The following is a 72,089-nucleotide window of genomic DNA, read 5'->3' on the forward strand; positions in this document are numbered from 1 at the left end:
GGAAGGGTAGAAATCCAGAACTGAAAGAAGGCTTATGGTGGAGCAAGAATCATACAATGCTTAGAATAGGTAAAACAGAAACAATTTTGCAGAAATGGAAACCAGAGACACAGGAGGAACCAGCACACATCAAACTGCGTAGGACCAATCACAAAGGTACCTGCGCTGAGCCTGCCTGCTGCTTGTTCTTTGGATGTACTCTAGCCTTTATTTCTCAGGAGAGACACTGTGCTGTCCAAGGAGAGTTTTCTTGCTTGATTGAGCACAGGAATACTGCTTGATTTGGATATTCCTAATTTCTTGGTCCACCCTGTAAAGCATCTGAGCATGCTCCTGCTTGGGACAGTCTTGCCCTCTCCTGAAGCCCAGAGGGATAATAGGTTGTCTTCTGTGGTTTCATTGCTGCTTTCGTTCTCCCTGAGGCTGCTTGTTGACTGAAGGCAGAAGACACCCTGGCATGTATGTTTTGTCCAGTGTGGTGTCACCTGGAATGGCCTGAAGAAAAGGCCAGTCCCAGTGGTTCTTCTGAATCTTCTATGACTAGAGTTATGGACATAGGCATAAACGAGGCCATGGGGAATGACAAGTTCAATGTGCCAATGGTGGGTTGGTTTCCACTCCTCTGAAGTCCTAGATGGAAAGCAGCATAATCTTTAAGGGTAGGGAATGGAGCCCTAACTGGACTCAGTGAGGGAGCCTGGTTGTGAAGCCAGGCACCTGGATAGCCTGCCCTTTCAGTAATCCATTGAACACCATTGTCCGTTAATAATTTTTTTATTTAAAGAATCTTTATTTCTTGGGCTTAGAACTGAATATATTGCATTACTTCCACAGTTGTAGGGTGTGGCCTGAGATACCATTTCCTCATAGGGATTTGGGAAACCCTCCCATTCTTTGAATTGAGGTTGCATTATGAGGTTTGTGACTGTCAGCCTATATCTGGGGTTTACTGTGATTAAGAGATAATGATGATGGTTGACCATCATAAACGTTGACAAAGAGGAGTTCGGGGCAACAGAAGTGTAAGCACCACAGTGGTGCTTCAGAATTTGCCCTGGTTCAACTCGGGTACTAAGGCGAAATTCGATGATTTTGTTTTTTTCCATTAATAACCAAGATAAATGCTATTTGGTTTCAGGTCCCTGTGAAATATTGTGTGCCCAGGGCAGTAGTTCATCACTGCTAATATTTGCAATATATTTTACTGACTTGTCCTGCTTTAGGTAGCCATACTTTTGGATGTATTTGTAAAACTGTTGAACTTCAACAAGCTCCAAGACAAGATATAATATTGTTTTGGTCTCAATTATTTGAAGAAACCACGTGATGTTGGGGTTGTCACCCATCATCATCACTGCCATGGTCATTACTGGCTGGCATTATTATTTCTCCATTACAAGGACTTTGACAGCCACTGTCACAGGACCTAATCTGTGGTAGAACCTCCACTCTCAGGGCAACTCCACTTTCTCAGGACCTCTAAATTGCAGGACCTCCCCTGGCATAGAATGTACATTTTTGCAGGACTTTCACTCTTGTAGCAACTCAACTCTTAAAAGACATCCACTTTAGCAAGATTTCCAGTGTCTTAGCACTGCCCTTCTTGAAGGACCTCCACTATTGTAGGACCTCCACTGTTGCAGCACATCCATTCTCTCAGCATCTAGAATTTTGCAGAATGTCAACTGGCATAGAAAGTCCACAGTTGCTGGTTCTTCAATTTCATGATAAATCCACCGTATCAGGACCTTCACTGTTGCAGGACCTCCAGTGTTGAATCACATACACTGTTTCAGGGCCACCACTGTCACAGGACCTTCTCTGTCACAGGATCGCCACTCTCTCAGCACTTATGCAATCACAGGACCTCCATTGCTTTGGACCTCCACTCTCGGAGAACCTCCACTGGTCAAGCACATCCACTGTCTCAGAAACTCCAGTGTCTCGGGACATTCACTGTTGCAGGATCTCCCATGTCTTAGCACACTTATTTTTGCAGGACCTCCACTCTCGCAGACTCATCTCTACTGTCTCAGGACCTACACTATAACTGTTGGACCTCTAATGTCACAGGACCTCAAATGACACTGGATTTCCACTGTCCAATCACATTAACTGTCCCAACTCCTTCACTGTCGCAGGACCTACACTGTTGCAGGACCTCCAATATCGGACCAATTTCCTGTCTCAGGGACCTCCAATGTTGCATGACCTCCACTGTTAAAAGATATCCACAGTTGCAGGATAGCTAGTAGAGTTTTGCAGGACCTATATTGGCCCAGGACCTCCATTGCTGATGATCCTCCACTGTCTCAGAACCTTAACTAACACAGAACCTCCACTGTTGAAGCACCTCCACTGTCCTAGGATGTCCACTATTGCAGACAACGTCAGTCTTAAGTACCTCCATTTTTGAAGGACCTCCATGGGTGCAGGACCTCCACTCTTAGAGTGCCTCCATTCTTGTAGCACCTCCACTGTTCCAACCTCATCTCCACTGTCTCGGGACCTACATTATTGCAGGATCTCAAATGTTGCTGGACTTCTACTGTTGCAGTACCTCCAGTGTTGCAGGACCTACACCGTAGCAGGATCTGCACTGTTGCACCAATTCTACTTTCACATTTTGTTGACATTGCTGGTTATTAGATTTGAGTCTTAATGGAATGGGATATTACTTTTGAAAACACAGGAATTTTTTTCTGCATCACATGTGATTGATGACCACATATTCTAGGACTGATATCCCCTGGAAGATTCCATGAGCCCTTAGTCCACCAGTCTTCACCTGGTCGGAGGTGTTGTGTTTTGGGAGAAGTTGAATCCAGGTTAAGGGATGGGATCAGCAGGACACAGTTCTGTAGAGTGGGCTACATATCAGTCATAGTGAGTCCCCTCTGGGATGAGTAGAAATCCAGAACTGAGAAAATGCTATTACAGGACCTCCATTGTCTAAACACCTCCACTATTGCAGAACCTCCACTGTCCATACATCAACCAGCTCCACTGTCCCAGAGCCTGAGATGTTGAAGAATCTCCACTGTCACAGGACCTCCATTGCTGCAGGACCTCCACTGTCACAGGACCTCCAATGACTCAGCAACTACACTTTTGTAGGACCAGCATTGGCACAGGATAAGCACTGTTGGTAGGCCCTCCACTAGCCTATAACCTCCACTGTCCCAGAATTTCCACTGTTGTAGCACTACCAGGGTCAAAGCAACTACAGTGTTTCAGGACATCAACTGAAGCAGGACCTCTAATGATGCTGCAGCTTCACTGTCACAGGATCTCTACATTTACAGGAATATTCCTGGATCAGCAATTACAATTTTGCAGGACCTCAGTTGTCACAGGACCTCCACTGTAGCCAAACCTTCAATGGTGCAGCATCTCCACTGTAGGTAGAATGACCTCCCCTATCGCAGTGCCTCCACTTTCAAAGGACCTTCACTGTCACAGAACCTGCACTATTTCAGTGCCTCCACTGTTACAGGACCTACCTCTTCACAGGATCTGCACTGTTGCAGCAACTCTAATTACACTTTTTCAAAGGCATTACCAGTTATTAGATTTGAGGATGAATGGAATGTAATGTTACTTTTGAAAACATACAATTTGTCCTGTATCACTTGTGATTAATGGCCACATGTGCTAGGACCAGTAACCTATGGAAGATTCCCTGATCTGATAGCTCTGTAGCCCTCATCTTGTTGAAGATGTTGTCCTTAGAGGGTCATACAGTTCAGGTGAAGGGATTGGATCAGCAAGACAACTCTGTGGAGTGGAGTACAATTAAGTCGTATTGAGTCCCAGCTGGGAAAAGGAGAAATCCACAAGAGGGAGAAGGCTTGTGGTGGAGGAAGAACCGTAAAGTACTTAGAGAGTATAAGGAGGTAAGAATTGTGAGGAAATGGAAAACAGAGCCAGAGGAAGAATGACCACAGAGCAAAGTGGGAAGGGTAAAGCACAAAGGTACCTGGGTTGTGCCTTCTGCTTGTTCTCGGTATGCTCTCCCTGTGCCTCATTTATGAGAGAACACAGTTCTGCCTTATGTAAGGTTTCTTTCTTTTTTTTTTTTTTTTATTAACTTGAGTATTTCTTATATACATTTCGAGTGTTATTCCCTTTCCCGGTTTCCGGGCAAACATCCCCCTCCCCCCTCCCCTTCCTTATGGGTGTTCCCCTCCCAACCCTCCCCCCATTGCCGCCCTCCCCCCATAGACTAGTTCACTGTGGGTTCAGTCTTAGCAGGACCCAGGGCTTCCCCTTCCACTGGTGCTCTTACTAGGATATTCATTGCTACCTATGGGGTCAGAGTCCAGGGTCAGTCCATGTATAGTCTTTAGGTAGTGGCTTAGTCCCTGGAAGCTCTGGTTGCTTGGCATTGTTGTACTTTTGGGGTCTCGAGCCCCTTCAAGCTCTTCCAGTTCTTTCTCTGATTCCTTCAATAGGGGACCTATTCTCAGTTCAGTAAGGTTTCTTTCTTGATGGAAAGGAGCAACACAACTTCAGGGATTTTCTCATCTTCTTGGTCCATCCTTTAAGTCCTCTGGGAAGGCCCCAGCTGGGGAAAGGCCTGCTCTCAGCTGACAAACACCTGGAGAATAGGTTGTCCTTTATGTTCTAATTGGTGCTGCTCTTGTAAGTGTGCCTGCTTGCTGAGTAAATGCAGGGCAAACCTCTGTCATGCATGTATGCTTTGTCCAGTGTGGCTGTCATCGGAAGTGTCCTGGAGAGAAGGGCAGTCCAGTGACTCTTCTGCTTCCTTTTGACTAGCCTCATTATTATAGGCAGACATTAGACCCTTGGAAGATGAGGAGACCAATGTGTCTATGGTGTTCTCACTTCTACTTCTCTTTAGTCCTAAAGGGAAATCAGTGCCATCACCAGGGGTAGGGAATGTTTGCCATAACTGGACAAACTTGCTGACCTTGGGATCTGCAGCAATGCCCATAGAGAGCCTGCCCTTACAGTATGCAATGGGATGCCACGGTCTGGTAATATTTTCTTTGATGTATCTATAATATCTTAGGCTCAAAACCCAAAATATCCAATTGCTTCCACATTAGCAGTGTCTGGCATGAGGGGGATCAGTTCCTCCAAGGATTTGGGAACCAATTCCAGTCTTCATTGACCAGGGGTACATCACTACTTCTATGACTATCAGCCCATATCTGGGGTTGACTGCCATTAAGATGCTACACAGATCTCCAGCTCTTCGGACACCCAACAGTGGGCAGGATACGCACCGGCCACAACATATCTTCTCACCTTTTTATAACAACTGAGTCAAATCCTACAACAGTGAATTATAAGCCTACTCCTTAACTCAAATATTGTTCTTTGGACCATTACAACATTTGCCTAGGCTGTAATAACAGGCATCAAAATTGTGAACACCGTAGTGCCAGCTCATCATTTGCTCAGGTTCAACTTTGGTAGGAAAGGCCAAAGTTGATGATTTTGACTTTTCCGTTCTTGTGTAACAAAATATCACTCGATTTCAAGTCTCCGTGAACTACACTGTGCCCATCCCAGTATATCGAGTCTGCTAATATTTGCCTAAATATTTCCCTGACCTTGTCTTCCTCGAGGTGGCAAGACTTCAGATGAATTTGTAAAGCTATAGAATTTCAACTAGCTCCATGAGAAGGTATAGATGTGTCTCAGACTCAATTACTTGGTGAAGCAATATGATATTGGGTGGATGTATATCTTCATTATATTGGCCATGCTCTTGTCTGACTGTCACCCTTGCTGCTTCTTTGCATGCACTTTGATAACCACAGTAGCAGGACTTTCACTGTCCCAGTCACTGCACTATCCTAAGACCTCCCTTGTCACAGGACCTCCACTGTGGTAGTACCGCAGCTGTCAGGAAACTCCACAGTCTCATTACCTCCAAACTGCAAGATCTCTACTGGCACAGGAATTGTACTGCCCCTGGACTTCCACTGTCACAGCACTTCAACTGTTACAAGGACCTCTACTGTTGTAAGACCTCCTATATCACAGCACCTCCACGGTGACAAGGACCTGCATTGTCAAAAGACCTCCAGTGTCTCAGTCCCTCCACTGATTCAGGACTTTCAAATTGCAGGAACTCTACTAGCACAGGTCATCCACAGTTGCAGTTCCTCAACTGTTATAAGGACCTCCATTGTTGCAGAACCTTCAGTGTCCCTGCACCTTCACAGTCTCAGCAACGCCAACTTGCAGGACCTCTACTAGCACAGGATGTCCACAGTAGGTATACTTACACTGTTGCATTACCTCAATTGTTGCAGGACCTCCGATGTGGTAGGACATCCACATTTTCAGCAGCTAGACTTTTGCAGGACCTCTACTGGCCCAAAAATATTCCTCTGTTCTGGACCTCCACTGACAGTGCAAATGCACTGTCTCAGGACCTCCACTGTTGCAAGACCTCTGATGTTGAAGGATGTCCATTGTTTTAGGACATTCCCTGTCAAAGAACCTCAACTGACACACAACCTCTGCTTTTGTAGGATTTTCACTGTCCTAGAAAACCAAGTATTGCAGGAATTATCAACTTGGAGCAACTGCATTGTATTAGGACATTTACTCTTGCAGGACCTGCAGTGTGGTTGCACCTCCATTTTAGCCAGGTCTCAACTGTACCAGGCTCATCTCTGCTGAATCAGCTCCTCCAACACTGCAGAACATCCAATATTTCAGGTCCTCAAACATCCCAGGACCCCAATTGATGGAGGACTTCCAACGTTGCAGGACCACAGTCACAGGTCCTCCACTGTCCCATCACTTTTATTTCTCCCAGCACCTCCACTGTCACATGGCCTACAATGTTGCCTAACCTCCAATGCCTGAGCAACTACACTGTCTCAGGACCTCGATTGTTCCAGAACCTCCAATGGTGCAGGACCTCCACTGTCACCAGATCTCCACTGTCTCAGAGCATCCACTCTAACACCGACTAGACTTTTGTAGAACCTCTCCTGGCAAAGCATCTCCATTGTTGCCGGCCTTACATTGTCTCCAAACCTCCACTATCACAGGAATGCCACTGTTGTAGAACCTCCACCGTCACAGACCTCCACTGTTGGAGGACCTCCCCTGTCTAAACACATCCACTATTGCAGGACCTCCACTGTCCAAGGAATTCCGCTGTTCCAGGACATCCACTCTTGCAGCACCTGCATTGTCTCTGGACTTCCACTGTACCAGTCCCATCTCCAATGTCTCAGGACCTCCACTCTTACAGGACCTCCAATGTTCACAACCTCAAATACAAAACTACACTATCCCAGTGCCTCCACAGTTGCAGGCCCCAAACTGTCTCAGGATCTGCACTGTTTCATTAATTCCCCTGTCCCTTTTTTGAAAGCATTGCTGGTTATTAGTTTTGAGGCTTAATGGAATGTGATGGTATTTTTGAAAAAATAACAATTTTTCCTGCACATCTTGTGATTAATTACCAGATGTGCTAGCATCAGTTGCCCCTAGAGGGTTGCACGAGCCCACAGCCCTGTAGACCTCACCTTGTGGCAGCTGTTTTGTTTCGGGGTGTTACAGTCCAGAAGGCATGCGGTCAGCAGGACAACTCTGTAGTCCAGGGTACACATCAGTCACATTGAGTCCTTGCTGGGAAAAGGAGAAATCCAGAAGAGGGAGAAGGCATGGGGAGGAGGAAGAAACAGACAGTACTTACAGAAGTTAAATGGAAACTATTTGCAGAAATGGAAACCAGAGACACAGGAGGAATCAGCACAGAGCAAACTGGGCAGGACAAGGCACAAAGGTACCTGGGCTGTGCCTGCCTGCTGCTTGTTCTTTGGATGCTGTGTCTATCCCTCATTTCTCAGGACAGACACTGTCCTGTCCCAGGGGAGTTTTCTTGCATGATCGAACAAAAGAACACTGCTTCATTTGGATATTCCTAATTTCTTAGACCATCTCTTAAATCCTCTGGGCCAGGCCATGCTGGGGACAGACTTGCCTACTCCAGAGGCACAGAGGGATAAAAGCAAAGGGTGATCCTCATAGTGTTGGTTCTGTATTTGCCCTATATCAACTTGGTTCATAAGGCCAAAGACCATGACTTTGACTTTTCCTTTCTTTTCCAAGAAAATATCATGTATTGTCTTCTGTGTTCTCATTGCTACTTCTGTTCTACCTGAGATTGTTTGTTGACTGAAGGCAGCAGACACTCTAGCATGTATGCTTTTTCTAGCGTGGGTGTCATCTGGAATGCCTGGAGGAGAAGGCCAGTCTCAGTGGTTCTTAATCCTCTATGACTAGCATTATGGACATAGGCAGAAACGAGGCCAGGGGGGATGACAAGTCCAATGTGCCAATGGTGGGTTGATTTCCACTCTAAAGTCCTAGTGGGAAAGCAGCATAATCATAAGGGTAGGGAATGGAGCCAGTCTGAGACTGGTTGTGAAGCCAGGCACTTGGATAGCCTGCCCTTCCAGTAAGCAATTGGAGGCCATGGTCTGGTTATACTATCTTTGATATAAAGATTCTTTATATCTTAGGCTTACAACTGAATATATTTTATTACTTTCCTCCCATTCTTTGAAGCAGGATTGCGTTATTACATCTGTGATTGTCAGCTTACATCTGGAGTTTACTGTTAGTAATAGAAAATTATGATGGTTGACCATAAACATTGACAAAGAAGAGTTCAAGGGCACCAAAATTGTGAGCACCATAGTGCCGGTTTAGCATTTGCCCTGTTCAATTGGGGTACTATGGATAAAGTTGCTGATTGTGGCTTTTCCATTGAAATCCACCATTATATTATATGGCTTCAGGTAGCTGTGAAACATTGTGTGCCTATGGCAGTAGATCATCACTGCTGTTCTTTGCAAAATATTTTCCTGACCTTGTCCTGTTCTAGGTAGCCATACTTTTGGATGAATTTGGAAAGCTGTTGACCTTCAACAAGCTCCATGATGAGACATAATTTTGTTTTGCTCACAATGACTTGAAGAAGTGAGATCATGTTGAGGTGGTCACCCATCATCATCAATGCCATGGTCATTACTGGCTGGCATCATTGCTTCTACATTAGCAGGACTTTGATGTCCACTATGCAGCAACTCCACTGTGATAGATACTCTGCTGTCTAGGCAACTCCACTTTCTAAGGACTCCAAATTTGAGGACATCTACTAGCACAGGATGTACACATTTGCTGGACTTTCACTGTTGCAGCAACTCAACTCTTAAGGGATGCCCACTGTTGCAGGTTTTCCAGTGTCTCAGCCCCGCCACTCTTGAAGGACCTTCACTATTGTAGGACCTCCACTGTTGAAGCACATCGATTATCTCACCAACTAGAATTTATAGGATGTCAACTGGCACAGAAAGTCCACTGTTGCATGACCACCATTCTCACTGAAAATCTACTGTCTCAGGACCTCTACCTTTGTAGGACCTCCAGTGTAGAAGGATGTCCACTGTTGCATGTCCACCGCTGTCACAGGACCTCCTCTGTCACAGGACTTCCACTCTTCCAGGCTCATCTCCACTGTCTCAGGACTTCTACTATATCTCTAGGACCTCCAATGACGCAGGACCTCAACTGACACTGGGCCTTCACTCTCCAATCACCTTAACTATCAAAGAACCTCCACTGTCTCAGGACCTTCACTGTTTCAGGACCTCCAATGTTGGAGCAACTGTACTGCCTCAGGGGCAGGACCTCCATTGTCACAGGGCCTCCCCTGTCACAGGATATCAACTCTTTTAGACTTTTACAGGATTTCTGCTGGCACATGACCTCCATTGTTGAGGGTTCTCCACAGTTTCATTACTTTTACATTGAAAGGAATACCATTCTTGCAGAACCTCCACTGTCCCAGGACCTCCAGTATTACGGACTTCCTCAGTCCAAGTAGCTCCATTATTGAAGGACATTTCTGGTTGCAGGACATCCACTTATACAGTGCCTCCATTGTTATAGGACACCCACTGTTCCAGCCTAATCTCCACTCTCTCATTATCTCCAATATTTTATGATTGCCAATAATGGTGGACTTCCATTGTTACAGTAATTCCACTATCTCTGTGCCTACATTGTTCCAGGACCTACACTGACTCATGATAGGCACAGCTGCATCAAGTTCACTTTCAATTTTTATTGACATTGCTAGCTATTATATTTGACCCTTACTGGAATGTGATGTTACTATGTGATGTTACTTTTGAAAGCCCAAGAATTTGTTTTTTTTTAGCACATGTGACTGATTTCCACATGTTCTAGGACTGTTATCCCCTGGAAGATCACAAGAGCTCATATCCCTCTATTCCTCACCTTGTGGGAGCTGTTGCCTTTCAGAGGGTAATGCAATTCAGGTGAAAGGATAGGATCAGCAAGTGATAACTTTGTAGAGTGGGGTATACATCAGTCACATTGAGTTCCTGATGGGAAGAGGAGAAATCCAGAACAGGAATAACCCTTGGCATAGAGGAAGAATCAAACAGTACTTACAGAAGGTAAGAAGGTACCAATTTTAAGGAAATGGAAATGATAGAGGAAGAACCAGCACAGAGCCAACTGAGTAGGACAAAGCACCAAGGTACCTGGGCTGTACCTGGTCCTTGTTCTCTGCATGCTATCCTTATTCCTTCTTTTTTGGGAGAATCTCTGTCCTGCCTCTTGTGAAGTTTCTTTCTTGATGTAAAGCCATGACAAAGGTTCATCAGGGAAGTTCCCCCATTTCTTCCTCCATCTCTTAAAGCCTCTGCTCCGACACCAGCTGGTGAATATCTTGCACTCTTCTGAAGCACAGACAGAGAATATGTTGTTTTTTCTGTTCTCATTGATGCTACTCTTCTCCCTGAAGCTGCTCATTCAGTAAATGTGGGAGACAGTGTCTTTTGTCCAGTGTTGGTGTCATCTGGAGTGGCCTGAAGAGAAGGCCAGTCCCACTGGGTCTTCTGCCTACTCTATAACAAGCATTTTGGATAAAAACAGAAATTAGACCATTGGAAGATGACGAAACTAATGTGCTGATGGTGGGCTGGCTTCTGCTCTTCTTTATTCCTAGAGGGAAAGCAGCATCAGCATCAATGTTAGGGAATGGTGCCATAACTGTTCTCACTAGGTGACACTGTGTTGTGCAGCCATGTCCCTTGAGAGCCTGCCCTTGCAGTAAGCAATAGGATGCCATGGTCTTGATATACTTTTTTTGGTACCTGTATTATCTAGGGCTTGGAACCAAATATATTGTATTGCTTCCACAATTGCAAGTTCTGTCCTGAGTGTGATCAGTTGCTCAGAGGGACTTGGGAATGCTTTTCTGTCTCTCTTGAACTAGATTTGCATGATGGCGTCCATGACTGTCAGCCTGTATCTGGGGTTTACTCTCATTAAGAACTTATGCAGGTCATCCAGCTCTTCTCATCTCCCACAGGGGGCAGGATTCACACAGGCTACAACCTGACTTCTCAGCCCTTGTTTGACTAGTCAAATGAAACCTCTGACTACCATGAAATGTAAGACTACTCATGTCTTCCCTGTGTCATTCTTTGGACTATCATAAAATTTGCCTAGATAGAGCTCCATGGCAGCAAAAGGTAATCATCATAGTGCCGGTTCTCTATTTGCCCTATATCAACTTGGTTCATAAAGCCAAAGACCATGACTTTGACTTTTCCTTTCTTGTCCAAGAAAATATCATGTGTTTTGAGGTTTCTTTGAACTATTATGTGACTATGGCAGTAGTTCATGCCTGATAGTATTTACCTAAATGTTTCCCTGGTTTTGTTCTCCACCAACTGGCCAGCTGTTCAGATGTGTCTGTAAAACTGGTGACCTTCAAGTAGCGTCATGACAAGGTATTGTCTTGTTTCAGACTCAATTACTTGGAGTAGTGAAATGATGTTGGAATGGTCAAAAATCATCAGTACATGTGCCATCTTCATTACTGGCTGTCACCCTTGCTTCTTCTTTACCAGCACTTTGACAGCCACTGTAGCAGGACATCCACTGTTCCAGTATGGTAATGACCCAGCACCTCCACTATCACCGTTCTTCCACTCTTGCAGGACCTCCACTCTTGCAGGACCTCCACTCTTGCAGCACCTGCATTTAGTCAGGACCTCCACTGTACCAGTCCCATCTCCACTTTCCCAGGACCTCTACTCATGCTGGTCCTCCAATGTTGCCTGACCTCCAATGTAAAAGTACCTGCACTATCTCATTGCCTCCAGTATTGCAGGACCTACATTGTCACAGGATCCACACTGTTCACTAACTCCACTGTCACTGTTTTGAAGGAATTGTTGGTTATTACTTTTGAGGCTTAATGGGATGTGATGTTACTTCTGACAACTTAAGAATTTGTTCTTCAGCTCTTGTGATTAATTGCCAGATATGTTAGGAACAGTTGCCTCTGGAAGATTCCATTAGCCCATAGTAGGCCTCTAGGCCTGACCTTGTGGGAGCTGTTGTATTTTGGGGTGCTCTAAGTACAGATGAAGGCATGGGGTCAGCAGGACAAGTCTGTAGAGTGTGGTACACATCAGTCATATTTAATGCCTGCTGGGAACCTGAGAAATATAGAACAGCAAGAGGGCTTGGCATAGACCAAGAATCATATAGTACTTACAGAAGTTAAAAAGGAAACAATTTTGAACAAATGGAAATCAGAGACACAGGAGGACCCTCATAGAGTAAATTGGGTAGGACTTAGCACAAAGGTACCTGGGTTGTGCCTGCAACTTGTTCTCTGGATGCTCTAACTGTGCTTCATTTCTCAAAAGAGACAAGGTGTTCTGCCTCAGGTGAGATTTCTTTCTTGATGGAGAGCAGCAACACATTTCATCAGGACATTTTTTTATTTCTTGTTCCATCCTTAAAGCCTTTTGGATGGCCACTACTGGGGACAGTGTTGCCCTCTCCTTAGGCACAGAGGAATAATAGGTTGTCTTCTGTGTTCTCATTGCTGCTTCTTTTCACCCTAAGGCTGCTTGTTGACTGAAGGCAGAAGACACCCTGGCATATATGTTTTGTCCAGTGCAGATGTCCTCTGGAGTGGCCTGAAGAGAAGGCCAGTCTCAGTGGTTCTTCTGAATCCTCTATGACTAGTATTATGGACATAGGCATAAACAAGGTTATGGGAGATGACAAGTCCAACGTGGCAATGGTGGGTTGGTTTCCACTTCTCTGCAGTCCAGGCCTAGTGCGGAAGTAGCATACTCATCAAGGGTAGGGAATGGAGCCATAACTGGAGTAACTGTCTGAGGCTGGTTGTGAAGCCAGGCACCTGGATAGCCTGTCCTTACAGTAATCAGTTGAATGCCATGATCTGCTTAGACTTTCTTTGATATAAAGGAACATTATGTCTTGTGTTTTGAATGGAACATATTGCATTACTTCCAAAATTCCAGGGTGTGGCTTGAGAGGTATCATTTCCTCATAGGGATTTGGGAAATGCTCCCATTCTTCTTTGAAGCAGGGGTGCATTATCATGTCTATGATGGATATATCTGGGTTTGACTGTCATTAAGTTGCTAAGCAGGTCATCTAGCTCTCTTGACACCCAACAGTGGTCAAGATACACACCTGCCACATGTCTTCTCAACTCGTGTATGAAAATAGAGGCAACATTTCCAACTACCTTAAAATGTAAGACTCTAGCATTCATATGTGGTTCTTTGAACCATCATAAATTTATCCTAGGAAGAGTTCATGGGCATCAAAAGTGTTAGCACCATTGTACAGGTTCATCATTTGCTCTGATTGTCTTGGGTACTAAGGTCAAAGTCAATGATTTTGGCTTTTTGTTTCTTATCCAACATATTATTTGTTTGTCCTGTGATTATTCTGTGCCCCTGAGAGTAGATCCAGGCTGTTAATATTTGCATAAACTTTGCCAGGCCTTGTCCTTCACTATGTAGCTATACTTTGAGATACATTTGTAAAGATGTTGAACCTCACCCAGCTCCATGACAAGGTATCCACTTGTTTTGGTCTCAATTACTTCTGGATGATGTTGGGGTAGATAAACACAATTGTTGTCATTGCCATGGTCATTACTGGATGGCATAAGTGCTTCTTCCTCACAAGGACTTGGAGGCCACTGTATCAGAACATCCACTGTCTTAGCACCTGCTTTTTCCCAACACATCCACTGTACTGTCTGTCCAAGCCTATGTTTTGTTGCCTTGCCGCTGAACTTCCTGCCATTGCAGAAGGAAGTAGGATGACATGGTCTGGTTAGTATATTATCTGGTTGAAGTGTCCTTAGTTTCTAGGGCTTAGAACCCAATGTATTCCATTGCTTTTTCACATTAGCAGGGTCTGGCCTGAGGGGGATCAGTTGCTCATAGGGATTTGGGAACTGCTTCTAGTCTTAGTTGAACTAGGGTTGCATCATGACCACAATGACTGTTGGCCTATATTTATGGTTGACTATCTTTAAGAGGCTAAGTAGGTCCTCCAGCTCTTCTGACACCCCACCAGAGGCAGCATATACCTCTATTACAGCCTGTCTTCTCAGCTCCAAAATTAAGAGAGAATCAAATGGAAACTTTCTGACTGCCAAAAATTATAAAATTCCACCCAAGGTCCATATTTTGTTCTTTGGAACATAATAAAATTTTTCAAATAAGAGTTCAGGGACACCAAAAGTATAAGTATCGCAGTGCTGGTTCAGCATTTCCCCTGGGTAGAATGAGGTACTAGGCCAAAGTTCATAATCTTGACTTTTCAATTGATATACAAACCAGCACTCTTTGGCTTCACGTCCCTGTGAAGTATTGTTTGCCCGTAGAAGTGGCTCATCACAGCTATTATTTGCACAATATTTCCCTAGCCTTGACTTGCTCTAGGTAGGCATATTTTGGCACACAGTAAGCAAGATGATCTCCTGGTTTGATTAGGCATTGTAATATCTTAGACTCAGAATCCATTATGGTGCAGTTCTTCCACAAATGCAGGGTCTAGCCTGACAGAGCTCAGTCCTTCATAGAGATTTGGGAAAGACTTTCAGTCTTCCTTTAACCAGGGGTACATCATCCCATCTGTGACTGTCAACCTATATTTCATGTTGACTATCATTAGGAGGCTAAGAGGTCCTCCATCTCTTCTGACACCCCGCAGGGGTTAGGATACATACATGCCACAATGGTCTTCTCAATTGTAGTATGAATACAGAGTAAGATCTGACTTTTTTAACTACCATGAAATGTAAAACTCAGGTCCATTTGTCATTCTGTGGACTATCATAAAGTTGCTGAGGAAGAGTTCAGGAGCTCCAAAAGAGAAAGCACCACAGTGCCACTTCAGCATTGCCCTGGTTCAACTAGGGTTCTAAGGCAAAAGTCTATGATTTTGACTTCTCCATTTATGTCCAATGGTAAACTTATCAGGTTTCTCTTCCCTGTGCACTATACCCTGGTCATTTCATTAGCTCACAGTTATGATTATTTGCCTAAATATTTCCCTGCCTTTGTCCTCCCCTAGGTGGCCCCATTTTCAGGTGCTTTGGTAAAGCTGTTGTCCTTCAACAAGTTCTTACTTGCAGAAGTGAGATGCTGTTCAGGTGGTCGACCATCATTGTCTCTGCCTTGGTCATGAGTGTCAGGCACCATTGCTTCTTTAGAAGGGGTTCGATTGCTCTGGGGCTGCCACTGAGTCGAAGGCGTTGCTCCTGTGTCCCATGGTCCTTAAGACTTTGTATTGAGAGTGGAATTTTCCCTCATCAGAAATTCTGCTGAGGGCTAGGGTGTGGGGTCTGCTCTTTACTATGTGTAAGCATTGTAGCTAAAGATACTACAAATATAACCTACAAATAACTTAAAAGTATAGAATAAAAATAGTGGAAAAGATGTAGGGAAACTGAAGCTAAATTCACAGCATGTGTTTACTAAAATGACCAAAATGTCTTTGGGATTGCAATTTATTCTTTTATTTGTTTTTGTTTTACTTTTTGTTTTTGTTTTTTTCTTTGTTTTTTGGCTCTCTCAAGAGGGCAACCCTGTAGTGCAATAGATCACATATTCAGATGATGTCAGGTGAAATAGTCATTGGCCACATAAAGGCTAAAGCCTGTGTTTGGGCAATGGAAGGAAAGACACAGCAGAACTTTTTGGGGAATGGAGAGAAAGAAGAATAGAGGCGGAAGATTCGGGCATGAAGAAGATGGGGGAGAAAGAGGTTGAAAATGGAGCAGGCACACGTGGCTTGCAGGAGCCACAAGTAGGTAGAGATTTTATAAATGGGCAATAGAGTAGTGTAGTGGTACATTTGTCTAATCTAAGGACTCAGCTTATAATTATATAATTGAGTTTTCTGTTCTTGCATGGGCCTTTTGGCGTTGGAGATTTACCCCTATAAATCTGGCTAGTATAAGCCTCTTGGGTTTTCATTACAAAAGACTAAGACAAATCCTGTGAGAGGAGCATTGGCCAGCCTTCTGCAGGTCAGGGAGATGGGGTGGATGAGATAAGAAACGCAAGCAGCAGTCCAGGCATTTCAGATTAAAGTTGTTTGGTTAGAGTAGCAAACTAGGAGCAGGAACCAGGCAAGATGGCAGCATAGAGCTGGCCATGTGGGTTGAGCGTTACCACTGATACCAGAGCATAGCAGGAATTTGCATTCCTGTGTTCTCATTGCTGTTGTGTTCTCTCTGAGGATGATTATTGAGTGAATTCAGGCGACACTGCTGGCGTGGATGTATGTTTGTCCAGTGTGGGTGTAATCTGGTGTGGCCTGAAGAAACAAAGGGCAGCCCCAGTGACTCTTCTGCCTACTTTTTGACCAGATTGTGGTCAAAGGAAGTCACTAGACCATTGGATGATGATGAGGCCTGTGCATATAGGGCGGGGTAGCTACCACTCCTCTACAGCCCAACAGGAATGCATCATCATCATCAAGGGGAGGGAATAACTGGACTCAATGTGTGAGCCTCCATTGTTCAGCCTTGCACCTGGAGAACTTGCCTGTACAGTAAGCCACATGATCCCACGGTTTGATTATATGTTGTGATATCTTAGGCTCTGTACCCAGTATGTTCTATTTCTTCCACAATTGCAGGGTCTACCTGACAGAGCTCAGTCCTTTGTAGGGATTTGGGAAAGCCTTTCAATCTTCCTTTAACCAGGGGTACATCATCACATCTGTGACTGTCAACCTATATTTCGTGTTGACTATCATTAAGAGGCCAAGAGGTCCTACATTTATCTCTTCTGACACCCCACAGAGGTTAGGATACATACTTGCCACAACCGGTCTTCAAAACTGTAGTATGAAGACAGAGTAAAATCTGACTTTTTTATCTACCATTAAATGTAAAACTATGGTCCATATGTCATTCTGTGGACTATCATAAAGTTTTCTGAGGAAGAGTTCAGGAGCTCCAAAAGAGAAAGCACCACAGTGCCAGTTCAGCATTGCCCTGGTTCCACTTGAGTTCTAAGGCAAAAGTCGATGATTTTCACTTTTCCATTTATGTCCAACATAATCTTATCTGGTTTCAGTTCACTGTGTACTATACCGTGCTCATGGCATTAGCTCACAGTTGCTATTATTTGCCTAAATATTTCCTGCCTTTGTCCTCCTCTAGGTGGCCCCATTTTCAGGTGTTTTGGTAAAGCTGTTGTCCTTCAACAAGCTCTTACTTGGGGAAGTGAGATGCTGTTCAGGTTGTCGACCATCATCATTGTTTCTGCCTTGGCCATGTGTGGCCTACACCAATGCTTCTTTACAAGCAGTTTGATGGCCATGGGACTGCTAGGGAGGCGATGATGTGATATCGGGACCTTGGCATTGCTCCTTAAGTCCTTAAGACTTTGTACTGAGTGTGGAAGTTTCCCTCTGCTGGGGCCTAGGGTGTGGGAAATCCTCCTTGCTATGTGTAAGCATTGTAGCTAAAAATACTACAAATAATACCTAGAAATAACTTTAAAAGTGTAGAATAAAAATAATGAAAAAGATGTTTGGAAACCGAAGCTATTGTCACTTCATGTGTTAACTAAAATGAGCAAAATGTCTTGTGGATTACTGTTTGAATTTTTTCCTCTCAAGAGGGCGGCCCTGTAGTGCAATAGATCACATATTCAGATGATGTCAAGTGAAATAGTAATTAGCCATATAAAGGCTACAGCCTGTCATTGGGCAATGGAAGGAAAAGATAGAGCAGAATGTTTTGGCAAAGGGAGAGAAAGAATAGAGACGGATGATGCGGGCAAGGAGAAGAAGATGGGGGAGAAGAGGTGGGAAATGGAGCAGGCCCATGGGCTTGCAAGAGCCACAAGTAGCTAGAGATTTCATAAATGGGCAATAGAGTAGTGTAGTGGTAGATTTGTCTAATCTAAGCACTCAGCTTGTACTTATATTATTGAGTTTTCTGTTCTTTGACTGGGACTTTTGGAGTTTGAGATTTACCACTATAAATCTGGCTAGTATAAGCTTCTGGGTTTTCATTTCAAAAGACTAAGGCAAGTCCTGTGAAAGGAGCATTATCCAACCTTCTGCAGGTCAGCCAGAGGTGGTGGATGGGATGAGAAATGCAAGCAGTAGTCCAGGCATTTCAGATTAAATTTGTTTGTTTAGAGTAGCAAACTACCAGCAGGAAACAGGACAAGATGGCTGCATAGAGCTAGCCATGTGGGTTCAGCATAACCACTGATACCAGAGCATAGCAGGAATTTGCATGGGTTTAATTTAAAACTTCATGCAATAGATGATGTTGCGTGTGGTAGTCAACAATCCACTAGGGAGTTAGGATTCTTGTCCTAGGGATGAGAGAATTAGATTCCTGAATGAGCAGAGATGAGTCAAGTGACTCCAGCACATGGGAATCTTAATCAAACACAGTGATAGACAGACCCAAATCAGGCTCTGAGTTCTCCTCTTGTAAAAAGAATCAGTATAATAAATGGATCCAGGCAGAGAGGGAGACTGAAGACTGCCTGCTTTTAATGAAGTTTGGTTTAGTTGTTGCTAATTTGGTGTAATTTTGTTTAAAGATAGAAGAGGACACAATTTTGGCCAGAGTCACCTGGGGAATTCCTCCTGAGGTTCAGAGCTAACTCAGGGCAAATGGGCCCAGATTATCTGGGAGCTCGTGCTGTGCAGGGACAAACTGAGCTAACAGAAAAACTACAGCCTCCAAGGCAGACAGCAGAATTTGGATAAGGATGAAATCCTCTAGGAAAGTCTCAGTGTATCACAGGATTCTCCTATTCTCTCAAAAGAGGGTTAAATATCCTGTCTTGGCAGATTAGAAAAGGCCCGAAAAAACTGTTTCTACTTTGCTTGTTTGGTTTAGTTCCCTCGTATGAGTATTTAATTTTCGAAATGTATGTGATTTTGAATTTTCTGGTTATTTTACTATTCCTCTGGGAAAGATGTCAACCTAAAAATCTTTCTGGTTACTGGCTAAAGCGCATGCTAATTTGGGAGAAAGACCTTATGTTTCTGCTTATAGGAAAAGTAATTAGGCACTGGACTCCTTCCAGGGTTCTCTGGGTCAGAAAGGGCAGAGGGAACCACCCTGAAGAACTAGAAAGTTCAAGAGAACCAAGCAAGAAAGGTAAAGATTCCTTATGCCATTGTTCACAATGCATGAACGAAGACTTATGATTAGTTATTATTAAATTTGGCTCATAAAAAGACTATCTTTTCACATGCTTAAACAAAGAGCAGAATTTCATCTTGAGTAGTCAAGGTATTTTATGTTAAACTGGTTCCCAATTGGCTTAGCAATCAAGCCTCAGGATGCAGGGTGACAAGTGCATAGAAGTAGCCATAGGGACTGGGTGAAACTCTGATGCCTGTGTTTAGCCAGACTTAGTGTGGGGTTATTTTAAAATTACATGTAACAAAAAGTGCTTGAAATAAACTAAAGTCAAAGTTAGGAAAATAGAATACAAATTATGGAAAAGATATCAGGGAAAAAGCTAAAGTCAAAAATCCCAACTAAAATCCAAACAAATAACCCACCTTGTATTCTGTTCAGAAAAGTCACGAAGCTCTCTAGAAGGAGACAAGACAGGATGCAGCTGTTGGGCTATCTCAGGCAAACTCTGCACCGGAGCACCTGTTCAAAGAGATTAGAATATCATTATTGTATCATGGATGTTTACTGGGAGAATGGAATGATTTAACAGCTGAGTTGTGGAATTCTATAGATCTATAAAATAACCTCTGCAGTGGATAATATAAAGTTTGAAATATCTTCCAGCTTCATTAATCAGAACTATAAAATTTCAATCTAGCCCATGGATGCTGATGGTAACTGTCGCTTCTGTTTCCGACCCGCAGAAAAGAGCGACTACACAGCGTTCTTCTCAAAGCGGTTTATTCAGGAACCTTACAACATGCAAACAGGAATCTTCTTTTCTTCTGTCTCCCTCCCAGCCCAGCCCCCGGAGCACACTCCCTTATACCCTCCCTCAACTCCGCCTCCTCAGTCCAGACTGTGTAATCTCAGTTCATAGGTCCACGTCACATGGCCTGATCTTGCATCATGGTGCGCCTGCACAGCTCTCACAATGGACGTGGCTAGTTTCAGGTGTGTGAGGAAGTCAGATGCTAGTCACGAGACTTAGCTGCAGTCCCAGGCGCCATCTTGGGACTACCGCCACACCCGCTCCCCACAGGTAACTGTGATTTCAAGGTCATTTCCAATCATCTATGTTAAGTGTTTTGACTCAAGGAAACTGGCATTGCCATAGATGAAATCAGTTAAAGGCATATTTATTTCTTCTTTGCCACATAACTAGACAAATGTCAGTTCAAAAGTTGCGATTATTGAGTGTACTTTTTTCATCTCAGTTACTTTATGTATTTTTCATTTATTTAAATTTCCATACATGTATACAGTAAAATATGGTCATATCCACCCTAACATCTGTCCTCCAACTTCTAAAAGATCCCTCTCAGAATTCCCCGTTTGACTTTACAGCCCTGGTTGGTCTGGGACTTGCTGTGTAAATCAGATTAGCCTAGAACTCACAGAGGTCCACCTGAATCTGATCCTGGGCTTAAAAGTCAGCACCACTAAACCATTCCTCTGTGTGTGTGTGTGTGTGTGTGTGTGTGTGTGTACGGAAATATACATACACACATTTTTTGTATCCCAGTAAGCCCTATTAGTGCTAGTCATACATGCATACTGTGTGTACAGACATTCACTGCATTATCAGAGTCCTACCAGTCGCTTGTCCCCAAGGAAGAGTGAATTTCTATCAGCTGTTGTTAACTGCAGCTCCTCATTTGATGCATGGGCTTATAAGTTCTTCTCCCACCCATGCACGATGTGCAAACAAATGACACAGCCACCTCTGTCACTTTACTCGGTTAACATATACTAATAAAATGTTATGGTATTTTCAAATTTATATGTATATGTATTGTATATGTATAATGACACATTGTATATACTTGTAATGGCTATTCTTGGTTGTGAACATGACTATATGTGGAATGAACTTCAATCCAGAATTGGAAAGCTCACCTTTGATCCTGATTTGAGGCTGGGAGACACAAATTTCTGAACTGAATCTTGGCATGGAGATCATGAGGCAAAGTGGCTGTGAATCTCAGGAGTTTAAGACAAGGAGATCTCTGAGTTCAAGGTCACCTAGGACAAAGCAAGTCCCAGTTCCAGCTGTGGTGGTACACACCTTTAATCTGGGACACACCTTCTGCTGGAGATTTATATAAGGACATTGGAAGAAGGAAGAGTCTCTCTTTCGTCTGCCTGCCTGATTTGTAGGACCCTACTCCCTACTGCAGGGGAGAAAATGGACCATTCTCATCAATGAAAAAGGTAAAATAAATTGTTAACTATTGGCTGAAACACAGATGGTTTGCACATAAAATTACATCTTCTTGATTGCTACTTTAGAAATTTTTCTTCATTTCCTGAAGTCACTTTTTATGATACTTACTATATCAAATACTATCTCATAGTTTTTAAGGTAAGTTATTTTTATTGTTGGTACAAAAGTATACACATGGTGTTGTGCAACTTCCAGTAATATCCAGGTAGGGCTTCATGCACATGACTGTATGGTTTAATACTTCCCTATGTGATCCAAAGCTCTTTTGTTGTCATATTATGATCTCTAAGCAGAATATTTTTGATCCTGAAATTATATACAATACCTAACTTTTTCTAAAACACTTCATTAGCTTTCCATAGAATGCTATTTAAGTGTGTTTGACTGTTCGGTCCCAGGATATGAATTCCAGTAGAGCACTTTCTGGATAATATTTCCTTTCAAAGTGTTGTTAACTGCTTCCTCCAAGAAGTTAATTTCTTGTTTTGAAATTTAAACCTTATGTTTAAATAGAAGATAGAGAAGGCAGATGCTGGATTATTTAGTACCAAGCTGGTTTTCTGTCCTAATATGGGTAAGGGCTGGTCACTTGAGGTGTTTCTCATTCCTTTGGATTTGTAGCTGTTTCAGACTTTATAAATAATCATTTTGAGTATTACAAGTCTATGGGCATTTTCTCACCAAATTGTCCATTTTTACAGGAGTATTTTTCTTACAAGTTTGGAACCATAAAATAGAAACTTTCCTAACTAGTCAAGCTACTAGGGTGTATGTGGGCAGGATTTTGCACATTTCCTGCTGTGTGATTTAATTGTGCTGTTCTGACCATTTTTTTGCATAGGCTGCTGGCCAGTATAAACTGGAAATCTATGTTAAGTCATTGTCCAAGGAGGTATTGCAGATGTGGTCAGTATTTGTTTTAAAGGAAACAGTGAAAGGCATTCTTCACTCGAGCTTTGTGAAATACTGTGCAGATGCTTATGGCTGTGGATGCTGTGTGGTGTGAGGAATGCTGCTGTACACTGACTGTGTGGCATGAGGAATGCTGCTATGCACTGACTGTGTGGTGTGAGGAATGCTGCTGTGCATTGACGCTGCCTTTTTTCTGCCTTTTTTCTCCCTACACCTGCATCCTTCTGGTGGCTCAGGTTGGACAACTAGGTGCCCATGACCAACTCCTCATGTGGATGGATTTAGTCTGGTTGGACTTTCTCAGGAAAGGTATGACTAATTGGTTCCTTTAAAGCCTCAACTGATTGGTTAGTTTTAATGTACTGAAGTGATATATTGCATTTTGAAATTTGAATTCAAAAAGTAGTGATGTAAAAGATCTTTGTGTTTACTCACCTTCCCCAATAATCCTAGTTCTTAGAGCACAGGAATCTCATTTTGTGTTCACTCTTAAGAATGTATATTAGTATAGAGTATTACCTTAAATAATTATATAAATATGTACACATATACTTAGAGCTTGTAAAATGTTTAAATATCTTAATGTTAATGTTATAGAATAGAATATACTTACCTGTTTTATAATTGATTATCATAAGTGATGTAGAGAGGACATAATCTTCTGAAAGCCTGGTTTATTTCCCTAAACAGCAACCAGGCTGAGGAACCTAAGCACAAGTATTCTGAACATAGACTCTACTGTGACAGTGACCGCTGTTTCTTTTTATTTTCTTCCTAGGGCAGCAGAACTCATGACTAGTACCAGTCCCATGGTTACCCTGGAAGTTGCAAATCAAGGCATCCTCTCTCACTGCCTGTCCACCTTTCTTACCCAGCCATTGTCCTCCATGGTGCAGAGAGTTAAGAGCTAGTGACTCAAGCCAGGTTAGCCAACATATAGTGATGCTATATTGAGATATGGCTCCTCCTAAAAGTTATCAAAATCTGGGGCTGGAAAGATGGTTCAGTATTTTACAACACCAGTGTTAGCCCAAAACTGCCCGAAACTCTAATTTCATGGGATTTAAAGCACTCTTCTAAGTTCTCTGGATTCGTGTGCACACATGCTGAGCAAACACTCATACACATAAATTATTTTTATAAAGAGAGCCCCTAAAATTCCCATGTAGTAGCTCCTACCACAGCTCTTGCTCAGCTCTTCAAGGAAGAAGTTAGTTGAGACAGAGTGCATGATGCTGAGAAATACTTCTGGATCATGATTCAGATCAGATCTAATGGTACGGTTTCCTAGATATAGTCACAGTCTGTTAAGTGCAGTATTGTGAACCCTCTTCTGACCCTGACTCAGCTTTGGAACCTGAACACCCTAGCCCTGACCTTGTAGCTACAGTATCAACAACAATATCAGTGTCTGACAGTCTAGAATCCTGTATACTAAAGCGTAGAACAGGAACCAATCCTGGCTAGACCATGTGTTGGCATGTTAAAGCAGAACACCATTTACAAACTCAAAGAGGGACGTGGGTAACAAATGAGTCCCAGGTGAGCAGACAGGAAGACTAAACTGTGAACAGGTGTGGATAATCACACCAGGTGACAGCACCATGTGATGCTGTCATTCTGATGGATAATAATATGTGTGTTATCAAGTGAGAGAAGAGAAGTTGAGTGCTTTTTAAAAAATACTCTAAAAAGATTACTTTGTTATTTACAAATTATAAGTCAGATTTGAGAAAATAAAAAAGGTCAATTCCTCCCATAGATACATACTATGTAAATGAAAAGTTTTTCTAGACAATATATGTAAAAGCTTTTGAAAATGTTCATATAAAGCTATTTGTGGTGGCATGTGCCTTTAATGCCAGCTCTAAGGATGCAGAAAGAGGCAGATTTCTGTGAGTTTGGGGTCCTCCTGCCTGTGTAGTGAATTGCAGACCAGCCTCAAATACGTAGTGAGACCCTGGGCTATGGTTTCTTCTGATTGCTTGGTTGTTTTTGCTTTTTTAGGCTGGTCAAAGAATGTATATAAAAGATCACCCTATTATACAAGAGCAGTTATTAAATATAAGAATTTTAGATGCATCCTTTGAAGCTCTTCATCTTGGAAAGAACGAGGGAGAGAGAATGAATGAATTGGCTTTGGTTTCAGTTTCAGATCGTTATGGCTCAGGTAAACCCAGAACACAGAGTGAAGTTTTTATGAGTTTTATTTTTCTTGGATATTTTATGTATTTACATTTCAAATGTTACCCACTTCCCATGCTCTCCCAACCCCCTGCCCCTGCTTCTATGAGTATGATCACGCTCCCACCCACCCATTCCCATCTCAGTGCCCTGGCATGAAGATGCTTGCAGCTGAACATTACACTGAATATGGGGACCCCAATGGAGGAGTTAGAGAAAGAACTGAAGGAGCTGAAGGGGTTTGCAACCCCACAGGAAGAACAACAATATCAACCAACCAGACCCCACAGCTACCATGTAGGAAACCATGAACTCATGAGTACACAAGGAGGGATCCATGGCTCCAGCCACTTATGTAGCAGAGGATGGCATTTTCCAGCATCGATAGGTGGAAGAGTAAAGGTTTTGAGCTCTATAATAATTCAGCTCAAAACGGCTCCCCAGAGAGTCCTCAAAAGCCTTGGACAGAGCACAGTCATCCAACAAAGCTGGCTGGTAAAGACAGGCTGATGAAAAACAGAGCAGATCACCTTTTCAGCCCCAATGTGACAAGTAAGAAGAGGCATTCTCTAAGTCACCTTGTCACCCAGATCATTGTTTATACTTTGATCATTGTTTTTTGTGTCCCTTGGCCAGCTAGAATACAGTTTTCATAGAGGTTTCATATTAGTCCAAAATTAGGATTTTATTTGGAAAACCCTTGACCTTATAGATCAAAATGCACTGTAAATGTGTCTTCAAAATGGATCGGGTTTCCAAGTTAGTGGAGATCATTTTTACACTTAAAAGAGTGGCTAACAAAGTAGTGAGGATGGAGTATACTGAATAGAGACCCCAACGTCCAAAAGGCTTCAACCTCCAAAAGGCTTCATGTATTTACTCTCATGTCTCTAGCACATATCTCATCTGGTCCTGGAGAAAGTCCTTCTCCTGGTCTGTGGCGTCAGGAGACTTGTAGGGGTGCGTGAAGCCGACTTCTGGTACACATTTGTCTCTGGCTCAGTGCTAAACATCCTGCCCTCAGTGTATGATGGGTATGCCATGGCTCCTGCATTTAAAGGAATGTTGTTATGTTTATTTTACTTGTCATTTAATGTGACACTTGGGTTTTTAACACTATTTCTAATAGATCAGCCTTCTATCCCTGGAGAGAAGTGTGCATATACCACTAGAACAGCAGCTAACATCTGTCTCCACTGGAGACCTCTGCACTGAGGTCTGAGATGAGCTTGAACACTTTCTTACTTGTGAAATATCTGACTTCTTTGATACAGTTCTCAACAAATTACATTAACTATCATTCCTGAATTTTGGTCATTTAAGTTTATTTCTATTACACTAGTCAAATAAATTAATGAATCGGGGAACATGAGAATTAGTGTAAATGAGTAAATAAGAAAATTTAAGATTTTTTTTTATTGAAAGCATAGGGTCAAAATTACATTTTTTTATCATGGCTTTTAAAATATATTCTTTAAAAAACCATTTATTTATTTATTTATTTATTTATTTATTTATTTATTTTATAATCCAATATTAGCCCTTCCTGTCTTGCCAATAACCCCTCATACAAACCCGTCTATCACCTCTTCCTGAGATGGCAAAGCTCCTTTTGGGGTGTCAACCCCCATGATTGCTTTTTTAAAGATTGTAAAACAGATCCCTGAGGACAAAGTTCACCTCTTATGCAGTTATATGAATCTCATTTTTTATTTCTTTACATTTCACAAGAACAGACCCCTCTACGTAGTCCTGAAGCTAGGAGCTAAATTGCAGGAGTGACAATGCCACAAACAGCATGCATCAGTGTATAGAAAAATCTTTTTATTCCTTTGTACACACAGGTACAGCTGGTTACTTGGAGAGTGAGCCATAAAGCAGTGTCAGGTCTGGTTATACACCCATTCCTCAGTTTTCTTACCTCCTCTGTGAGAAAGAAACATGCATGAAATTTTGTTAATATCTCTGGTGAGTCTCTGAAGTATTAGATCTTCGTCTTTTCTTTTCTCGGTGTGTTACCCCTTCAATGGAAGAACTTCAGGAAGAGTTTTACCAACTTGAGCTGCATTGAGTAGTGGCCAGCATGGATCTCTAGTGTGACAATGATATGTGGATCCAGAGCTCCTCAGTGGACTCTATGACATCCAGCCAGGAGCACCTGAAATATTCCTCCAAGTCAGTTACCCCTGCTTCCAGTCTACCAAGAGTGGTCCTGGCCATTGGAAAACCCCAGCAGAGGTGCTGCCCACCCCTGTGACTGTCTCCCAGCCCATATGAACAGACCTCCCTCCACCACCTCCTCCACCACAGGTCCACCTACACCAGTGGTTTTGATGGCATTTCAGTGGCTTTGCCCCTCCCACCACCTTCTGCAAACAAGGCAGGATCCCAGTCTGCTCAGGTGGCTGCTGGCTAGCAAAAAAGAAGGAGGAGCAGCAGTGGTGGTCTGAGATATAGAAGGCCTGCCTGGATAAGGAAGCAGAGAGGAAGCACGGTGAGCAGGAGAAGAATCTGGGGCAGATGCACTCTCATTCCCTGATCCCTGCTTCCTTATCTCTTTTGGCCACACCAGCCCAACCAGGAAAACCTTCCACACTGCAGAGGCCCCAAGAAACAGTTACTCTGAAGCTGTAGTCCCCAGCAGCAGCCCCAACTATTGAGTACAGGAACCTGCAGTAGAAAACTATCAGTAAAGAGGAGTTGTCCTGTGGGGATAGTCTGTCTCCAGACCCATGGAAACAAGATACCAGGGAGAAGCTGGAGAAGCAACAGCAAATGCACCTTGTGGACATGCTAAGCAAGGAGATCCATGAGCTGTAAACTAAGGGGGACGGTAGTGCAGAGGAGAGTGACTGCCTGTGGAAGCTTATGCTGGAGTGGCTGTTTTGGAAGAGACTTCAGGCTATATTTCTTGTGTTTCTCCCAGGTTCATTTCTTGAACCTGTTCTTGAAAACTGTTCAAGCAGCCCAACATTTGACATTTTCAAAGTAGAAATTCATAACAACTATGTTTTTGACATTCTGGCCTTAGATAATTCTACAGTGATGTCTATGGTTAAGTGCCAGGCAGTGAGAACCCAGGAGTGACGTTCAGAGGTACACAGGATGACCTGCAGGTGAGGTGCTCCTGGAGCCCAGTGTCCTGAGTGCAGGTCCTCAACCTTACAGCTGCCCACTCCAGCTGTGCCTGGGATGGAGCCAGTGCTACCAACCTAGGAAGCAGCTCAGGGACTGTGCTTAGTATGTTCCCCATTGGTTCAGTTCATGACAAGGTTAATCTGAAGTAACAGCAGGAATTTTAGCCCGCTGGAATTCTGTATCTGAGAAAGTACATGTCTTTAGGAACATCAAGATGCTCACGTCTAACACGTTTCAGCTTTATATGTCACAGATACCATAATAAAGCTGTTTATAACCTTTTTCTGTTTGGGGTAGCTCAAGGGTAGAATGTCCTGACCCTGAGTATTATATCTAATTACCCAGAGAGAGAGAGAGACAGGAAGGAAGGGAGGGGGAGAGGGAGGGACAGAGAGAGGGAGGGAGAGAGAGAGAACAAGAGAGAGGGAGAGAGAGAGAGAGAGAGAGAGAGAGAGAGGAACAAAAAGTTTGTAAAAATAAGCAAAACTTAAAAATATATAAATAACTGTATAATTATTAAAAGTCTATATGAGAGTCAATGTTTATCACCCAAAATTGAGGAAGGGGCTTGGAGAAACAAATTATCCGCATCCAACCTCCAAAAACACACACACTCAATCAACAACACGTCTGATTATACCTGGAAATACCCATATTTTATAGAATGCCATAATGGAAAGTGAGAAGCATCATTTTCGATAAGGGTTGCCAATATGTTCTTTTTCCAAGGTGTGTGCAGCCGTGCCAGTCTTCCTCACCACGGGATGGAAGAGGTCCCTGACCTGTGAGCCTAGAGGTGACCAGGGGATCTTTGCTCCATTCTGAGACTGAGAGGCAGGATGCCCACTCAAGGGTCCATAGCAGGGAAGGTTTTCAAGCTATGTGCAGTGCTGGAAAAGCCTACACAAGGCATACAGTTAGCAGTGATGTGTTTGCAGGGAGTCCAAGGAACCAGCTTTTTACTGATGCAGGTGGGCAAGCATTTATCATCCACCTGCCACTCTGACAGCAATAAGAGTATTGCTTAAGTTTTGTTTCATAGATTTGATCACTGAAAAAATACCAAAAATTGGACCCTTAACGTTGTAGCAAATAGAATAGTGGATGCTAAGACAGGGACCTTTGACTCTTCTAACACCATTGTCTATTTCAGAGCAAGAAAGGAAAGGTATCAATGGACAACAGTCTGCTTCCCCCATGAGTGCTCTACCACTGAGTTAGTAGCCTTAGCCCTCCTCACCTTTAGATAAAGGGTGTCACTAAGTTGTCCAAGCAGACCTGAAACTCATGCTGTAGACCAGGCTAGCTTTGAACTTCTGATCCCCCTACCTACTGTGTGTCTTGAGTGTCTGGGATTACAGGCCCATTTCTCTACAGCTGAGCAGCTTGCTTGTTTGCTTCCTCCTTTCTTTACTCCTCCTCCTCTACCTCTTCCTCCTCCTCCTCCTGCTCCTCCTCCTCCCTCTCTCTTTCTGTCTCTTTCATTCTTTCTTTCCTTTCATTCATTCTTTCTTTCATTCTTTATCTTTCTTTTCTTCTTTCTTTCATTCATTTGTTCCTTTCTTTTAAGATTCATTTACTTTAGTGCTCTATCTGCATGTATATCTGTGTGTCCAAAGAGGGCATCAGATCTAATAATACATAGTTAGTATCTATGATATGGTGACTGGAATCGAACTCAAGACCTTTGAAAGAGCAGCCATGCTCTTAACCACTGAGCCTGCTCTCCAGCCCCAGCCTATTTTCTTAAACTTACCACACTTGGTTCACATGAGAATTGTCTGTAAGATGAGTAAGGTAAGGTTACCCTGAGCGCAGAGTGCTTATCCCTTGTCAGATCATCCAGGGGGTTACCTCTGACTCATGCTGTCCTTTTCCAGGTCTGTCACCAGTGCCCTGGAGTTTGTGGGCCTCATCCACAGAGGTATGCAACTCAGAGAACATGGCCCCTAAGGCTACACCCACATTGTAAAAGCCAGCGATGTCAATCACAGCAGGTTAGATGTCAGCCAACAGAGTCATGCAGTTTGACCACATGAGACTCACCCTAGGACTTAAATGCAGTGCGTTCAAGTTCTCACATGCTATGCTGGACAGCTGCTCTGGGCCTCCACATCATAAGCCAGAGTGCAGAGCCCTGGGTACAGCAGGACACACAGGCTAGTTTTCACTCCTATGGAAAGCCAGTATAGATGGACATTCTCCATCTTGCTACAGTGACACTTCTGTAAGGGACGAGACTGCTTAGGGCAGCATTGTCTGTTTAGTAGGCACATCCACCTCCAGGACTTGCCCCCTATGGACAGTGCTTGAGCAAAGCCTGCCTCATGGTGCTTAGGGAGTCTCAGTTGTCTGCCAATGGATTCCCAGACATTCAGCTCTGTCTGATGATTGACAGACCTTTGTGACCCTTCTGTTTTCCACTCTCCGGACCACAGCCCCAAAGTCCAGCCAAGCTGACCTTCACGAGAAAGCAAGGGCAGGTATTTGTGGATTACCACTGCACTGGGCTTCATCTCCAGTGGACCCACCCGACCATGCTGGGCAGCTCCTGGGGGCAGGTTTCAGCACATGGACTGGGCCAGCAGTGTGTATGCAGGTGAACGGGGGACGACATCTGCCCAGTCAAGAATGCCAGAGTCATCAAAGGGCAACACAGTAGAGAGAGCTTGTGAACTGTCAACAGAAGGCCATGTTATACCCCATGATGGGCCTTATGTTGTTCTGTGTCTAGAAAAAGGGTTACCTGCAGTTAAAAGGACTGTGGTATCCAACAAGGGACCTCAATGACTACCAGGCCATGGTGCCTGTCTGGGAAGTGGGTGGGTCCCATGGTCCCTCCCAAGAACCACCTCTGTTTGCCTGTTCCTGTCTGGATAGCATGCTCACAAGCGACTGGACTGCTTACTTTACAGCTGTGTCTGTGGTGACTGGGTTTGCCCTGAAGGAGGCCTTCTTTATCAATTAGAGTCTGGCTGTCCTAGCAGATGCCCTTGTGGCCTTGTCAGAGCACTGTGACCACATCCCACATCTGAACAGCAAACTAATCAACAGGATGCTCTAGGAGTCCATCAGTTTGTCTTCCTCAGAGACCCCAAAATACAGGGGGCAGAGAGCTGGGCTTTAGGGAGCTACCACAGGCATGATTGCTCTTTTTTGTAAGCCGCACCACCTTTGGCCGAGTTACAGTTCTGCCAGGCCCTCCCATGTTCTGTCTTCAGCATCTTTGTGTGTCAATGCAGCTTACACTGTGTATTAACTGTGCTGCACGTTGGCCTATAGGCTGGGCTTTCCTCTTGATTTTCCAGCAAGACCACAGAGTTCCCGGGGGAGACTCTCATCATGGCTCTCCATATTCTGACAGGCACAGTCTGTGGATGTCTCTAAGGTGTTGGAGATCGGACCCCACTGAGGTTTGAGAGGCTTTCAGTGGCTTATAGACCCAAGGCTTGGGCATGATGGCTTTTTTTTTTTGGTTCTTTTTTTCGGAGCTGGGGACCGAACCCAGGGCCTTGCGCTTCCTAGGTAAGCGCTCTACCACTGAGCTAAATCCCCAGCCCCGCATGATGGCTTTTATTGTGTGTTTGGTAGCATGTATGCCCTGCTGCAAGTGTAGACAGACACTCCCCATGCTTATAGTCCCTGCTTGGAGTGTGGGTACACTCTGTCCATGCAGACAGCTGTCTCCGCACACACAGATGCCATTTTCATGATTTACGCCTGTCATCTTTGATGTTTCTTTTAATAGGCAGTCATGTAAAGTCACTATGATTTTGTGGTGACTTTCTTTCCCCAGCCTTCAGATGAATATAGGAAAGAGACTCTGGAATCTGCCTGGGCTCCTCCTTATGCCCACACCTTGACCCCACTGAACTCTCTTTGGCAGAGACATGGCAGAGCCTGGCCTTTAATTGTCCTGTTCATTCCCTATTGATTGTGACCACAGTCTGCAGTTCTGCACAGCCTGGCATCCAAGGAAATTGGTATAGTTCCCCACAATGTCTCCACAGGCTCAGAGGAAGGACATAAATAGAATCTTTATGGGGCCCAAGTGGCTTCTCAGGGTCAGCCAATGGTTTGGCTCCTTCCTGTCTCTGAAGACACAGGGCACAAGTCCTGACCTCCATGCACCCTTAGCTGCTGCACACACTAAGGATGAGTCCATTGGCTTCTGCTGCTTCTGGGAGTCCTGAAAACCACAATCCCTCAACCAAGGGAACTGGTGGGGGACAAGTGAGCTCCCTGAGGACCAGAAGCCCCACCTGGGTTCACTGCTATGTTTCCCAAAATAATGAAGAGCTGCTGTCATAGCAGGCCATGCTCTGGTGGGAAGGACAGACAGGCACATCCAGACCCACAAAAGGCTGTACTGTGGCTGTGCTGGGCATCCCAGGGACAGGGTGGTGTTGGGGACGGGAGACAGTTGGTCCATGGGTACCATGGGTATACATGGACACCTAGGCACATAAGGGGGTATGCATATACACGAAAAAACTCCCTCTCACACAGACGTTGGCATGATATATAGAAAAACAAGTCCATCCTGAGTGTGGGCTTCACTTTAGATATTAAGGTCCAACGTTAAAACAGGAATGTGTGAAGACAAGGAGCTCTGTGTTCCCTGGGACCAGAAGGAACAGAGTGGCTGTGCTGACTCAGATGAAATAAACTCTCAATCATAGTCTGTGACAGCCATGTCACAGGACCCAGGCTGCTGTGTTATGTGTGAGCACCCAGTGCAGCCAGAAGCTAAGTACTGAGCACTGACTGGCCCAAACCCAGAAAGGGTCTCTGTTTTTCAGAGTGCTGGGGGACAGTGCAGTGTGTAGCAGTTTCCTCTTGAAGACTCTTCTGGGGTTTTGAGTTCCCTGTAGAGGACCCTCATGACTGCAGACACTAAGCCTGGGAGGAAAGATCCTCATCTGTAGAGTTCATTGAAAGGCCTGAGAGCAGAAATGCAAAGAAGCAGCAAAATGTGCCACCTCTGCTCACTGTGGTTCAGCTTCTGCCTTTGCAGTTGAGCTCAGGTACCCTGGAGTCCTCCCTAGCCTGAGTGAGTGATTTCAAGGCCAAGTCACATCCTACTGGTTTGTAGCATCAAACGCAGCCCAGTTTCAGCCCAGGTAAGCTGTGAATACCAGGTATGCCTTGCTGTCTGCATTGTAGGGGAACTGTTGAGCACCAAAGGACACAAGGGCTACAAGGTAAGGAATCATAGGACTGGGCTAGGCCTGGAATCCAAGTTCCCTTCTCCCCCTGCCTGGTAATTGGTTCTTGCTGTGTATAGGGGACAAAAGAAAGGGTCCTATGGGAGCCCTGGCACAGGCCTGCCCAAGCATGGCTTACGGATCCTCACAACATCCTAGCATTTGATGTGTCCCCAGGTTTGTCTACCATCCTCAGCCATGTGCCATTTTCTGTGCCACCTGCAAGGGACTCTAAATATCTTCCTACAAAAGGTGATCAAGGAGGGGTTGTACAAGGACACATGGTGGCTCTGTGGTGAAGTTAACAGGGACCAATAGATTAGAGGGCCAGAGCCCCAGGACCAATGCTGGGTGGACACACTCCTCTGACATCCAACACAGAGATCTTTGTACAGAAATCAAGAGAAGTATTATCTGAATAGCAGTGCAGAGCACCTCAGGCTCAGGGACTCAGGACTGACACCCATAGAATGCTGTAGAGGAGCAGTTTGTGATTCAAGGGCTCATCTGCCTGGACCCCTGAACCTCTAGAGATGAGCAGAGGATTGGGCTGTGGCTGCTTATGGGCTCAGACAGGAGGGTGGGAGGGGCTTTATCCTTGGCTCCTTGGAGTAGAGACGTTTTTCTTTCCCTGCCCCTGCTTTTTGAGTTTTTCTTTCCTTGGCAAAAAGGAAGGACTGGAAGAAGTCTGTCTATGGAGAGTGAGGCTGGCTGGGAAACTGCTCACTGTTCTCCATTGTCATCCTGCTGGGGGTTTGGGGTTGTTGGCAGGTTAGCCTCTCCACCATTCCAGTCTGCTTCTCTCCATTTAATCCATGCATCTCTGTCTCTTCACTTCGTGACATGGATGCACAAGTCCTACCTGTAGCTGCCACTCCAGGGCATAAGTCCCTCAGTGAGTGAATTCCAGATGGTTCTGTCTAGAGCAGCATGGTCCAGGGTAGTTGCTCAGTATGTAGGTACATGGAAGAGGATATTGCACTGCACCCAAACACATTTCATATAAAATCAATCCTCATGGTCAGGTACTAATCCATTCTATTTACACCTTTCGCCATTATTGCTATTCACTGTACTGTGGATTTTTATTATATTTCACTTCTGCAAAGGAAGAGACAGAGTTTAGCACTGGAGATTCCCTAGGGACTGTCTGGAAAGGACGCCTTGACACACATGTGAGCTTCTGGGAAAAAGCTCTTTCATAGGATGCCTCCATGAGTTCCAGGATGTGTGGAAGGCTCTGTGCCCTATCCAGGGTTGACCTCAATACATTAATGGGAGCTGATGCTTCTCTCTAATAGAACAGTGCCACCCTCCTTGGAGATGTCTGTGATTGTATATGCTTAGCTTTAGAGTATCATTATTAGGAGACTTTGCCTTGTTAAAGTAGGTGTGTCACATTGGCATGGCTTTAAGACCCTTTTCCTATCCACATGCAAGCCAATCTTCCCCAAGCAGCCTTCAGATGAAGATGTAGAACTCTCAGTCTCTCTGGCACCATGCCTGCCTGGATGCTGCCATGCTCCCAGCTTGAAGATAATGGACTGAGTTTCTGAACCTGCAATTCTGTGTTCATTAATGTTGTCCTTATAAGAGCTGCATTTGTTGTGGTGTGTCTCTTCTCAGCAGTAAACCCCTAACTCAAACAATGTCCATGTTCCCTTCTTCTGCCTCCAGACATTAGAAGCTTCCTACATGAGCGGCATTCTCTTGGGATATGGCCCTAATAGGCGCTAGGCTGTCTGCTTGATCTGAGAGTGCTAGGACATCCTGCTCCTAAGGGCATTGTTACCGCTCCCTTGCAATACTGTGAATAGCATCAGCAGGCTCCTGCTCTGTTACCCCCTGAACACAATGCTGTCTTCTCCAGGAGTGGATCTAACAGCTCTCAGAACCTCCTCAGGAACTATGTGTTTCCCACAGATTATATGCACATGCTTCTACAACCCTATCCTGTGTTCTGAAAACTTTTCAAAGCCCATTCATCTGTGTCTGTGAGTTCAGGACAGTAGTCCCAAGTGTCTTGTCCTACCCTGACAGTTCACTCTCATGAGGCATCACCTGCCCTTGACAGAGGATTTTCCCAAGGGGCATTGGAAGTGCAGGAGAATTGTGTGTCCTGAGTCTTTTCAGAGCAGCAAAGGAGGACATCAAGGTCCCATTTGCTTTTGGTTTTTGATCTCATGGTCCTGGCACTGTCTTGTTGGTATTTAGGTTCCTGTCAGTCCTGAATTGTATTTTAGCATGGGAACCCAGGGCAGTTGTCTTCAAACTTATTCCTAGCATGGACCACATCTTCACCTCACCAGACATAAAGCACGACAAACACCAGGCAGGCAGAAAACCCTCAGGGGCTGGAACTGGCATGTTCAAACACTTTGGCTTGACCTTGGCCAACACAGGTTCAGAGAACAGCCTCTATGTAGGAAGATCTCCTTCCTCCTTCAGAGTTTACGACATGTAGACTTAAGCTAAGCTGCTGGCACACATGTGAGCAGAGGCACCAGCCTAGGCTTGTTCAGTGTCAAAGCCTACATGCCACCCCTGTATCACAGTCACAGCAGTCCATCTCATGAGAATTCTAGGGGTGGTGATATTCTGGGTGAATTGTCTGTGTTCTGCTGCCAATTTCTTTGCTTCCACATGTCCAACTGTGAGAAGGGATTGAGAAAGGGAAGGTGATGAAGTCCTGCTAATATCTACTTGGTGCCACCAAAGACAATGTGGTCTGACTGGCAAGATCTTTGCATTAGATTTTATAAAAAGCGACCTCAGGACAGTAGGTACTCTCAGGAAGGTGCAGCATGGTGGGTACAATGGGACAGGATCCCTGAGGTTGGTTCAGTGGGCCAGGGTCCCTGGGGGAGGAGCAATGGGGCAGGAGCCCTAGGGATGGGATCTTGTAGTAGTGGCCCTGTGGCATGTGCAACTGGCAGGGACCCTGGGGCAGGTGCACTGTGACGTGCACCCAAGCTGGAATGTTCAGACAGGTGTGTGTTTGCTTCATGCAGCTGCTGTCTTAAGTAGAGAACACTGGCAACTGCCCCAGAGGGGATGTTGGGAAGTCCTTCCAAGAATCCCTCAGCTCCTAACTGAGAAGCTATACATTCCACAGATGGGCCTTTATTGAGATGAGCAGATTCTAAGGGGGCTGCCTTGAATGAACAGCCAAAGAAAGCAGAAATGAAGAACAAGCAATTGCAGCAGACATGTTCAGTGTGTTTTTGCTCAGAAAATTAGGACTGGAAGAAACTGATTAAGTCAAATCACTTCTCTGTCTATCCATCCATCCACCCACCCACCCACCCACCCATCCATCCATCCATCCATCCATCCATCCATCCATCCATCCATCCATCCATCCATTTCCCTGAGGGAAGTCAGCTTTTATTTCTGAGAAGGTCAAAGCAGCGCTCCCTTGTGGTGACAATGAGGATTGCAGGCAGTGAGATAAGTGGGTATTTATTTATTTAATTTATTTATTTATTGATTGCATGATCTGCGATAGACTGCCACTTGTGGCCAGTCCCCATCTGCATTGGCTGTACCACAAACCCAGTCTCAGTGTGACACAGAAGGGGCCTAACTAAGGGACACTGTATAATAACATACTCTGGACTGCAGGTCAGTCAAGGCCTGTGTTTAGGAGACTTGTGGACAGAATGAGTGTTTGTGAGGCTGGACTTAGACTCTGTGGAGGGCTCAGGTCACCTGACTGTCCTGAAGCTTCCCACTGTGATTTATTTCCCTCCTGCAGAGTCAGCCACCTGAGCAACTGCATTTCCTGGTTATCCCCTAATCCTCCTACACTGTGTAGAGTGTTCAATCTCAGGAAGGACCTGGGAATCTGAGAGACACCACTGAGCCCCCTGGGCCTGGCTGACTCAACCTGAGGTTGATGTGAGCCTCCTCATTTTGCTCACCCACCAGGGAACTCAAAAGTCAGCAGTGAGCTTGCTGAGAGGCCAGGAGCCTCCATAGTGGCCCAAGAGCAACTGTCCTCTTTTACAGGTTCATCCACAGAGCATGTAATTCTGATTGGTGCAACAGTCTGGAAGAGTGAAAGACGTCATCTCCCAAGGGCAAGTGCTGTGCTAGTGGACACTGAGGAGCTGCACGGATCAGACCCTTCCCCATCCTTCTCCAGCCTCTCTTGTTCTTCCTTGAGATGTTTCCTACAGATCTGAAAGATCCAGGCAGTCCATGACATGCATTTGAATTTAATCTCAGGACATTTTACTCCTTGCTCTAAAATTAAGACCAGGTAATTCATTTGTTTGTTTATTTATTTGTTATATGTAAGTACAATGTAGCTGTCTTTAGAAACACCAGATAGCATCAGGTCTCATTTGAGATATTTGTGAGCCACCATATAGTTGCTGGGATTTGAACTCTGGACCTCTGATAGAGCATTCAGTGCTCCTAACCACTGAGCAATTTTTCCAACTTCCAGACTAACTTTTTAAATTCCCATAATGTATTCTTTATTCAGGTTACATCCTGATCCCAGCCACTCTCCCTCTGCCTGTCTTCAGGGTAGGAGATTACAGGAAGGCCCCAATTTTCAGCAGGGGAGTGGGTTTGCTTCCAGAGCAGGCAGTGGGGTCGTAAACATCTCACTCTCAGGGAATTGGGAGCTTTCCCATATAAGAATTTTCTGTGGTGGAAGCTCAGTTTGCTGTCTGGCTTCTTTTCAGTTTTCTCTTGCTTCTTCTGGAATGAGAATTTCTTTATTAAGAGCTTAGAGGGTGTTTCTGGCCAGACTATGTTCATGTGCAGGCCCATCCCTGGACGGCTGGATGCTTAGACTCTCCTGGGGAGACCTGTTTCCTTTCTGCAGCAGGCCAGCTAGTATGAGAACTAAAGGACCCCATCAGATGTTCACAGTGCACAACACACATACACAAACTCACGCATGCACACACACACACACTATACAAATATATATATATATATGTATATATCTTCCATATTCCTAAACCCACACATCATACACATCACGTGTCAGATGTGCGTGCACATTACATATATCACAGACATATATACACTGTGCACATCACACGTGACATTTGTACTTATATGCACACATGCATGCACACCTCACTCTACACACATGCCTGCCATGCACACATGTATATAGAAACACCAAAATGAGTGAAGAGATTTTTAAAGGAGGCTTGTGCAGTCAGGGTATGATAGGCTTGGGCATGACTACCCTCTGTGTTACAGTCAACTGCGGTCTGTTCTTTTAGCTACTTTCACAACAGGGCCAGTGCCTGTGTAGAAGGAACACCAAGGCCACATCTCAGGGAAGTGAACTGAGGACTCAGAAGAGGTACAGGCCCTGGAGTATGGAAAGGCAGAGCATGGTATGCAGATGTAAATGCTGTAAGGCACTCTGGCTTGTCCACTCCAATAGGCACGATAGTAAGCATGAGGCCAGTAGATGTCGTATCCGTGGGAAGAACCCTCTGGATGCCATGTTAGCAACTTAGGGTGTTTCTTGTTTTCAGCCCATGCTGTGGCCAAGGAATCAGGAGGTGTGGGGTAGAGAGGACACTTGAGCAACTACCCTCTATGTTGTGAACCTAGTGGATGTTTTTCTGCCCTTCTAGACCTGTGAGTGGCCTGTGCCAGCACAGCAGAATGGGGACATTCCCAGTTCCACAGGATACTGCAGGCTTGGGGACTGGTTACTTAGGCTTTTGGCTGTGCACCACACCACCTTCCTGACCAATGGTACATTAAGTCAACCAGTGCTTGCAGAATGCTTGAGACAACACAAATGTCTCCTTTCTAACTGGAAACAACATATAAAGTTCTAATACAAGTCAGTAATGTGTCTCTGATTGTCCTGTGGCACTGGGTGAATTAAGGACAGGATGGAGAGCATGCCAAAGAGTCTAACTCGTTCTGTCCCATCTTCCTTCTGAATGCAGGTCTCCAGGATCCAGTGCTCACACGGACTCAGGGCTGCTGCTCAGGGAACCAGCAAACCCTGTTGCTCTGACCATGCCACCGTGAAGGGCGGTCTCTTTCTGTTCCAGTCTCTGCGGTGCCACTCTGTATTAGAAAGGACATCTTTCAAAGGAGGGGTTGGTGAAGGGCAATTTACCTTCTCTTTCAGAGATACAACTGTCTGAGGAGAGGCTAGGAGGTGTTGCAGAACCAAAATATAGAGCTAGAGGGATCATAAAATCGAGGTTGGGAGGAAGGTTAGCTCAAGGCTGCATGTCCCTGAACACCTTGGTGGGGGTGAAGGGTGACTTAATAGTCACTAGTAGCCCAGTGCCTGTCAGTACTCTACATGACCTTGTAGCCCTTGCTTCTTCTGGTGCTCAACAGCACCACTCAGATGCAAACAGCAAGGCCTAGATAGTGTTCACATCTCCCATGGCTTGACACTGTGCTGGGTTTGATACTACAAACCAGGAGGCTGGGACTTGAACTTGAGATCACTGACTCAGGCTAGGGAGGACTCCAGGGCACCTGAGCTCAGCTGCAAAGGCAGAAACTGAACCACAGTGAGCAGAAGGGGCACATTTTGCTGTTTCTTTCCTTTTCTGCTCTCAGGCCTTTCAATGAACTCTACAGATGAGGATCTTTCCTCCCAGGCTTAGTGTCTGCAGCCATGAGGGTCCTCTACAGGGGACTCAAAACCCCAGAAGAGTCTTCAGAAGGAAAGTGCTACACACTGCACTGCCCCCAGCACTCTGAAAAACAGAGACCCTTTTGGGGTTTGGGCCAGTCAGTGCTCAATAGTTAGCTTCTGGCTGCACTGGGTACTCACAAATAACACAGCAGCCTGAGTCCTGTGACCTGGCTGTCACAGACTGTGATTGAGAGTTTATTTTAACTGTGTCAGCATAACCACTCTGTTCCTTCTGGTTCCAGGTTGCACAGAGCTCCTTGTCCTCATACACGCCTGTTCCATCATTGGACCTTAATATTTAAAGTGAGCCCTACACTCAGGATGGACTTGGTTTTCTACAAAAACCTGCCAACCTGTGTGTGTAAAGAGGGGGACGGGAGGGATGGAAGGATGGAGAGAGAGAGAGAGAGAGATGGATGGAGAGAAAGACAGAACAAGAGAGAGAGAGCAAGAGTGAGAGCAAGAGCAAGCCAGAGAGAGAGACAGAGAGAGAGAGACAGAGAGAGATAATATGCACTAGCCACCAAAGAAGCATTCCTGTATTCTTCATTAGCCTTACAGCTTTTTCTCTCTTCCCTGATTATTACCTTTTGTGCTGTGTTGGGTATTTTGTAAAGAAATGCTTGACTTTCTCTTCCTTTCTGTTAATCTGGGGCTTGGTTCTTTTTTTCTTTGTTACCATGGAGATCATACCGAAAATGCTAAAATACTACCAATCCTATGTGAACTGTATTACTGCTATTTTGACAGCCCTGACCAACTTCTTCAGTTACTGATGTCAATGAAGGAGATGTCTGTGTACATGAGCCTCGGTGGCACTGCTGTTTGTGGTCATATAACATGGCATCTCTCACATCTTGGAGGAAGCAGAAGTTCACCTTGCCTTTGGGGATTGTCCGGGGATCACCTGTTCTTTATTTCTTCTTGAGATTCTGAAATCCTTTAAATCGGTCTTCATCTGTGGGAGTTTCTTAGTTTTCTTCCTCAATTTTGAAGGAAAGTTTTACTAGAAAATCATAGTTCCTAAAGAGTGTTTGTGTTGTTGTTTTTGTATAGTGTTGCGTATACTCACCCATTCTGTGTGTCCGTGTGAGTGTAAGTTTGTGTGTTTGTAATAAAGGGTGGGAATGTGTGTGGTGTGGTATGTGTGTGTTTGTGTGTGTGTGTGTGTGTGTGTGTGTGAGAGAGAGAGAGAGAGAGAGAGAGAGAGAGAGAGAGAGAAGAGAAGAGAAGAGAAAAGAATGAAGCAATCTTGTATGTACACTGTTATGGATGTGTCCCACCATGTGTGTGGAGGTTAGAGGACATTTTTGTCAGACCTTATCTTACCTTGTTTGGAACTAGGTGTGTGGTTTGATGTTGCACATGGCAGGCTGCCTGAACGACAAGCTCCCAGGCAAATTTCTGTTTCTCCTGCTTTTCCTGCTTCCTAAAAGCTCTGATATTACAGGTGTGTGCTCAACTTTCGCATGGGTTCAAAATCAGGTCTTCACACTTTGCAGGGCAGATGAGAATCAAAAGCCTTGGAAGCTGTGAGGAAGGCATCTTCCTGTCACCCTACAGGTAGTAATAAGCTTCTTTATTATGTCTCATGAGCAGTGTTGGGGTGCAGGAATCACTCCACAAACCAGACAGCCATTTCAGTCAAGCAGGGACAGTTTATGGAACATATATCCTGGGACTGATTGGTCAGGGACACATGTCACACAGGGGAGTAGAGACTGCAACCCTATTTCCAAGGACTGTAGTATGAAAGGCAAAACCACAGAAGCTCTTAGCAACTAAGAGCTCATACACAGGTGCCGAAAGTCTTCCCCGGCAGTTGGGTGGTTGGTTTGGGTCCAAGGTTATTGTTACTAGCATACAAAGCAATTCTAACTGACCTTAACTATGATTGGCCCTAAAGGAGGGCACAGGTTAGGGTAATTTCCAGGAACAACAGACCACACAACTTAGTGCGATATGCAGTTAATGATTAGCTGGGCATGAGAAAGGTCCTCTGTAATAATGTAAGATGGCTGGCGACAGGTATTAAGCAAAGTGGATAGAGTAATGTCAGAAAGGCAGCAGCCACCTCCGTCTTAAAGAGAAGATTATACACACACACACACACACACACACACACACACACACACACACACGTGTGTGTGTGTGTGTGTGTGTATAATTAATATATATATATATATATGTATCTGTAGTATATTCTTAAACCCATAGTTGAAATGCAAAAGGGACCCATGGAAGGTAGACATAAGGATTTTAAAGCAGGAGGCACAGCAAGCCTTCAAACAGAGAACTAAGGACAGCAAACCATCCTACAGGCTTTGATTTCTAAAAGCCTAAAGGCTCCCCATAGCCAACCTAAGCCAGAGCCTTGGAGTCCTTCCCAACCATGCAAGGACAGGTCCTATTGTGACCTCATGAGGAGCGAGTGTGAGGCGGTCCAGCCAACAGATGTTAAGCTGTAGCCAGGCCTGGATTTCCTTGAGTGCGTTTAGAGGAGTGGTGGAGTGGAGACTTTGGTGATTTTGGTGGATCTAGTGAGCAGTGTGTGGATTTTGCATTTGATTGATTTGTGTGTAGCTTGTGTATGAGTGTCTAGGTCAGTGTTTGTGTGGACAGTTGCTTTTGTGTGTGTGTGTGTGTGTGTGTGTGTGTGTGTGTGTGTGTGTTGGTATTCTTGGTGGTGACTGTGAGTGCATCTGTGAGTGTGGGTGTGTGTGTGTGCCCAACTGTGTGTGAGTGTCTGTTGTGCCCTGTTGGTGCACTAGTTGTAGGTGTGAGAACACCTGTGTGAGGAAAAGTTTTGAGGCCGGCAGTCAGCTTGGCCATTGTTTCTAAGGTAAGCATATTTTGGTTTAAGTTTATTTGTTTATTCACTTTACATCCCAATCATAGCCTCTCCCTCTCTCCTCTCCTCATACTCCCGGCTCACATGCCCCTCTTCCTATAATTCCCTTCCCTTCTCAGAGAAGAAGTGGGCAACCCCTTGGGTATCACTCTGCCCTGAAACATCAATTCCTAGCAGGACTTAGTTTATCCTCACCCAGAAAAAACAGCCCATGTAGGGGAAAGGGATCCGAAGGCAGGCAACAGAGTAAGAGACAAGCTCTGCTCCAATTGTTAGGAGCAGAAGACATATTAAGTCCTGTGTGCAAGTCATAGAATATAATTAACAATGCTCTGTCCCATGGGCTGGGTCTCAAGTTGGGCCGATCATTAGTTGGACTTTCCTTCAATCTCTGCTCCACCTTTATCCCTAAACATCTTATAAGTAAGACAAGTTTTGGGTTGAAGGTTTTGTGGGTTGGTTAGTGTCCCCCTTCCCCTAGTGAAAATCCTTTCTACCTACAGGACATGGGTATGTCAGTCTCTCCAACCCCAGCTGCTAGTAGGCTCAGCTAGCATCACTCTAAGAGACTCCCTGGAGCCTCCCACCCCCAGTCTCCTTCATGCCAGAGATGCATTGCCCAAACCCAGCCTTCTCCTTTCTCCTTCCTCTGTGCCCTGCCCTGTTCTTGTCCCCAATCCTCTCCCCATCAGTTCCCTCCCTCCACTCAAATTTTTGAATTTCCCTTTTGAATGAGATTCAAGTATCCTGCCTTGAGTCATCCTTATTTAGCTTTTCTGGGTCTGTTGATTATAGCATGGTTATCCTGCACTTTGTAGCTAATATCCATTTATAAGTGTATACATACTAGGTTTGTCCTTCTGGGTCTGGGTTACGTCACTCCGGATGACATGTTCAGTTTCTAATCATTGGTGTTCAAGTTTCACAGTGTCCTCCTTTTAATAGCTGAGTAATATTCCATTGTGTAAATGAACCACATTTTCTTATCCATTCTTCATTGAGGGACATCTGGGTTGTTTCAAGTTTCTGGCTGTTATGAATAAGGCTGTTATTAATACAGTTGAGGAAGTTGCCTGTGGTATGGTGAAACATCTTTGGGGTATATGCCTGGGAGTGGTATAGGTGGGTCTAGTTAGAATTATTCCCGATTTTCTAAGAAACGGCCAAATTGATTTCCAGAGTGGTTGTGCAAGTTGGTACTCCCAGCAACAATGGAAGAGTGTTCTTCTTGCTCCATATCCTCAACAGCATGTGATGTCACTTGAGTTTTAGATCTTACACATTCTGATGGGTGTAAAATGGAATTTCAGAGTCATTTTGATTTGTATTTCGTTGATGACTAAGTACGTTGAACTTTTCTTTAAGTGCTTCTCAGCCTTTAGAGATTCCTCACTTGACAATTCTCTGGCTCTGTGCCCCTTTTCAATTGGGTTGTTTGCATTCACAATGTCTAACTTCTTGGCTTCTTTATGTATTTTGGATATTAGCCCTCTGTCAGATGTAGGATCATGCAGATCTTTCCACACTCTTTAGGCTGTTGTTTTGTCCTAAAGACAGTGTCCTCTACACTTCAGAAGATTTCAGTTTCATGAGGTCCCATTGTTGATCTTAGTATCTAAGCCATTGGTGTTGTGTTCAGGAAGTTGTCTCCTGAACCAATGAGTTCAACACTGTTTGTATTACATTTAGTGTGTCTGATTTTATGTTGAGGTCTTTGATCTACTTCATAATCCAAAATTAAAATTATACAGTTGACAGTTTTTATATTAGTTTTAAAGATCAGAACATTTTCCCTTGAGTTTTGCTAGTTAACTACTGAACTATCTCCCTAGCCTGGGGATATTGGAGGGTTTGGGTTTGTGCTTGGGTTTGGGTTTTTTCGTTGTTTATTTTCCTAAGGATAGGTTTTTCTGCTTAGCCCCGAGTACCCTGGAACTTTCTCTATAGACCAGGCAGGCCTCAAACTCAGAGATCTTCCTGCCTCTGCCTCCTGAGTGCTGTGAGGAAAGGTATGGACCATCACGACCCAGGGATTATTTGAGTTTTAACCTTTTATGCTTCTGACTTTATTTTCTGGTTTTCTTTGCTTGGATTGTTTTTGGCTTTCAGAGTTGTTGATGTTTTTTTTTTAATTCTTTTGTTTTTCTTATGTTTACAATTTGGAGAATTTTGTGCTAGTGTTGGTTTCAATCTTCTTGTATCTGTTGAGACCTGTTTTGTGACTAATTATATGGTCAGTTTGGGGGAAGGTATCTTGAGGTACTGAGAAGAAGGTATATTCTTTTGTTTTACGATGAAATATTCTATAAATATGTTAAATCCATTTGGTTCCTAAACTTCTGTCAGATTAGCTATGTCTCTGTTTAGTTTCTGTTTCCATGATCTGTCCATTGATGAGAGTGGGGTGTTGAAGTCTCCCATGATTATTGTGTGAGGTGCAATGTGTGCTTTGAGCTTGACTAAGTATACTTTTATGAATATAGGTGCCCTTGCATTTGAAGCAGAGATATTCAGGATTGAGAGTTCATCTTGGTGGATTTTTCCATTGATGAATATGAAAGTTTTTTGATAACTTTTGGTTGAAAGTCAATTTTGTTAGACGTTAGAATGGCGACTCCAGCTTGTTCCTTGGGACCATCTGCTTGGAAAATTGTTTTCCAGACTTTTACTCTGAGGTAGAGGCTGTCTTTGACACTGAGGTATGTTTCCTCTATGCAGCAAAATTCTGGGTCGTCTTTTACATGTCCAGTCTGTTGGACTATGTCTTTTTATTGGGGAATTGAGTCCATTGCTGGTACGAGATATTAAGGAACAGTGATTGCTGTCTCCTGTTGCTTTCGTTGCTAGAGGTGGAATTATGTTTGTGTGGCTCTCTTTTGTGTGTGTTGCAAGGGGATTACGTTCTTCCTTTTTCTAAGGGGTAGTTTCGCTCCTTGTGTTGGAGTTTTCCATCTGTTATCCTTTTTAGGGATGGATTTGTGGAAAGATATTGTGTAAATTTGGTTTTGCCATGTAATATCTTCTTTCCTCCAGCTATCGTAGTTGAGAAGTTTGCTGGATACAGTAACCTGGTCTGGCATTTGTGTTCTCTTAGGGTCTGTTTGACATCTGCCCAGGATCTTCTGGCTTTCAAGGTCTCTGGTGAGGAGTCTGCGGCAATTCTGATAGGTCTGCCTTTATATGTTACGTGACCTTTTACCCTTACTGCTTTTAATATTCTGTCTTTGTTTTGTGCATTTGGTGTTTTTTTTGTGGTCCAATCTATTTGGAGTTCTCTAGGCTTCCTGGATGTTTATGGGCATCTTTTATTTTAGGTTAGGGATGTTACCTTCAATTATTTTTGAAGATATTTACTGGCCCTTTAAGTTGGCAATCTTTCTCTCTTCCATCCCTATTATCCTTAGGTTGCTGCAATTTTCAGTTGCCATCTGGTTGTCTCTGGTGTTATCTGGTCTTGCTGTCTATAACAGTGGCTTGACCCTCCTGTAAGCCTGTGTATCAGCAATCCTGGAGACTGGCTTTCACACAGTCATTTCTGGGTACAGAGAGCTTTGGGACTGGCTCAGCTCTGGTTGGAGGCAGGAACTGAAAGGGTTCTATCCCAGACTGCTCCTGGGTTGGTGTGTCCTGAGGGCTTCAGGCAGGACCCTTGGAGCAGAACTGATGGTCTTAGAACTGCTCTCTAGTGTGTCTTCGCCCCTTGTGAATGGCTTTCAATTCTTGCACAGGGAGAGACTGCCTGACTGCTCCTAGGATCCTGGGTGCACGGGGCTCTAGGCAGGTTCCTCTTCTGCCAGGAACGTGAGGAGAATTGGTGGCCTCCCCCATGCTCCCAGAATTCTCCTCACTTCTGAGAGTCCAGCTGTCTCCCCCATGGGATTTGGGTACCTCTCATAGGATTCTTTATGCATGGGAGTTTTGGTTATTGCTGTTTTTACTCTAACTGGGGATTTGAGTTTGTGATTATTTGTGGTTTTTAAATGTTATATAAATTCTTGGAGAATTTCATACTTTCATTGAATGTATTTGGATCCTCTTCACTCCCTGCATCCTTCACCAACTCCTCCCACATCCATCTTCACAGTCACCTGCCACAACCCACAAATTCATGGTTTTTTAATAACCTGGTGTCCTGTGTTCCTGAGTGTGGGGAATGACTCTCTTCCCTATGTGTCGTCAACTGTCAATGTTCCCACTCTGGGTTAGTCATGCAGGACTGCTTGATTTTGTGGAGATCTGATGCAGGCAGTCACAGCTGTTGGGAGTTTATGAATGAGGTGGTCTTGTGTTGAGAAGATATTTTGATACGTCTCTTCCCAACCCCAGGATCTTACAATTTCTCTGCCCTTGTTTTCCATTATAGTCCCTGAGCCATGGAGGGAGGGAGGGAGGGAATGTGGACACACCCCCCACACCTGTTTCGCCTGAGCACTTTGTCAACAGGTATTCTCCAGTCTTTTAGCAGCTATGAGTTTCTGTGCAATTGCACCAAGAAATTTCTCTGAGATATGAGAGTTGTACTATTAAATCTGAAGACTTCTTGCAAGGATGTGCATATGAGTAAGAACATGCTGTGTTTGTTATTTTGAGTCTGGGTGAGCTCACTTAGTGTAACCTTGTCTAGCTCCAAGCATTTAGTTGGAAACTTGATAATTTCAGTTTCTTTTACATCTGAATGACATTCCACTGTGTGTAGGTACCACACTCGCATTAGTCATTCATCAGCTGGACGGATACCTTGGCTGTCTACATTCCCTGCACCGTGAACAAATGAAACAGTAGTGAACATGGATGAACAAGTGTCTTTGCAGCAGGAAATATTGTTCCTTGAGTATATCCCAGGAATGGCGTAGCTGTATCAGGTGGCACACCTATTTCTAGTTTTCTGAGGAACACCCACACTCTACAGTGGCCACCTCAGTTTATATCTTCCCACGGACACTGTGCATGAGGGTCTCCATCCCCCACATGCACCCCAGCATTGTTGCCTTTGCCATTCTGATTAGAATAAGATGAAGTCTCAAACTAGTTTTAGTTTTCATCTCCCTAATGGCCCAAGATGGTGAACATATACATATATATTTCTTAGCCATACATTCCTTAGCCATGCATGACTTGTGAGAAAAACCCTTTGAAGACCCCTATCTCAATTAATCCCAATTGTTCACTGGGACGTTTCCTTAGAGTTGTCTCTTTAATACTTTCTATATTCTAGGAGTTTTGATGAGTGCGTTCTATTTTGTTTTAATCTCTAGGTTTTTAGCTTTTATGTAGTTTTGCTTGTTTGGAAGTTGATTTTGTTTCATTTCATTTTCTGTAGCTTGGGTTTTCTAACTGTTAATAGTTTTAATTTCTTTGATCGTTCATTTCATTGTACATTCTTTTTCTTACACAATCAGTGATGTTGATCTTAGTGTGGCTGAACTGTGCTCCTCCCTCCTAGTGACTAGTATGTAGTTTTTTACTTAGGATTTCCTTGGCTTTGTGCGTTGTTTTACTTTTGAGGGTTTCTGTTGTTGTTTTGGTTGGTTTTAGTTTTCTGTTTTTCTTATTTTTCACTATTTTACTTTCCATCTTAGCTTTCTTTCTTCCCTTTATTTCTTTTTCCTTCCTCTTAGGTAGCATTTATACTCTGTTACCTCCAATGAGCTTCGGGAGCAAACGGGAGTCAGAAAGGCTCCGATCTCAGGGCAGCTCTTGCACAGAGAGTTTCTGCTCTCAATATTTGGTTTTGAATACCATCGGCCATGGTTTCCACGCGGCCGTGAAGTTGGCCGTGCACCGCCTCACAGGTACCCCCGTGGCTGTCAAAATGCTCCTCAAGAGACAACAGTGGTGCCAGCAGGTCACATCTGAGGTAGAAATCATGATGAGGATCAACCACCCAAATATTGTATCTCTCATACAAGTCATTGACACTGAAAAGATAACATACCTCATCATGGAGTTGGCCAAGGGGAACCAGCTTTATTCTCACATCAAAGAGGCTGGCCATCTGCAGGAGGATGAAGCACGGGGCATATTCAGACAATTATTAAGTGCTGTGGGATACTGCCATGAAGAAGGCATTATACACCGGGACCTTAAACCCGATAATCTGTTAGTCGATACCAAGGGAAGAATTAAAATCATTGATTTTGGTTCTGCCACTCAAGTGCGGCCTGGGCAAAAGTTGAGAACGCCCTATGGGACTTATGCATTTTCTGCTCCTGAGCTGTTACTCGGGAAATTTTATGAGGGCCCCAAGGTCGACGTGTGGGCCCTAGGAGTAATTCTTTATTATATGACAGTTGGAAAGGTCCCATTTGAGGCTGCCAGCATACCGCTACTCCGAAGGCAAATTGTGTTAGGGACGTACGTTGTCCCACCTGGCCTGTCAGAAGAGCTACAAGACCTGCTGAGTCTTTTATTGAAAGTGAACTCCCAGCAGAGGCCCACAATTCCTGATCTTTTGACTCATCCCTGGCTTAAGATAGACTCAGAGGGGTTCCCACAACCTTGTAAGGAACTCATCCCCCTCAGGCCAGACCCAGCCATTCTTAGAGCAATGCAGGACATTGGATTTGAAGCCCAAGAGGTTAAAGACTCCCTCGATCAGAAGAAATTCAACCAAAGTATGGCTTGTTATTACCTATTGGAAAAGCAGGCTCTTCAGGAGTGTGACAACCCAACCCGGCCTCATCCATGCATGACCCCATTCCCGACCCTTGATTACCCTGCTACTTCAGTGCGAGGGCTCAGAAGTCGAGGAAGCGAGCCCAGATGGCTCGGGTCATCCTCTGATAGTCAAGGTTCTGACCTCGGCCAGACTCCTAGTCATCGATTAGTCAAGAGGGCCAGTTGGCCTGGCGGTCTTCTCTGCAGGCCACGTCAGATAGCACCCACAGTGGAGCTAACCCACAGAATTTCTATTAGTGACCCCTGCTTTTCTTCAGTGCACAGCAGAGGCAAGAAGACCATCAACACTGAAAGCACAGAAGACAAATCCAGTGACTCAGCAGAGGTTAAGCCTGTCGCAAGCAGGCCCTGGCCCAAAAGATTTAGGGGGTGGCTCAAGAACATCCGAAATGGCCTGATGAACCTGTGTTGCTGCATTCCGTCCAGAAAAAAACCTCCCCTGGGGCACAACAGAGTTGTTCCCCAGAAATGAAGAACATGGAAGGAATCCAGAGAGCAAGCATCCAACACTGCCCAGGTACATTGCTGAATTTGTATCTATTTTGCTCGTGTCTGAGTCAACTGGCAGGTTATCATAGTGTGTATGTCTATGGGACGATGCACGGGGAAGCTAGGTCTAAAACACCGTGGGATGATGGTTAAGTCTAAGCTACCAGCACATCTGTCATTGCCGACAGTAACTCCCATGTTCATCCTGCTCATGGGAATACTAAAATACATTCAACTAGAAAGAGACAGCAGGATACTAACCAATGTAGGAGGATGAAGTTGGAGAAGGAAGAGAAGGAGATGCTGAGGGAGGAGAGGGTGGTATGGGGTGGGGGCTAGGAGATGAGGGGAAGAGGTTCCGAGAAGCTTGGAGAGCAGTTTGGAACAGGGTGACCACAGCTGGAGAGATGCCCTGTCCAGCAGAGGTCCCAGAGTCCCTCTCACATGTGTCATTGCCTTTTAGAAGATCACTAGAGGATGCCGGATGCTGCATCTCTGCAGTCCCAGTATTGAAGTGGACCCACGTGTGGACACGGTCCTGCAGAAGGGAGCGCTGTGAGAGCTGTCACCTTCCAGGTCAGCTGTGGAAGGATGAAAGCAAATGAAGAGATGCCAGGTGGCAAGAGAGCACCTCAAAGGCATCACTCTTCCTGGTGGAGGTTGAAAACCAGTCCAAAGCTGGTAAAGACCAGAGCCCTTTTGCCGACCAGGGTCACATCACACACCTCCTCTTGGCACAAGTTCTCGCCTCACTCTTAGTGGAGAATATATGTCTTCTCAATGTGTTTATCCGACTCTGAGAATAAAATAGCTGTTTGTGAAAGATGACCTCGTAGATGTTTCTGCATCTTCTTCACATAGGGAAATTGGCCCTGTGGCATTCCAAGGCCCCAGGAAGCACTGGGTAATAGGGCCCACCTCAGGGCCAAGAAGGTCATGTGTCCTAATGGGGTCCTTACATGCTGGACCACTGTGTGCTGGTCATAGTCTGCCTCTAAGTGGCCTCCATAGGATTGGGCGCTGGGAGTTCCTGTCCCTTCTGTCAAATTTGTTACTCCTTCAGGTGCCTCACCGGCATGCTTCACTGTCACCAGTGACAAGGCAGAGCCCCCTCTTCCGGTATCGCCTCTATGGATGCCCAAAGGCCTCAAAGTGGCTCTGCATCCTCAATCGCCTCATCTGTCAGCCCAGTCTCTGCTCTCTCAGCACAGCTAGCAATGGTGAGACAACCATTGCACAGACCTAGGAGTCTAAAATGACTGAGGCCACGAGCATGGACAGACAGGGCCGTGGACGCAGGAACCCAGCACTGAGCCATGACAACGAACATTCTAAGAGCTCGGTAAGGACACTGTGCTCCTAAGGCCTTCAGTTTTTATAACAGGGCCTCTCCCTTTCTCACTCACAGCCCTCTGAGATCCAGCCTAAACTGGATAGACCCTGGAATTCTCTGAGAGACTGTTGGACTGGGTGTGGTGGGTTCCTCTGTGCAGAGCACTAGGTCCTCAACCCTGGACCCTTAGGTGGCTTCCTCCCAGGAAACCCCTCAGAGCCCCTCCTGACAGGCCCAGCTCTCATTCTTCTACATCAGCAGCTCTCAACCTGTAGGTCGTTCCCCTTTGGGGTTCAAGTCACAGGGGTCACCTAAGACCATCAGAAAACACAGATATTTAGATTAGGATTCATAACAGCAGGAAAATTACAGTTATGAAGTAGCACCAGAAATAGTTTTATGATTAGGGGGTCACCACAATTCAAGGAAAGATATTAAAGGGTCGCAGCAATAGGATAGTTGAGAACCACATTATTCACCATCTGAGTCACAGCCTACCTAGGCCAAGTATTCATCTGGGTGAGACAGTACTCTCAGAGATGACCTAGCAGACAGTGGTGGTCGTGTTTAGAGACTGTACTCTGGCAAGGAGGAGGACGCTTGGATTTCTGGGCAATTCTCGAGTTGTAATTGTCCAGTTGAACAACCTTTGTAATAAAAATCTCAGGCAGGTAGAAACTGTCTTTGCTTGCATCAAGTGGCACAAGTTCCTCCGTTCTTTGGAAGTTTCAGGTCCCTTCCTCAGGGTCCCACCTGGGGACCTGCCCTGACAGGAAGACGGGGCAGACGATTCCCATCCTTTGAAAGGGACCTCAGCTGGAGAGTGCTATGTGCACAGGAGGCAAGGACGATGGCAGTCTGGGGAGAGCTGGTTGCCTCTTGTCCCGGCTGGACATTTTTCATTAAGGTACAATGTAATGCCCCATCAAGTCGCTCTCTCCTATGTTTTCACAAAACGAATCAAGAGTTGGGAGCTTTTTATTGTTGATGTTGTTTGGCGAGGAACAGAAAGGATTCTCCTTTGCTCCTCTCAGAACTTAGGATTTTTAAATAAAAATTATTCTTTAAACATGTGTCCATTTTAATAATTCTTGACAGTTAAGACAACTATAAGATTTGGAAGTGTTTGCACATGTGTTGAATGGTGCCTACCACCATGTTTAAAACAGTTTTTCAAAATCTTCCCTATCAGGGTCTGGAGAGATGACTCAGTAACAAAGAACCATTGCTGCTCTTGCAGAGGACCAAGGTTACCCAGCATGCATGGTGACTTACAGTCATCAGTAACTCTAGCCCCAGGATCCAGTGGCCTTTTCTGGCTTCCGTGGGTACTACATATACACATGTGCGCGCGCACGCACACACACACACACACACACACACACACACACACACACACAAACACTCATACACAAATTTTTTAAAATTATTTACAAATATTTACAGAGTCCTTCGTCAGTTACCAATTCTTCTGCCATCTCTTCCTTTCCTTAGTCCCAATTATTTTGTTTCGCGCCCTGAGACACACCCAGTCCCTCCCAGGCTGTAGCTCTTGGGAGAGTGGACCCAGAGCCTTGACTGAGCAGCACTTGGGAGCTGGCTCTGGACTCTAGAGTAGAGGTGAGCCTGCCCTGAGGGCAGGAGAGCAGGAGAGCTGACCCTGTGCTCTGCCAAGGGCAGCATTGGGTGGCCTATGGAGCAGCCTGGAGCACTCTCCCTGGGACTGTGGATAAGGGAGAGCCTGTGACTGACCGGTTCATCCATCACAGCCACTTGGGATTGAGTTCCTTGGGTAAGCAGGAGGTTGGAAACACTGACTCCTGTCTTCACAGTCCCTGAGTTAGGTCACAACCTGAGCCAGGGTGTGGTTAATGGTAAGGACCCGAGACAAGACTGTCTTCCATTGCTAATGAATGACTAGAACTCAGGAATTGCACTGGTAATGAATGACTCACCCTCAGTTCCACCCTCCTCACCATTTCATCCCCATATTCCCTGTTAGGAAGCTCCAGCAAATCTCATTTCTAATGAAGTGTGTGGCTACACCATTCCTGGTCTTCCTTTTCCCTCCCCACATACCCTCCCTTTCTCCTTTTTTGTTTTTTGTTTTTTTGACATGAGGTCCTTCAATGACATCCCTGGCTGTCCTGAAATTCATTACATAGGTCAGATTGGCCTTAAACTGGAAGAGCTCCTCCTGCCTCTATCTCCAATGTGCTGGGATTAAAAGTGTGCACCACTACCTCCCAGACCCATTTCAGTTTTCTTCATGAAGCAAAAGCAGCTTGTACAAAGCAAGCACAGATGCCCACTGAGACTAATCGTACCTAGAAATACATTGTTTCAAGTAACTTCTCCTTTTCCTGTGTATTGTGTGATACTTGAGAAAACTTCCTTCTCATAAACTTCAACACAAAAGGTTTTTTTTAAATAGCTTGTAAACTTCAAGTCATAAAAGATGCAATTAATTAGTTAATTTGGACACATAGATTTTCTGAAACATTTTATACAAAAGAAAAAATAGCATGTGTCAAAGTAAAGAGGAAAAAAATATCATGAGGGGTGGGGGTGGTTGAGTGATTCCACATAAAAAAGTAGTCTTCCCAGTATCTATGACCAAAAGTGGCCAAGAGGGAAAAAAGTGCTTCAATTACTCAATAGAAAATTAAAGGGGGTAAGAATGCATGGTTTACAGAAACATCACCAGTCCATAAACATCCAGAAATACCTGGGTGCACGCACAGTGCTGAGATGCCAATTAAAACACACAGATGGTTTTAATCAGCTGGATGGGTGAAGTCAAGTGCTGTACCACACGATGAGCCCTGTGCACCAGTTTGCACTCTGCTGGAGAACTCTGCGTGGATACACACCCAGGAAAGCAATCAACACCGCTTACATATTACACATATGTGCCCTCTTTGTCATTCCATGAGCTGGCCAATCTCTTAGAAGCAGCAGCACATGGGAGAGAGGACCCTGAACCTTGATTGTGTGGAGGTGAGCGGGGCCTGAGGAAATGAGTATAGAAATTCTGCCCCTGACTCCTGCCAATGGCAACACCGGGTGGCCTGGTCAGAGCACTAGACTGGCCATTTAGCCCCAGGGATTTGCCTGGCTCCATCTTCCCAGTCCCGGGATTGGAAGTGTGCACTACCATGCTTGGATCTTCTCTTCTCTTCTCTTCTCTTCTCTTCTCTTCTCTTCTCTTCTCTTCTCTTCTCTTCTCTTCTCTTCTCTCTTCCTCCTCCCCCTCCCCCTCCCCCTCCCCCTCCCCCTCCCTCTCCCTCTCCCTCTCCCTCTCTATCTTCATGGTTTATTTTGTAGCCACTGCTGTCCTGGAATGCCCTCTGTAGACCAGGCTGGCCTCAGGCTCACAGAGATCTGCCCGCCTCTGCCCATCGAGTGTTGGGATTAAAGGCAGCTCTAGCCCCACCCAGCTGTTTTGTTTTATTAATATGTGTATTAGAGAGTGAACTCAGGTCTTCAGACTTACAAGGTGAGTACTTTACTGAGTATGCTATTCATTTCCCCAGCTTGCTAAAATGAGCAATTGAATAGATATTTACTATATCATAAAATAAAAATAACTCCATCGCATGGCAATTACACTGTTAGAAATCGGTGGGAAGAGGGCACTGTTTTACATATGACAGTATGTTCATTGTTTGGCCTACGGAGACAGCTGGGTCCCAGTTTAGCTCCTGTCCACAGACAGCGATGTATTGTTTTCGTTGTCTGTAGAGAGAAAATATGGCCTTGCTTAGGATTGGAGATGGAAAAACAAGCCCCATGAGGACGTCGAGGATATGCTGGAATCAGATTTGAGAAGCTGAGTCTGGGCAGTTGACCATTTGTGAAATCATGGTATCCCTTGTACAATGGGGTTTAAAAGCAAAGGATTGGCAGCCATCCAAACATTCCTTAAAGGGGTCTGGCTGAATAAATTATACCTCATTTGTAGAAGGGGATTCTATGCAATCGTTAAGACAGCAGAGCAGCAGTGTGCACTGATGTGCACTTCTCTCCAAAGGAGTGGCTCTGCTGTGTGGGGATGAAGGGAGCCTCATTCAGTACAAGCAGAGCACCAGCGGGGCCTGCCGCCCTTTATGTCAGCACCGAGTTCCCTGTGGGACTCCCTGGTGTTGGCAGTTTGTACGCACACTGTTCCTTATGAGTCCTTTGTTTCTGCTAATTGTATAATGTGTGGTGTGTGTGTGTGTGTGTGTGTGTGTGTGTTTGTGTGTGTTTGTGTGTGTTTGTGTGTGTTTGTGTGTGTTTGCGTGTGTGTCTGTGTGTCTGTGTGTGTCTGTGTATGTATGTGTGTGTGTGTGTATGTATGTGTGTGTGTGTCTGTGTGTGTGTACTCAGTCAAAGAATTACCTAATTAAGTGATATAAATTAAAAACTTAATCTACATTGTAGCTTCTTCTAAAAATGAAGCTCATAAGTACGTGGGAAAGCACCCAGCCCATTGAATGCACTCCACAATGGAGAACTCCTATAGTAACAAAGGCAATCACTAAGTCTAAATAGCAGAACAGCTCTAACTCTGTTCTTTAACTTTCCCTCCTCAAGTTACATATTGGAATGGACCCCTACTTGTCTCTCTTGAGGTGATCCTAGGGTGGTCTGAAAAGCACTGTGCGGTCACAGCCCCAAAGTATCTGGTAAGCTGCTATTATCAAGTGCTAACCAGTCTGTGTGTACTGTTTGCTATTCATAGTCAGAGCACTGCCTTTTCTTTTGCCCTGGGGTTATAGTGTCAACCTCCATTGGAGAAAGCCCTCTGCAGTCCCAGGACCTTCCCACCCACTTCCATCACTGCTGGGTCTCCTCCCCTACCCTCCCCTGGGATGTCCAATTCTCACTGAGGATTCGCCTCTCTCTTGAGGTTTTCATACTTGTGAATGTCCCGTGGACACTCTCTTGTCCCAAGAGCACACTAGTGCTCAAGTCCTCATTCTGTGCTTCAGCTGCTCTTAGTTACTGAAGCTCTCAGATAACACAGATGCTTCCCACCACACACAACACCCACATTTACATTTAAGATTCCGTCTGTTGAAGAAAAATGTCACACAGAGAGAAACTGAAGTTTACCTTATTCCACAGTTAAAACAAATGAAGCAGGATTTAGTCTTCGCCAGCACACAGCTTAATATGCCAGGCTACTGTGTCCAGACTCCTGTGGGTCTTACTCAGCTGTGGGAATTCCACCGCATCCCCACCCCCACCCATCCTACTGATGCACCTTCTGTCTTCGAGTGTGTTCACCCTCTGAAAGCCTGACATGGGTTAAATTCATAAGGTCTTGGAATCTGACTGGCTGGTCCCTTAGTTTGTCTTGCCTGGTCCTATGTGTCGTTTGCTGAGATTTCTGGACTGTGCTAGCTGCATGCCTTGCTCTCTGCTGCTTGACTCTTACCTTTTTAAGGTAGAATACAGAGATGGAAGACAGAAAGACACAGGAGTCCAACCTTCACCAGATGGGACTGTGTTTATTAGTGCACACAGAGAGGGGCAGCCTCTCTCCCGAGGAAGACTGAGGGGCCTGCCAGGGGGGAAACACTGACTATGAATCCTTACACGAGTCAGGTATGGGGCTTGGTACTAAGGAAATGCTGAAGCCATAACCCATGTCTCTCCCTCCTGAAACTGTTTGCCCACGGGTGACAGAAAGCCTCTACAGAGCTTCTTTTCTGTGCTGACCGATGAGGTTGAAAAAGTTGTCTGTAGTCCAGGAATCCGGCTGCTCTATTGTTGACTGTGGTTGCAATGTGACCAGATGAGCCTGCTCCTGCATCTGTGATTGTCCTGTAATAAGGAACGGTTACCTAGAACTGTGAGCAGGAATAAACCCACCCCACTCCTCTAAGTAGCTTCTGTCAGAGTGTTTTGTCACAGAAAAGAAACAGAGACATGAAAGGAAGATGGAGGCACATCGACGAGGGGGAGATCTGACCCAACGCAAACCCAGGAACTACTCCAACATCTGATTCCTTTCTTTTTCTTTCTCTCTTTTTCCTTTTTTCTTTTCTTTTCTTTTTTTTAGAGTTAAAGACAAATCTTTATTTTTTTTTCTTTTCTTTTCTTTTTTTTTTTTTTTTATTTTCGGAGCTGGGGACCGAACCCAGGGCCTTGCGCTTGCTAGGCAAGTGCTCTACCACTGAGCTAAATCCCCAACCCCACAAATCTTTATTTTTAAACTCTCATCTACCAAATTAGTATTTCCTACCAACTCGGGGAGCAGAGACCTTCACAGGCTTCACGATCTATTGTTTAGTGGTTGTCTTTGTGGGGGCCTTGGCAGCAGCCATTGCTGTCTTCTTTGATGCCTGCTTAGCCTTTTTTGCTTCCTTGGCAGCTCTGATAGCCTGTTCTCGCTGAGCTTTCCTAACTTCTGGTTTCTGATTCCTCTTGGCCATTATATCAGCCAGAGAAGCACCCGTGATGGCCTGCTGGAATTTGACTTCAAGCGGGTTCCTTTCTTTTGAATTTCTTCCAACTGTCCTTCCTTGTGTTTTCTTCTGGACAGGACAGTCCAGTTAATTTGGCGAGGGTTCCTTTGGCAAGGAATGCAGACTCACATTTGGCATTAAGAAACTTGAAATCCTTCCCATCGGTCCTGGCATAGCGCTGACCGTGTCCAGAGTAGATCTTGTACCTGCTAAAACTGCACAGCTCTACCTTCATGGTGACAGATGTCCCTGATTCCTTTCAAACACACCCTCTCTGTGTGCTTTTTCTGATAATGATTTTAAAAAATGCATTCCTTTCTTGGTGTGATTTTAAGTTTAAAATAAACACTGTTGCAAAAAGCCACATAAATTTAGATATTTCTAGCAGAAAATTATCTTGATTTTGAAAGATGTGTTTGATTTACTTTCAATATGAAACCAGCATGAGACTTGATCCCACTGATTCCACAGCTGAGGACAGCATAGACTACATAGTGAGATGTGGTCTCAAAAATAAATAAATAAATAAATAAATAAATAAATATTAATTCACAGCTGCATGCTTTATTAATTGTTACCATTATGTTGCTTGAGACTTATTTTTTAAATACAGAGAACTGTGTTTTGACTCTTCCCTCTCTCTTTTTATTTCTTTTCAACTTAATGGAAGATTTCCAATAAAAGATCAACTTGACTTCACATTGCTTTCATTTTCTTTTTACCGTTTCTCTGTTGTCTATTTTGTTCGGTTTCAACTTCTTTCTCTACTCATTAGGTATCAAGAAACTCACAGTAATTGGCCCTGTATTGGAACAAGGCAGAGAATGGATGGGTGGATAGACCGTGTGAAGAAGGGAGGGACTGAGTAATAAATGCTTGGATAGAGGATGAATGGATCACTGGATTGATGGATGGACTGGTGCGTGAGTTGGTGTATGAATGAATGGTGGATAATGATACATTGATGGATGGATGGATGGATGGATGGATGGATGGATGGATGGATGGCAGATGGATGGATGGATGATGGATGGATGATAAATGCATGGATGTGTGATGGAAAGATGGATGATGGATGGATTGATGATGAATGGAAGGGTAGTGGATGGAGAGGTGGATAGATGAATGGTCAGGGAGTGTAATGGTTACTACTGTTTGCTAACTGCATGGGATATAGAATCACTTAGGAAAGAACATTCTGGAAATATCTGTAAGGAGTTTCGAAACTGAGTTAACAGATATAGGAAGACCATGTAATAATGTCCTGAGATTCCTAAGATGAATTAAAAGGGAGAAAGCTAGCTGAGTGCTCACATTCATTAACTCTGATTCCTGAATGTGGACACAATGTGAGCAGCTCCCTAACCTGGATGATGGAAGAGGGATGGGTGGATGCTTCCCTTTCTATGATGGACTGTAGTCCAAAACTGTGAGCCAAAACAAATCTGTCCTTAAGTGGCTTTTGTCAGAACACAGAGGAAAGTAAACTAACAGACACAGGCCCAGAAATAAATGCAGTTTCCTATTTTATGCTTCTTAGTGTGTGTGGTCAGGTTGCTGATAGTGCCAGCATGCCACAGTAGCATGTCTTTCTGAGGGACTTGGGTTTACTACCATTGACAGTGTTCAGCAAAGACCCCAGCAGGCTCATTGTAACCAAGAATCTGAGCAAGGAAGGTCTTTAGCCTTCCAGGCCTCTAGCTCCTGAGGCCTAAAGTCTGCTGAGCAATTTCTTTGACGAAGGAAAGAATATCTTCTAAGAAAAACCCTGACTTTTCCAGTCTGGGCATTTATTTGACTTGTGGCAGTGCAGGTTGTTTTCAGGCTGTACACGTATATTTCAAGACAGTGAATCCCATGAGATTCCTCTCTGACAGAGGAAAGAGCTTTATCAGAACTGAAACAGAAGCTGTGCACAGGACTCCCCTGCCTGCTTAGCCTTGCTTCAGGGTGCAGGACCGTCAGGAAAACACAGGCCAGCTGGGGCAGCTCCACTGGGATGGCCATCATCCCGGGCACTGTCTGCTGGCTTGTCTCAGGCCAGGCCTTGGGTGTTCTACCTGCCTGGGACTGCTGCAGGTCACAGTGATGCCCACGGCTTCAAACCCAGAGGAAAGGAGCTCAATGAGTGGCCTCCTGCAGAACACAGATGCTGCCTCTGCCCTGGAGAGCAGGCTCCCTTCTGAGCCTTCTGTCTGGCTTGTGCTGAGCTCTGGGAGGGGAAACTGTCAGAAGGCTTTTTTTTCCTGAAGACTCAAACAACTGATTCAGCTTTTTTTCTGATGTTTTTGTTACTAAAAGATCAAAGTCTCCATTTCAGCCAAAGCCCTTCCTGGGCTGGGTAAAATCCTGTGAGGAGAACATTCCTCTGAGAAACAGTGAGTCGCCTGTGGGAAAGGCAGTTTCTTGGGCCAGGTGACAAAGGACCACTCCCTGGGCCCTCTTGAAGCCCACAAGTTGATTACATTTGCTCTGGTTCCTCAGTGATGCATCAGTTGCCAGCTGTGTCTCCTGCAGTCTAGGAACTGGAGCTCCCTGTGTTTGAAGTTAAGGAGTCTGAGGCCCTTTGAGCACTTTCTCCACCTTGGTCTCCAGATGTCAGAAGAGAAAACCCTGGCCAGCATGGTTTCTCTGCAAGTTAATGAAGTCATTGATGTCTCCAACCGAGAGAGCAGCAGTGTTTCCCTCTAGGAATGCTGCAGTGGCTGGCATTCACCCAACTTTGCATTGCCATCAAAACCACAGCTAGAACTAACAATGAAGAAAACCCATGAGCATCTAGCATAGAGCAAGCCCCAAGCCCAGTAAAGAATAACAGTCATTGTTCAGGAACATTTAGGGACTGTGTGCATATCTTATAAAACCAGGCACTCCAAATAGACATCAGCATGTGGACCACAGAACTAAGTGAGACACAAAAATGGAATTCCATTAAGTGGGATGTCATAACAGTGGTTCAACCCTCTTGAACCCTGCAGGTGAGTGTTGAAAGTACCTTGGTCCATTATGGCACGGGAATATGTACCACCAGAGAGAGCCAAGCCAACTTTTTCTCCTTATCTGCTCCCACATAGTAAAGAGCCAGTTTGAACATGTTTCTTAAAACCATCACCTGTGTGTGGAGATAGACAAGTCATTAGCAGGAGCCTGCTAGGCCTCAGCTCTTCTTGACCTGCTGAGGAAGTGAGTGCTCCATATCCTGACTCACATGCTCCCCAGCAGCTCAACACCTTCCCTCACACTGAAGACTTCAATTTGGCTATTCAAAGGTCCTTGAAGATTGAGAAGTCAGTCTCCAATGGAGGCTATAGCATTCTCCACAGCAGACTTTCATGTCAGTATTACTACTTTGTATGAAGAATTGTTTCCATCTTCCAAATGAGGAAGCAGTGATGGTCAAAAGGTAGAGAAATCGAGTCATCCCCAAAGCCTGCTTAGATTGGGCTCTACATACACACAAATGTGTGCATGAACACACACGCACACACACACACACACACACACACACACACACACACACACACACACACACACGAACGCACGCTCACCAACTACCCAGGGCATTTCTGCAGTCACCTGACCAGTGAGAGGAGACAGTTTTACACACACCCCACCCCAACACCCGCACACCACCTTCACCTGGACCCTGGCCCCACTTTTTGTACTAGTTACCACTCAAGGTGCTGTGCTGACAGACTCCGAGGGCTCGTTGGGTCTTTCTGACACTGAGGAAATCATTTAAGTGCTCACTTCAGTTGACCACAATGTCAGTTGTTGATTCTCTAATATTTTGCTTACTGCATCAGTTTTTTATTCCTGCTATAAGAATGTCCTGTGAGGCCCAGTTGCTGCTCAGATCACAATATCTGCAGATGCCACCACTGCCTTTTTGAAGATACTGACAAGCATCCCACTGAGACCCTGTTTCTGGGGCCCTAAGCTGACAGAGTTCCCAGTATCAGGATCTCTCACCTGGGACATCAGGTTAAATCACAGGGCGCATTAGAAGCCAGACATTCTATTCCCACCATTTTCCCTGACACCTGCCTAGGAATTAGAACATATGGCAGCAGACTTGTACTGTGAGACATCCCCTATCTCCAGAAATCAGAAAAAGATATCCCTACTTCTGCAGTGAGGCCATAGTTTCCTCTCTTCCAAGACACCACCACACAGTACGTCTCTGCTGCTGGGTCCTGAATGATCCTTGAAGCCACAGTGATGCATTTGCCTCTCTGTCTGTCCACAGCTATAATAACTTCTATGAAAAGTTCTTCACTCCCCAGAGATCCATTTCAGTGTCCCTCCCGACGACTCCCCATTCAAAACCTTTCACCTATTCCTTTAAAATCTCCATAAATGTAGAGGTTTAAAAACAAGAATAGTTTATACTTTACAGTCCTGGTAGAATGAATGATGAAATCAAGTCAATAGTGACTGTATTCCTAGATCTCTCTCCCACCTCACTCCCCCCTCTCCCTTTTTCTCCCTCTCCCACCTGCTCTCTCTCTCTCTCTCTGTCTCTCTCTCTCTCTCCCTCTCTCTCCCCTTCCTTCCTTTGTTCCCACCATTTTTCTGTAATGTCCATACTAAATGCGATGTTTAATTTTGATGGTCCTTTTGACAGGATGTAGACTCACTTAGGACGCACACTTCTGGCCAACTTCTATGGATGTATCCAGAGAGGCTTAACTGATGAGAGAAGACTCCCTTCTTCCAATGAATGCAGCAGCATTCTATGAGTTAGGATCCCACCCTGAAGGAGAAAAGGAGAGGGAAAGAGAAGAACACCAGCACTCCATAGCCACTGTTTTGTGACTGCGGTCACCATCTGCCCAACCACTTTATGCTCCCATCACAGCGCCTTCTCTTCTAGACTGTGTTTCCTCAAACCATGAGCCAAAGCAAGCCCCCTCCCTTCCCTCAGCTGCCTTGGGCCATATTTCGTAATGAGAAAATAACTATACTCCAAGCAGTGATGTATGGCTCAGCCACAACCCAGTCCCAGTCATTCACTTCTTTTTTTAATCCCCCCCTTTTTTAATCTTTTTAAAAATTTCGTTCTTATTTACATTTCAATTGTTATTCCCTTTCCTGGTTTCCAGGTCAACATGCCCCTAACCCCTCCCGCTCCCATTCTATATGGGTGTTCCCCTCTCCATCCTCCCTCCATTACCACCCTCCCCAACAATCCCATTGACTGGGGGTTCAGTATTGGCAGGACCAAGGGCTTCCCCTTCCACTGGCGTCCTTTCTAGGCTATTCATTGCTACCTATGCAGTTGAAGCCCAGGGTCAGTCCATGTGTAGTCTTTGGGTAGTGGCTTAGTCCCTGGAAACTCTGGTTGGTTGGCATTGTTGTTCATATGGGGTCTTAAACCCCTTCAAGTTCTTTCAGTCTTTTCTTTGAATCCTTCAGTGGGGATCTCGATCTCAGTTCAGTGGCTTGCTGCTGGCATTCGCCTATGTATTTGCCATATTCTGAATGTGTCTCTCAGGAGAGATTACATCCAATTCCTGTCAGCCTGCACTTCTTTGCTTCATCCATCTTATCTAGTTTGGTGACTGTATATGTATGGGTCACATGTGGGGCAGGCTCTGAATGGGCGTTCCTTCAGTCTCTGATATAAACTTTGCCTCCCTATCCCCTCCCAAGGGTATTCTTGATCCCCTTTTAGGTAAGCGCTCTACCACTGAGCTAAATCCCCAGCCCCTTGATCCCCTTTTAAAGAAGGAGTAAAGCATTCACATTTTCGTCATCCTTCTTGAGTTTCATGTGTTCTGTGCATCTAGTCTGGAAGCTGAGGAAGGGAACACGGACATCGTCTCAGTTAGGGGTTTACTGTTGTGAAGAGACACAACACAACCAATGCAGCTCTTATGAGGACAACATTAATGGACACAGGATTGCAGGTTCAGAGGTTCAGTCCAGTATCATCAAGCTGGGAGCATGGCAGCATCCAGGCAGGCAAGGTGCCAGAGAGAGTGAGAGTTCCACATCTTTATCTGAAGGCTGCTTGGGGAAGATTGGCTTGCATGTGGATAGGAAAAGGGTCTTAAAGCCCATGCCCACAGTGACACACCTGCTTTAACAAGGCCATGCCTCCTAATAGTGCCACTCCCTGAGCTAAGCATATACAAACCATCACAGACATCTTGCAGGTGGGTGGCACTGTTCTATCAGACAGAAGTCTCAGCTCCCATTAATATATTGAGATCAACCCTGGATAGGGCACAGAGCCCTCCACAAATCCTTTGACTCAGGGAAGCATCATATGAATGAGATTTGTTTTCAGAAGCACACATGACTCTCCAGGCCTCACTTCCATCCAGGTCCTAGGGAGTCTCCAGGGCTAAATTCTGTCTCTTCTTTTGCAGAAGAAAAATAAAATAAAAATTCACACTTCACAATACAGCGAATAGCAAAAATGGTGAAAGGTTTAAATACAACAGATTAGTACCTGAGCATGAGGATTGACTTTATATGGAAAGTGTTTGGGTGCAGTGCAGTATCCTCTTACATCTACGTGGTGGCCTGTATGTCAGGGAGATGTGTGTGTGTGTGTGTGTGTGTGTGTGTGTGTGTGTGTGTGTGTGTCTCCATCCCCTTTTGCCCCTTGTATCTATATTATCTGCACCTCAGTGCAAGAGAGTGTAGAAGCCAGAAGTCACCCCGGCTGCTGTTCCTGAGGTAGGTCCTCAACCTTATTTTCAAGACAGGCTCTCTCACTGGCCTGCAGCTGGCCAATTATCTGGGCTGGATGACCAGTCGCTCCCAGGCCTTTGGTATGCCAACCCATAATATCAGATTAAAGGCCTATGTAGATGGCTGGCTTCTTATTTATAGATTGACTGATTTTTGTATGAATACAAGAGATAGATTTAGGCCATATATTTGGAGGACCACTGGCTATTTCCTTACTGAGGTTTCGATTTTTTTTATGCTTTATTAGGGTGTCTGGTTTTATTTATTGTGGTAGTTTTTATGTTCTTATGTGGAATATTATTGTTTTGATTATTTACATGTGTAATTTTAGCTCCTGTATTGCTACATCTTTTTCACTATTTGATTCCTACTTTTTAATGTTATTTTTAGACAGCATCAGTACTGATCAAATGTCTACACAGAGTGAGGAGGAGTTACCACTCCATATCCCCAAGCCCAGTATCACTGAGGAGGGAAACGTTCACCCCAATACAAAGTATTGAGGACAATTGGGCAAGGGAGCCACGCCAATGTCCACCACTGGCTCACAGGCACCCCGGTGGCTGTCAAAGTTCTCCTAAAGTACAAGCAGTGGTTCCAGCAAGCTATGACGGAAGCAAATATATAGAGAAAGACCAACCACCTGAACATCATCTCGCTCCTCCAAATCATTGAGAGCAAACCTAGAATATACCTCATAATGGAGCTGGTGGAAGGCCAACAGAGAGTCAGAGTCAGAGGAGGACCAGGCCAGGGAAATATTTGAACAGATATTATCAGCAGTGAGCTACTGCCATGGGCCTGGTATAGTTCACAGGGACCTCAAACCGGATGATATTATGATCGATAAAACGAAAAGGTCAAAGTCCTCGAGTTTGGTCTTAGCACCCAATTTCAACTGGGACAAATGCTAACCCAGCACTGCTGTGCGTACTCTTTTTGTGCCCCTGAACTCTTCCTTGGCCATCTATAAGACGGGCCAAAGAATGACATGTGGACCATAGGAGTGGTCTTGTGTTATATGGTGGTGGGAAAGTTCGAATTAGATTCACTGATCATCCAAGAGCTTCAAAGACAAGCTGTGGCAAGAGTGTATCCTTCCTCATGTGGGGTTTCAGAAAAGCTGGAGGACCCCCTTAGTCTGTTACTGAGAGTAATTCCCAGCTATAGATCAAGAGCCACAGAGGTGATGAAACACTCCTGGTTGAAAGAATACTGGAAGGGTTTCCCAAGTCCTTATGGAGAACTACTCCCCCTCACACCAGACCCTGCAATTTTGGATGCGGTGGAATGTATTGGATTCCAAGCCTCTGTAATAAAATACTCTTTAATGAAAAGAAAATATAATGAGGCAATGGCAACTTATTGCTTCCTACAAGAGCAGGCTCTCCAAGGGTATGGTTGCATAGCCCAGGCACAGCAAGTGAGTCCAGTTACAGCCCCATTTCCCTAGCCTTGATGCTGCTGCTGCTTTCAGATTACAACTAAAGAGGAGTGGAATTGTGCTACTTCTTGTCATCTTGCTACTGTCATCCTCCCATGGTCAAGGTCTGGCTATGGCCAGAAGGCTACTCCAAGAGGAGGCAGAAGATCCATTGTCCCTGGTCTTCTCAGGCCATTCCTGAAGACACCTACACAGAACCACTATCACAAATGTGCCATGAGTATCCCATGCCTTCAACCAACAAGCATCTTCACTGAGAAAAGTAGCAGTAAGAAAATAAGACAATCTACTCTCCCACAGAGCCCCAGCAGAGGATGAGCCCATCCTGAGCAGGGTCTGGCCCAGAGGATTTAAGGGGTGGACCAGGAATAAAGGAAATGCCCTGATAAAGCTGTGTTGCTGCTTGCCAAGGAGAAAGAAACCTCGCCTGGGGGAGAACAGCAACTAGCCCTGGAAATGAGCCACAGGGAGAGTCCAGAGTACAAGCAGCAGGCACAGCCCAGGTACCTTTGTGCTTTGTCCTTTCCAGTTTGCTCTATGCTGGTCCTTCCTCTGTCTCTGGTTTCCATTTTCCCCATAATTCTTACCTTGTTCCTTCTCTAATTTCTTTATGATGTTTCCCTAACAAAAAGCCTTCTCCCTCTTCTTGATTTCTCCTCTTCCCAGCAGGGACTCAATATAAATGATGTGTATGCCACTCTACAGAATTGTCTTGCTGCCCAATCCCTTTACATGGACTCTATCTCCCCCTTAGGACAATAACTCCCAAAGGGTGATGACTAGAGGGTCATGGGCTCATAGCCTCATCCTTGGGCTACTGGTCCTAGCACATGTGGTCATTAATTACAAGTGCCTCAGAACAGATTCTTATCTTTTCAAAAGTAACATCACATTTCAGTAAGTCTCAAAACTAATAACAAGGTTTGTCATTGAATAAGTATCAACAGCCTAGTTTGCTGGTTATTGTTGATGGTCAGAATCGTGCATGCATGCATAGTTTTGTGCATACTGATTTTTTGTTCCTAAGACCTAGTGATATATAGGATTTTATAGGTAACATTTCTAAATAATTTCTTTCAAAGATCTCAACTGGGAAGTAGAAAAGGAGAAATAATAAAATAGTAAGGCAATCAAAGCCCCAAATAGTAATCTAAGAATTCTAACTCATTATTTTTTTTTTATTTTTTGGCTTGCAATAAATTGTCTTGTCTCTTTCACAGTGCCATCTGGAAATTCTGTCATGTCCTGAGTATAAACAGGAGGTGACATCAGAGACATGGCCAAGGAAAAGACACCAGCTGAAGCTACATCAGCAACAGGAGTAGAAGCAACAGCACCAGCAGCATTAGCAGTAGCAGAAGGAGGAAGAGTAGGAGGAAGATGAGGAGGAGAAGAGGGGGGAGCTGGAGGAAGAGAAGAGGAGGAGGAAGAGAGGAGGAGAAGGAGGAGAAGGAGAGAAATGTGGAGGAGAAGGAGGAGGAGGAAAAGGAGGAAAATGTGGAGAAGAAGGAGGAGGAGGAGAAGGAAGAGGAGGAGAAGGAAGAGGAGGAAGATGAGGATGAGGAGGAGGAGGAGGAGGAGGAGGATTTTGCTTCCTTTTCCCTGAGAGAATTGAAAATGACTTCTTGTGGATACACATACTCTGCTGAGCACTGTTTATGAGAACGACTTAACAGAATATTAACCATTCATAGAAGACATGTCAATATTCCTGAGAGGGTTCACCCATGGAAGATAGAGTCCGATGGCAGAGGCAAGCTGTGTGGAATGTTCTTAATGAGGAAGACCTTCTCAAAGCTGATGGTGTAATAGGTCTGAAGGAGCATTTTGTGGGAGTCAGGGTCCCATCCCCCTCTGTCAGGGCACACAGAGCTCCTAGCCTTACATCATGCCTAAGAGATGACATGGAATATTGGCTTCTCTGGTCCCCACAGGGTCCTGGATTGCTTGGTTCCCCCTCATTCCTGGTCTACCCTGTACCTCATGGTGTCTGGAGCTTCTATGGCCTGAAATTACATCAATGATTCACTGGAGCTGGACCTGAACCCAGATCACAGGGATGCCCTGGGCACTGAGGACATTAAGAGCAGCAGACACCATCTCCTCCACTGCTTCTGACTCCGCTCCACAAGCCAAGGCAGCTCCCACATAGTAGGCATCCAGCCTAACTCCCAGCAGGGAGAGTGTGAGATGTCTGTGGATGAACCCACAGCGACTGCATGATTGCGTGGGAAGATAACTGGCAGCGTCTGGAACAGCCTCACTGTACTGATAACCTGACCCAGTAACATGCCCCATTTACACATCTCCTACCTGTGGCTTGTGTAGGGTCCTCAGGGCAGATCCTAAAGTCCATCATGGCTGAACAGCAAAAGTTTGCACATCATTGCAATATGGAGGCTACTCTCAGCTGATGGGACCCACACAGACTATGGAAAAGTTTGTTTAAGTGAAAGTTGGCCGTCCTTGAACTCTCCAGTCTTCCAGGGTAGTGTGTGGTGAACATATCCAGAGCCATTCCTGAAAAACATAAGTGCCAAAATTCAACAATAAGGAGAGAATCCTGCACTGGAGGGAATCACTTGGCCCATTGAGGACACAAAGACATCCTATGCCATGGCATGGAGGCTCCCAAGAACTTCTAGGATGAATGTGAGGCACACAAGAGACCACAGGCATTCCTGGGAGAACATTAAAGTATCTGGAATTATCAGAGACCCTAAGGTAGGTTGGGGAAGATATGGAGCTGATGCATGCTGGGATGCTTGGAGGAGACAGCCTGAGGCAACATAGAGGGAAATGTGTTGTGAGACAGAGAAACCAACAGGATGGCTTATCTGGCCCAGGACAGATCGAATAGCCAGAATTAGGTGGTCTGTGAATACCTGGAGTCCTGGAATTGTAGAAGCATAGAAAGAACCAAAAGTCAGGGTGAAGACTACCTCCATGTTTTCGTATCTCCCTGTAGGTTGAAGAGGCAGAGAATGACCGCAGAGGTGACCAGTATGTCCTCAGCCTGGACAACAAGTGTCTGCTCAATCATACAGACAGCTCACGACTATCTCACCCAAAGCAACCTGAGACTGCACACTGGTGGACCAGCTGGGTCCTCAAGAGCTTCGCTCTCTCAATGGCATGAAGTTCAGGAACTACCTCTTCCTATACTTGCCTGGGGAAGACCCTACCCTTGAGGACATTGTGGTCTGGGCAAGAGTCATAGAGTAGTCCTGTCTGTGCCAGCCAGCCTTGAAGGTGGTTTGGGAGCATTCCAGCATGATCAGCCTCCAGCCATTTCCATGCAAGTCAGTTGTTGGCCCTCAGCACTTCTGCCTACCACTTCAGTCCTTTCCCTGCCCACTTGTAGGAGACGGCGGGGCGGGGGGGAACCCTGCTCTGACATGAGCCTAGGGCTTGGGATTGACCCTATTTTTCTTGGTTCTGTCTCCAAGTTCCTAGGATTCTCTGGAGCAAAAGTGTCTGAGAGAAACAAGTGTCTTGTTAGCCCTGAAGCAGCTTGGGCTCTTGTCTTATCTGCTAGAGAAGGTGTCAGAATGGGACTTGGGCAGTAGATGGAGCTCTGTGACTGCAAAGCCTGCCTAGGCTCCAAGGACCCAGAGCTGGTTACTGCAGGGTCTCCTAGATCACAACTCTGCAGTTCCTTCTCATGTCTTGCTTTTAACTGTACCCAACACAAAGCCTCCCTTGCAGTATGTCTCAGTTCCATACGAGATCATACATACAAGACACCACTGCATGAAATGGAAAAAAGCCCTCACTGCACACCTCAGGCTATGGAGTCTGCTCCATCTGGTGTGACAGTGTTGCTGACGCACTGGTAAAGGGATGTTTGGCGTCTCCTCTTCTCACCTTAGCCAAGGAGGTCCAGGGGCATCAAGCAGGTTCAGTCCTGGGGTTCTGGGATGGTGCATGGTCCATTATTTACCCATGGAGTCTTCAAGATTTCTTGACTGCCCAAGGTCCAAAGAAGTATTTGATGTCCCTTTACTTGGATAAGAGGAAACTGAATGTCAATGCTGCTCACAGGTTCTTGCTAGTTGAGCCCAATAGTGGATGCATTTTTGTGAGTCACATCTGCACCTCTTCCTAACGTTTGTCAGAGTGGAACTTAAGTCTGACTGGCTGGGTAGTACAGCACCTCCTCATCTAGGCCTTCTTGTGTGCATCTTGAGCTCATCCAGAACATGTGAGTTTGGCACAACCATTGAGCATGTCAGCTGATGCAATGACCCACACAGAGGTGCTGACAGATCTGAGGGTTCTATTCCCTGGACATTGTGACACCGAACAGACTGGGAACAGTGGGAAGAGGAGGGCCCACAAGGCTAGCTCAGGATGCAATCCCAATAGATAAGTGTCCCCCATTCATACAAAATGTGGTGAACTAGCCCTGACGAGAAGCATATTACCTTCCATTAGAAAACCTTTGGGAACAAAAACCCTAGTGTTAAGTGGAGTCTGTGCCAACTGTGGGTATCTGGCATCAGTCAGGACAGGTGTCAAGACAGGCCCACCCACACACATACATGGACACACATTGAGGTACACACATATGCACACACACACACACACAGACACACACACACACAGACACACACACACACACACCACCTGCTACCATGGGGGTGTGTACAGCCTGCCTCGCCTTCCACCACATATGTCCCTGAAGTTTGTGAGTCAAAGGGTTCCCTATCCCTCAAGCTCAGTTTAGGTCACTCTGCTCCTTCTTGTCCTTGCCTGGCATCAAGCTTTTCACCTGACCCTGGGGTTCACAAGTGCTCCCAAGGAAAAAAGTAGTCCATATCTCCACTTTTACATGATTGCCCATACTGCTGGCTTCTGGCAGGAGTCCAGTGTGGATAGGTACTTGGCAGGGTCATGGTCCTTGGTTTGTCAGTCTCCCCATGACCACAGAGCTTCTGTGGAAACAAAGCACTGCAGACAGAACTTTTGAAATCCTGGGTGGCATGGTTGAGTATGCCGGTAAAGAGCAGACAGAACCAGCACGGCAACAGTACACACCTCTGTGCCTGGATGTGCCTGTCTGCCCTTTCAACCAGAGCATGGCCTGCTGTAACAGCTGCTTGTCATTATCTTGGCGAACACAGCAGTGAGAACCCTGCTGGGGCTTCTATCCTCAGGCAGGTGGCAGGAGCCTTGAGCTCACTTGTCCCCCATTATTCCCCTGGTCCAGGGATTATGTTTTTCAGTACTCCCAGAAGCAGCAGAGGCCAGCATAACTCATCCTTAGTGTGTGCAGCATGTGCATGGAGGTCAGGACCTGTGCCCTGTGTCTATAGAGAATAAAGGAGCCAAGACCTTTGACTGACCCTGAGAAGCCACGTGGGTCCCATAAAGATTCTATTTCTGCCTTTTCTCTGGGCCTATGGGGACACAAGGGGTGCAGAACTAAATTCTTCAGAGGAACTTCCAAGTGCCAGCAGCCACTTAAAGAACTGTTCACCATCCTTGGTCTTCAGGTATATCCAAATCAAAAGCACCCTGAGATTCCAACTTATGTGCATCAGAATGGCTAAAATAAAAATCTCAAGTGACATCCAGCACATGCTGATGAGGATGTGGAAAAAAGGGAACACTCCTCCATTGCTGCTTGGATTGCAAACTTGTACATCCACTTTCTAAGTCATTTGGCAGTTCCTCAGAAAACTGGGAATCGTTTTACCTCAGGACTTAGCTAAATAATCCCTGGACATAAACCCAAAGATGCCCCACCATCCCACAAAGACGCTTAATTAACTATGTTCATAGTGGTTTTATCTGCAATAGCCAAGAATTAAAAGCAACCTAGATGTCCCTCAACTGAAGATAAGATACAGAAAACATGTAATATCTGCACAAGGGAATACTCTTCAGCTATTAAAAATAAATACATTATGAATTTTGTAGGCAAATGGATGAAGTTGACAATGTCATCCTTAGGGAGGTAACCCAGAACCACAGAGAAATTTATGGTGTGTACTCACTTGTAAGTGCACATTAATCATAAAGTTCAAGATAACAGATTGATAGGAATGAAGGAAGAAGGAGGTCCTATCTGAGGAGTTGTGAATCTCACTCAGAAAGTGAAAAAAATAGTCCCAGTCCTCAGAAGGATGAAGTGATGGAACAGGGCAAGAGAAGAGACAGGAAAGGAGATAGAAACGGTGATTAGGTCTAGGGAGAAGGAGTTGGGAGGGGAAAGGGATTGATAATGCAAACTGTCTTGGCAGGA

At 45.0% G+C, this 72,089-nt stretch overlaps 1 protein-coding gene, 1 long non-coding RNA gene and 2 pseudogenes across 3 annotated transcripts in view; 3 read left to right on the top strand and 1 right to left on the bottom strand.

Annotated features, from left to right (window-relative positions):
* Positions 1-1,286, top strand: part of LOC102555078 (uncharacterized) — a 14,410-nt gene extending 13,124 nt beyond the window's left edge. The window contains exon 2 of the long non-coding RNA XR_015645966.1: positions 1-1,286. This exon is cut by the window's left edge and continues 4,763 nt beyond it. This is a non-coding gene — a long non-coding RNA (uncharacterized LOC102555078).
* A 23,963-nt stretch (positions 1,287-25,249) lies between these two features.
* LOC148007004 (afadin pseudogene) lies at positions 25,250-28,303 on the top strand (annotated as a pseudogene). Its single transcript, XR_015648465.1, has 2 exons — positions 25,250-25,436; positions 26,867-28,303. The product of XR_015648465.1 is annotated as an afadin pseudogene (transcript).
* Positions 28,304-42,112: 13,809 nt separating this feature from the next.
* LOC134485006 (sperm motility kinase 3A-like) lies at positions 42,113-50,727 on the top strand. The gene is made up of 3 exons (XM_087598719.1): positions 42,113-42,723; positions 48,351-49,927; positions 50,363-50,727. Exon 2 carries the CDS (start codon positions 48,377-48,379, stop codon positions 49,880-49,882), a length of 1,506 nt encoding a protein of 501 aa, XP_087454845.1. The 5' UTR covers positions 42,113-42,723; positions 48,351-48,376; the 3' UTR covers positions 49,883-49,927; positions 50,363-50,727.
* Positions 50,728-57,453: 6,726 nt separating this feature from the next.
* On the bottom strand, positions 57,454-57,931 carry LOC134484869 (large ribosomal subunit protein eL24-like; annotated as a pseudogene).
* Positions 57,932-72,089: the final 14,158 nt, after the last annotated feature.

The sequence above is a fragment of the Rattus norvegicus genome, chromosome 1, assembly GCF_021556685.1.
Source record: "Rattus norvegicus strain SHRSP/BbbUtx chromosome 1, alternate assembly SHRSP_T2T, whole genome shotgun sequence".
NCBI lineage: Eukaryota > Metazoa > Chordata > Mammalia > Rodentia > Muridae > Rattus > Rattus norvegicus.

What these genes read in the sequence shown, in the direction of transcription:
- LOC134485006 (XM_087598719.1), top strand. Translation starts at nt 48,377, where the DNA reads ATGAGCTTCGGGAGCAAACGGGAGTCAGAAAGGCTCCGATCTCAGGGC.